The sequence below is a fragment of the Ovis canadensis genome, chromosome 23 (genome assembly GCF_042477335.2).
Source record: "Ovis canadensis isolate MfBH-ARS-UI-01 breed Bighorn chromosome 23, ARS-UI_OviCan_v2, whole genome shotgun sequence".
NCBI classification, from domain to species: Eukaryota; Metazoa; Chordata; class Mammalia; order Artiodactyla; family Bovidae; genus Ovis; species Ovis canadensis.
The window spans coordinates 5,954,962-6,024,935 of NC_091267.1; positions in this window are offsets into that span (position 1 = coordinate 5,954,962).

Sequence of the window (69,974 nt, forward strand, 5' to 3'; positions counted from 1 at the left end):
GTCGGGGCCGGAACCTGAGGATTCCTCTCCAGTGCTGACATGGATCTTGGGGTACTTCTGGAGCCTCCCCAGGGGAGTCAGTCCTCGTCTCGAATGCGGGCATGCACTTGGGCTTTCCTCCAGAGCGGTAGCAGCAGTGTCACGCAGTCCGCCGCGTGGATCAAAGGATCTATGGTTTTCCCTCGAGTCTTTCCCACGAGGCTTTCCCACGAGGCTTTCCCACAGGGCTGTCCCACGTGCACACGTGGTGGGAGTCGATCCTCGGCTTGAACGTCAAGGCAGTGAAGGGAAAACAGGTTCCTCTGGAATGGACTGACACATCTGGGGGACTCTTGGAATGGTGGCACGACCCTGGAGTTCCTCTCGCCTTTCCTGTGGAGAGCGCCTCCTCTTGAGATGCGACGGGAACGCCGGGAATTCTTTCCCTACGAAACAGGGAAAGGATCCCTCATCTCGAGCTAGGAGGCGGAAACGGGGCTCCCCTGGATGTGTGCGGGACCCCACGTGCTTCCTCTCGAGTGGAGACGGGTATGTCGGGGAAATTCTTGAGTTGCAGCAAGGGTGTGAAGGACTCTTTGGAAGTTCCAGTGGTTAGACGTGATTAGCCTCGAGAAGCCTCAGCGGAAATGGGCCTCATCTCGCCTGGAGGGCAAAACCTCCTGGATATTCTCGAGTTGCGGCAGGTTCTCTCGACTTACGATGGGGACCTCAGGGACCCGCTCTGGTGGCCTCAGGAAAGGCCAGTCCCCATGCGAGTTCCTCGGGGTCCTCTCGGCATTCCTCTCCCGTCGATGCCGGGGCCTAAGACCTTGTGTGGAGTCGGGGCCGGAACCTGAGGATTCCTCTCCACTGCTGACATGGATCTTGGGGTACTTCTGGAGCCTCCCCAGGGGAGTCAGTCCTCGTCTCGAATGCGGGCATGCACTTGCGCTTTCCTCCAGAGCGGTAGCAGCAGTGTCACGCAGTCCGCCGCGTGGATCAAAGGATCTATGGTTTTCCCTCGAGTCTTTCCCACGAGGCTTTCCCACGAGGCTTTCCCACAGGGCTGTCCCACGTGCACACGTGGTGGGAGTGGATCCTCGGCTTGAACGTCAAGGCAGTGAAGGGAAAACAGGTTCCTCTGGAATGGACTGACACATCTTTGGGACTCTTCGAATGGTGGCACGACCCTGGAGTTCCTCTTGCCTTTCCTGTGGAGAGCGCCTCCTCTTGAGATGCGACGGGAACGCCGGGAATTCTTTCCCTACGAAACAGGGAAAGGATCCCTCATCTCGAGCTAGGAGGCGGAAATGGGGCTCCCCTGGATGTGTGCGGGACCCCACGTGCTTCCTCTCGAGTGGAGACGGGTATGTCGGGGAAATTCTTGAGTTGCAGCAAGGGTGTGAAGGACCGTTTGGAAGTTCCAGTGGTTAGACGTGATTAGCCTCGAGAAGCCTCAGCGGAAATGGACCTCATCTCGCCTGGAGGGCAAAACCTCCTGGATTTTCTCGAGTTGCGGCAGGTGCTCTCGACTTACGACGGGGACCTCAGGGACCCGCTCTGGTGGCCTCAGGAAAGGCCAGTCCCCATGCGAGTTCCTCGGGGGCCTCTCGGCATTCCTATCCCGGCGATGCCGGGGCCTAAGACCTTGTGTGGAGTCGGGGCCGGAACCTGAGAATTCCTCTCCAGTGCTGACATGGATCTTGGGGTACTTCTGGAGTCTCCCCAGGGGAGTCAGTCCTCATCTCGAATGCGGGCATGCACTTGCGCTTTCCTCCAGAGCGGTAGCAGCAGTGTCACGCAGTCCGCCGCGTGGATCAAAGGATCTATGGTTTTCTCTCGAGTCTTTCCCACGAGGCTTTCCCACGAGGCTTTCCCACAGGGCTGTCCCACGTGCACACGTGGTGGGAGTCGATCCTCGGCTTGAACGTCAAGGCAGTGCAGGGAAAACAGGTTCCTCTGGAATGGACTGACATATCTGGGGGACTCTTGGAATGGTGGCACGACCCTGGAGTTCCTCTCGCATTTCCTGTGGAGAGCGCCTCCTCTTGAGATGCGACGGGAACGCCGGGAATTCTTTCCCTACGAAACAGGGAAAGGATCCCTCATCTCGAGCTAGGAGGCGGAAACGGGGCTCCCCTGGATGTGTGCGGGACCCCACGTGCTTCCTCTCGAGTGGAGACGGGTATGTCGCGGAACTTCTTGAGTTGCAGCAAGGGTGTGAAGGACCCTTTGGAAGTTCCAGTGGTTAGACGTGATTGGCCTCGAGAAGCCTCAGCGGAAATGGACCTCATCTCGCCTGGAGGGCAAAACCTCCTGGATTTTCTCGAGTTGCGGCAGGTGCTCTCGACTTATGACGGGGACCTCAGGGACCCGCTCTGGTGGCCTCAGGAAAGGCCAGTCCCCATGCGAGTTCTTCGGGGGCCTCTCGGGATTCCTCTCCCGTCTATGCCGGGGCCTAAGACCTTGTGTGGAGTCGGGGCCGGAACCTGAGGATTCCTCTCCAGTGCTGACATGGATCTTGGGGTACTTCTGGAGTCTCCCCAGGGGAGTCAGTCCTCGTCTCGAATGCGGGCATGCACTTGCGCTTTCCTCCAGAGCGGTAGCAGCAGTGTCACGCAGTCCGCCCAATGGATCAAAGGATCTATGGTTTTCCCTCGAGTCTTTCCCACGAGGCTTTCCCACGAGGCTTTCCCACAGGGCTGTCTCACGTGCACACGTGGTGGGAGTGGATCCTCGGCTTGAACGTCAAGGCAGTGCAGTGAAAACAGGTTCCTCTGGAATGGACTGACACATCTGGGGGACTCTTGGAATGGTAGCACGACCCTGGAGTTCCTCTCGCCTTTCCTGTGGAGAGCGCCTCCTCTTGAGATGCGACGGGAACGCCGGGAATTCTTTCCCTACGAAACAGGGAAAGGATCCCTCATCTCGAGCTAGGAGGCGGAAACGGGGCTCCCCTGGATGTGTGCGGGACCACACGTGCTTCCTCTCGAGTGGAGACGGGTATGTCGCGGAACTTCTTGAGTTGCAGCAAGGGTGTGAAGGACCCTTTGGAAGTTCCAGTGGTTAGACGTGATTAGCCTCGAGAAGCCTCAGCGGAAATGGGCCTCATCTCGCCTGGAGGGCAAAACCTCCTGGATTTTCTCGAGTTGCGGCAGGTGCTCTCGACTTACGACGGGGACCTCAGGGACCCGCTCTGGTGGCCTCAGGAAAGGCCAGTCCCCATGCGAGTTCCTCAGGGGCCTCTCGGGATTCCTCTCCCGTCGATGCCGGGGCCTAAGACCTTGTGTGGAGTCGGGGCCGGAACCTGAGGATTCCTCTTCAGTGCTGACATGGATCTTGGGGTACTTCTGGAGTCTCCCCAGGGGAGTCAGTCCTCGTCTCGAATGCGGGCATGCACTTGCGCTTTCCTCTAGAGCGGTAGCAGCAGTGTCACGCAGTCCGCCGCGTGGATCAAAGGATCTATGGTTTTCCCTGGAGTCTTTCCCACGAGTCTTTCCCACTAGGCTTTCCCACAGGGCTGTCCCACGTGCACACGTGGTGGGAGTGGATCCTCGGCTTGAACGTCAAGGCAGTGCAGGGAAAACAGGTTCCTTTGGAATGGACTGACACATCTGGGGGACTCTTGGAATGGTGGCACGACCCTGGAGTTCCTCTCGCCTTTCCTGTGGAGAGCGCCTCCTCTTGAGATGCGACGGGAACGCCGGGAATTCTTTCCCTACGAAACAGGGAAAGGATCCCTCATCTCGAGCTAGGAGGCGGAAACGGGGCTCCCCTGGATGTGTGCGGGACCCCACGTGCTTCCTCTCGAGTGGAGACGGGTATGTCGGGGAACTTCTTGAGTTGCAGCAAGGGTGTGAAGGACCCTTTGGAAGTTCCAGTGGTTAGACGTGATTAGCCTCGAGAAGCCTCAGCGGAAATGGGCCTCATCTCGCCTGGAGGGCAAAACCTCCTGGATTTTCTCGAGTTGCGGCAGGTGCTCTCGACTTACGACGGGGACCTCAGGGACCCGCTCTGGTGGCCTCAGGAAAGGCCAGTCCCCATGCGAGTTCCTCGGGGGCCTCTCGGCATTCCTCTCCCGTCGATGCCGGGGCCTAAGACCTTGTGTGGAGTCGGGGCCGGAACCTGAGGATTCCTCTCCAGTGCTGACATGGATCTTGGGGTACTTCTGGAGTCTCCCCAGAGGAGTCAGTCCTTGTCTCGAATGCGGGCATGCACTTGCGCTTTCCTCCAGAGCGGTAGCAGCAGTGTCACGCAGTCCGCCGCGTGGATCAAAGGATCTATGGTTTTCCCTCGAGTCTTTCCCACGAAGCTTTCCCACGAGGCTTTCCCCCAGGGCTGTCCCACGTGCACACGTGGTGGGAGTCGATCCTCGGCTTGAACGTCAAGGCAGTGCAGGGATAACAGGTTCCTCTGGAATGGACTGACACATCTGGGGGATTCGTGGAATGGTGGCACGACCCTGGAGTTCCTCTCGCCTTTCCTGTGGAGAGCGCCTCCTCTTGAGATGCGACGGGAACGCCGGGAATTCTTTCCCTACGAAACAGGGAAAGGATCCCTCATTTCGAGCTAGGAGGCGGAAACTGGGCTGCCCTGGATGTGTGCGGGACCCCACGTGCTTCCTCTCGAGTGGAGACGGGTATGTCAGGGAACTTCTTGAGTTGCAGCAAGGGTGTGAAGGACCCTTTGGAATTTCCAGTGGTTAGATGTGATTGGCCTCGAGAAGCCTCAGCGGAAATGGACCTCATCTCGCCTGGAGGGCAAAACCTCCTGGATTTTCTCGAGTTGCGGCAGGTGCTCTCGACTTATGACGGGGACCTCAGGGACCCGCTCTGGTGGCCTCAGGAAAGGCCAGTCCCCATGCGAGTTCCTCGGGGGCCTCTCGGGATTCCTCTACCGTCGATGCCGGGGCCTAAGACCTTGTGTGGAGTCGGGGCCGGAACCTGAGGATTCCTCTCCAGTGCTGACATGGATCTTGGGGTACTTCTGGAGTCTCCCAGGGGAGTCAGTCCTCGTCTCGAATGCGGGCATGCACTTGCGCTTTCCTCCAGAGCGGTAGCAGCAGTGTCACGCAGTCCGCCCAATGGATCAAAGGATCTATGGTTTTCCCTCGAGTCTTTCCCACGAGGCTTTCCCACAGGGCTGTCTCACGTGCACACTTGGTGGGAGTGGATCCTCGGCTTGAACGTCAATGCAGTGAAGGGAAAACAGGTTCCTCTGGAATGGACTGACACATCTGGGGGACTCTTGGAATGGTAGCACGACCCTGGAGTTCCTCTCGCCTTTCCTGTGGAGAGCGCCTCCTCTTGAGATGCGACGGGAACGCCGGGAATTCTTTCCATACGAAACAGGGAAAGGATCCCTCATCTCGAGCTAGGAGGCGGAAACGGGGCTCCCCTGGATGTGTGCGGGACCCCACGTGCTTCCTCTCGAGTGGAGACGGGTATGTCGCGGAACTTCTTGAGTTGCAGCAAGGGTGTGAAGGACCCTTTGGAAGTTCCAGTGGTTAGACGTGATTAGCCTCGAGAAGCCTCAGCGGAAATGGGCCTCATCTCGCCTGGAGGGCAAAACCTCCTGGATTTTCTCGAGTTGCGGCAGGTGCTCTCGACTTACGACGGGGACCTCAGGTACCCGCTCTGGTGGCCTCAGGAAAGGCCAGTCCCCATGCGAGTTCCTCAGGGGCCTCTCGGGATTCCTCTCCCGTCGATGCCGGGGCCTAAGACCTTGTGTGGAGTCGGGGCCGGAAGCTGAGGATTCCTCTTCAGTGCTGACATGGATCTTGGGGTACTTCTGGAGTCTCCCCAGGGGAGTCAGTCCTCGTCTCGAATGCGGGCATGCACTTGCGCTTTCCTCTAGAGCGGTAGCAGCAGTGTCACGCAGTCCGCCGCGTGGATCAAAGGATCTATGGTTTTCCCTCGAGTCTTTCCCACGAGTCTTTCCCACTAGGCTTTCCCACAGGGCTGTCCCACGTGCACACGTGGTGGGAGTGGATCCTCGGCTTGAACGTCAAGGCAGTGCAGGGAAAACAGGTTCCTCTGGAATGGACTGACACATCTGGGGGACTCTTGGAATGGTGGCACGACCCTGGAGTTCCTCTCGCCTTTCCTGTGGAGAGCGCCGCCTCTTGAGATGCGACGGGAACGCCGGGAATTCTTTCCCTACGAAACAGGGAAAGGATCCCTCATCTCGAGCTAGGAGACGGAAACGGGGCTCCCCTGGATGTGTGCGGGACACCACGTGCTTCCTCTCGAGTGGAGACGGGTATGTCAGGGAACTTCTTGAGTTGCAGCAAGGGTGTGAAGGACCCTTTGGAAGTTCCAGTGGTTAGACGTGATTAGCCTCGAGAAGCCTCAGCGGAAATGGGCCTCATCTCGCCTGGAGGGCAAAACCTCCTGGATTTTCTCGAGTTGCGGCAGGTGCTCTCGACTTACGACGGGGACCTCAGAGACCCGCTCTGGTGGCCTCAGGAAAGGCCAGTCCCCATGCGAGTTCCTCGGGGGCCTCTCGGGATTCCTCTCCCGTAGATGCCGGGGCCTAAGACCTTGTGTGGAGTCGGGGCCGGAACCTGAGGATTCCTCTCCAGTGCTGACATGGATCTTGGGGTACTTCTGGAGTCTCCCCAGGGGAGTCAGTCCTCGTCTCGAATGCGGGCATGCACTTGCGCTTTCCTCCAGAGCGGAAGCAGCAGTGTCACGCAGTCCGCCCAATGGATCAAAGGATCTATGGTTTTCCCTCGAGTCTTTCCCACGAGGCTTTCCCACGAGGCTTTCCCACAGGGCTGTCCCACGTGCACACGTGGTGGGAGTCGATCCTCGGCTTGAACGTCAAGGCAGTGCAGGGAAAACAGGTTCCTCTGGAATGGACTGACACATCTGGGGGACTCTTGGAATGGTGGCACGACCCTGGAGTTCCTCTCGCCTTTCCTGTGGAGAGCGCCTCCTCTTGAGATGCGACGGGAACGCCGGGAATTCTTTCCCTACGAAACAGGGAAAGGATCCCTCATCTCGAGCTAGGAGGCGGAAACGGGGCTCCCCTGGATGTGTGCGGGACCCCACGTGCTTCCTCTCGAGTGGAGACGGGTATGTCGGGGAACTTCTTGAGTTGCAGCAAGGGTGTGAAGGACCCTTTGGAAGTTCCAGTGGTTAGACGTGATTAGGCTCCAGAAGCCTCAGCGGAAATGGGCCTCATCTCGCCTGGAGGGCAAAACCTCCTGGATTTTCTCGAGTTGCGGCAGGTGCTCTCGACTTACGATGGGGACCTCAGGGACCCGCTCTGGTGGCCTCAGGAAAGGCCAGTCCCCATGCGAGTTCCTCGGGGGCCTCTCGGCATTCTTCTCCCGTCGATGCCGGTGCCTAAGACCTTGTGTGGAGTCGGGGCCGGAACATGAGGATTCCTCTCCAGTGCTGACATGGATCTTGGGGTACTTCTGGAGTCTCCCCAGGGGAGTCAGTCCTCGTCTCGAATGCGGGCATGCACTTGCGCTTTCCTCCAGAGCGGTAGCAGCAATGTCACGAGGTCCGCCGCGTGGATCAAAGGATCTATGGTTTTCCCTCGAGTCTTTCCCACGAGGCTTTCCCTCGAGGCTTTCCCACAGGGCTGTCCCACGTGCACACGTGGTGGGAGTCGATCCTCGGCTTGAACGTCAAGGCAGTGCAGGGAAAACAGGTTCCTCTGGAATGGACTGACACATCTGGGGTCTCTTGGAATGGTGGCACGACCCTGGAGTTCCTCTCGCCTTTCCTGTGGAGAGCGCCTCCTCTTGAGATGCGACGGGAACGCCGGGAATTCTTTCCCTACGAAACAGGGAAAGGATCCCTCATCTCGAGCTAGGAGGCGGAAACGGGGCTCCCCTGGATGTGTGCGGGACCCCACGTGATTCCTCTCGAGTGCAGCCGGGTATGTCGGGGAACTTCTTGAGTTGCAGCAAGGGTGTGAAGGACCCTTTGGAAGTTCCAGTGGTTAGACGTGATTAGGCTCCAGAAGCCTCAGCGGAAATGGGCCTCATCTCGCCTGGAGGGCAAAACCTCCTGGATTTTCTCGAGTTGTGGCAGGTGCTCTCGACTTACGACGGGGACCACAGGGACCCGCTCTGGTGGCCTCAGGAAAGGCCACTCCCCATGCGAGTTCCTCGGGTGCCTCTCGGGATTCCTCTCCCGTCGATGCCGGAGCCTAAGACCTTGTGTGGAGTCGGGGCCGGAACCTGAGGATTCCTCTCCAGTGCTGACATGGATCTTGGGGTACTTCTGGAGTCTCCCCATTGGAGTCAGTTCTCGTCTCGATTGCGGGCATGCACTTGCGCTTTCCTCCAGAGCGGTAGCAGCAGTGTCACGCAGTCCGCCCAATGGATCAAAGGATCTATGGTTTTCCCTCGAGTCTTTCCCACGAGGCTTTCCCACGAGGCTTTCCCACAGGGCTGTCCCACGTGCACACGTGGTGGGAGTCGATCCTCGGCTTGAACGTCAAGGCAGTGCAGGGAAAACAGGTTCCTCTGGAATGGACTGACACATCTGGGGGACTCTTGGAATGGTGGCACGACCCTGGAGTTCCTCTCGCCTTTCCTGTGGAGAGCGCCTCCTCTTGAGATGCGACGGGAACGCCGGGAATTCTTTCCCTACGAAACAGGGAAAGGATCCCTCATCTCGAGCTAGGAGGCGGAAACGGGGCTCCCCTGGATGTGTGCGGGACCCCACGTGCTTCCTCTCGAGTGGAGACGGGTATGTCGGGGAACTTCTTGAGTTGCAGCAAGGGTGTGAAGGACCCTTTGGAAGTTCCAGTGTTTAAACGTGATTAGGCTCGAGAAGCCTTAGCGGAAATGGGCCTCATCTCGCCTGGAGGGCAAAACCTCCTGGATTTTCTCGAGTTGCGGCAGGTGCTCTCGACTTACGACGGGGACCTCAGGGACCCGCTCTGGTGGCCTCAGGAAAGGCCAGTCCCCATGCGAGTTCCTCGGGGGCCTCTCGGGATTCCTCTCCCGTCGATGCCGGGGCCTAAGACCTTGTGTGGAGTCGGGGCCGGAACCTGAGGATTGCTCTCCAGTGCTGACATGGATCTTGGGGTACTTCTGGAGTCTCCCCAGGGGAGTCAGTCCTCGTCTCGAATGCGGGCATGCACTTGCGCTTTCCTCCAGAGCGGTAGCAGCAGTGTCACGCAGTCCACCGCGTGGATCAAAGGATCTATGGTTTTCCCTCGAGTCTTTCCCACGAGGCTTTCCCACGAGGCTTTCCCGCAGGGCTGTCCCACGTGCACACGTGGTGGGAGTGGATCCTCGGCTTGAACGTCAAGGCAGTGCAGGGAAAACAGGTTCCTCTGGAATGGACTGACACATCTGGGGGACTCTTGGAATGGTGTCACGACCCTGGAGTTCCTCTCGCCTTTCCTGTGGAGAGCGCCTCCTCTTGAGATGCGACGGGAACGCCGGGAATTCTTTCCCTACGAAACAGGGAAAGGATCCCTCATCTCGAGCTAGGAGGCGGAAACGGGGCTCCCCTGGATGTGTGCGGGACCCCACGTGCTTCCTCTCGAGTGGAGACGGGTATGTCGGGGAACTTCTTGAGTTGCAGCAAGGGTGTGAAGGACCCTTTGGAAGTTCCAGTGGTTAGACGTGATTAGGCTCCAGAAGCCTCAGCGGAAATGGGCCTCATCTCGCCTGGAGGGCAAAACCTCCTGGATTTTCTCGAGTTGCGGCAGGTGCTCTCGACTTACGATGGGGACCTCAGGGACCCGCTCTGGTGGCCTCAGGAAAGGCCAGTCCCCATGCGAGTTCCTCGGGGGCCTCTCGGCATTCTTCTCCCGTCGATGCCGGTGCCTAAGACCTTGTGTGGAGTCGGGGCCGGAACATGAGGATTCCTCTCCAGTGCTGACATGGATCTTGGGGTACTTCTGGAGTCTCCCCAGGGGAGTCAGTCCTCGTCTCGAATGCGGGCATGCACTTGCGCTTTCCTCCAGAGCGGTAGCAGCAATGTCACGAGGTCCGCCGCGTGGATCAAAGGATCTATGGTTTTCCCTCGAGTCTTTCCCACGAGGCTTTCCCTCGAGGCTTTCCCACAGGGCTGTCCCACGTGCACACGTGGTGGGAGTCGATCCTCGGCTTGAACGTCAAGGCAGTGCAGGGAAAACAGGTTCCTCTGGAATGGACTGACACATCTGGGGTCTCTTGGAATGGTGGCACGACCCTGGAGTTCCTCTCGCCTTTCCTGTGGAGAGCGCCTCCTCTTGAGATGCGACGGGAACGCCGGGAATTCTTTCCCTACGAAACAGGGAAAGGATCCCTCATCTCGAGCTAGGAGGCGGAAACGGGGCTCCCCTGGATGTGTGCGGGACCCCACGTGATTCCTCTCGAGTGCAGCCGGGTATGTCGGGGAACTTCTTGAGTTGCAGCAAGGGTGTGAAGGACCCTTTGGAAGTTCCAGTGGTTAGACGTGATTAGGCTCCAGAAGCCTCAGCGGAAATGGGCCTCATCTCGCCTGGAGGGCAAAACCTCCTGGATTTTCTCGAGTTGTGGCAGGTGCTCTCGACTTACGACGGGGACCACAGGGACCCGCTCTGGTGGCCTCAGGAAAGGCCACTCCCCATGCGAGTTCCTCGGGTGCCTCTCGGGATTCCTCTCCCGTCGATGCCGGAGCCTAAGACCTTGTGTGGAGTCGGGGCCGGAACCTGAGGATTCCTCTCCAGTGCTGACATGGATCTTGGGGTACTTCTGGAGTCTCCCCAGGGGAGTCAGTTCTCGTCTCGATTGCGGGCATGCACTTGCGCTTTCCTCCAGAGCGGTAGCAGCAGTGTCACGCAGTCCGCCCAATGGATCAAAGGATCTATGGTTTTCCCTCGAGTCTTTCCCACGAGGCTTTCCCACGAGGCTTTCCCACAGGGCTGTCCCACGTGCACACGTGGTGGGAGTCGATCCTCGGCTTGAACGTCAAGGCAGTGCAGGGAAAACAGGTTCCTCTGGAATGGACTGACACATCTGGGGGACTCTTGGAATGGTGGCACGACCCTGGAGTTCCTCTCGCCTTTCCTGTGGAGAGCGCCTCCTCTTGAGATGCGACGGGAACGCCGGGAATTCTTTCCCTACGAAACAGGGAAAGGATCCCTCATCTCGAGCTAGGAGGCGGAAACGGGGCTCCCCTGGATGTGTGCGGGACCCCACGTGCTTCCTCTCGAGTGGAGACGGGTATGTCGGGGAACTTCTTGAGTTGCAGCAAGGGTGTGAAGGACCCTTTGGAAGTTCCAGTGTTTAAACGTGATTAGGCTCGAGAAGCCTCAGCGGAAATGGGCCTCATCTCGCCTGGAGGGCAAAACCTCCTGGATTTTCTCGAGTTGCGGCAGGTGCTCTCGACTTACGATGGGGACCTCAGGGACCCGCTCTGGTGGCCTCAGGAAAGGCCAGTCCCCATGCGAGTTCCTCGGGGGCCTCTCGGGATTCCTCTCCCGTCGATGCCGGGGCCTAAGACCTTGTGTGGAGTCGGGGCCGGAACCTGAGGATTGCTCTCCAGTGCTGACATGGATCTTGGGGTACTTCTGGAGTCTCCCCAGGGGAGTCAGTCCTCGTCTCGAATGCGGGCATGCACTTGCGCTTTCCTCCAGAGCGGTAGCAGCAGTGTCACGCAGTCCACCGCGTGGATCAAAGGATCTATGGTTTTCCCTCGAGTCTTTCCCACGAGGCTTTCCCACGAGGCTTTCCCGCAGGGCTGTCCCACGTGCACACGTGGTGGGAGTGGATCCTCGGCTTGAACGTCAAGGCAGTGCAGGGAAAACAGGTTCCTCTGGAATGGACTGACACATCTGGGGGACTCTTGGAATGGTGTCACGACCCTGGAGTTCCTCTCGCCTTTCCTGTGGAGAGCGCCTCCTCTTGAGATGCGACGGGAACGCCGGGAATTCTTTCCCTACGAAACAGGGAAAGGATCCCTCATCTCGAGCTTGGAGGCGGAAACGGGGCTCCCCTGGATGTGTGCGGGACCCCACGTGCTTCCTCTCGAGTGGAGACAGGTATGTCGGGGAACTTCTTGAGTTGCAGCAAGGGTGTGAAGGACCCTTTGGAAGTTCCAGTGGTTAGACGTGATTAGGCTCCAGAAGCCTCAGCGGAAATGGGCCTCATCTCGCCTGGAGGACAAAACCTCCTGGATTTTCTCGAGTTGCGGCAGGTGCTCTCGACTTACGATGGGGACCTCAGGGACCCGCTCTGGTGGCCTCAGGAAAGGCCAGTCCCCATGCGAGTTCCTCGGGGGCCTCTCGGCATTCTTCTCCCGTCGATGCCGGTGCCTAAGACCTTGTGTGGAGTCGGGGCCGGAACCTGAGGATTCCTCTCCAGTGCTGACATGGATCTTGGGGTACTTCTGGAGTCTCCCCAGGGGAGTCAGTCCTCGTCTCGAATGCGGGCATGCACTTGCGCTTTCCTTCAGAGCGGTAGCAGCAATGTCACGAGGTCCGCCGCGTGGATCAAAGGATCTATGGTTTTCCCTCGAGTCTTTCCCACGAGGCTTTCCCACAGGGCTGTCCCACGTGCACACGTGGTGGGAGTCGATCCTCGGCTTGAACGTCAAGGCAGTGCAGGGAAAACAGGTTCCTCTGGAATGGACTGACACATCTGGGGGACTCTTGGAATGGTGGCACGACCCTGGAGTTCCTCTCGCCTCTCCTGTGGAGAGCGCCTCCTCTTGAGATGCGACGGTAACGCCGGGAATTCTTTCCCTAAGAAACAGGGAAAGGATCCCTCATCTCGAGCTAGGAGGCGGAAACGGGGCTCCCCTGGATGTGTGCGGGACCCCACGTGCTTCCTCTCGAGTGGAGACGGGTATGTCGGGGAACTTCTTGAGTTGCAGCAAGGGTGTGAAGGACCCTTTGGGAGTTCCAGTGGTTAGATGTGATTAGCCTCGAGAAGCCTCAGCGGAAATGGGCCTCATCTCGCCTGGAGGGCAAAACCTCCTGGATTTTCTCGAGTTGCTGCATGTGCTCTCGACTTACGACGGGGACCTCGGGGACCCGCTCTGGTGACCTCAGGAAAGGCCAGTCCCCATGCGAGTTCCTCGGGGGCCTCGCGGGATTCCTCTCCCATCGATGCCGGGGCCTAAGACCTTGTGTGGAGTCGGCTCCGGAACCTGAGCATTCCTCTCCAGTGCTGACATGGATCTTGGGGTACTTCTGGAGTCTCCCCAGGGGAGTCAGTCCTTGTCGCGAATGCGGGCATGCACTTGCGCTTTCCTCCAGAGCGGTAGCAGCAATGTCACGAGGTCCGCCGCGTGGATCAAAGGATCTATGGTTTTCCCTCGAGTCTTTCCCACGAGGCTTTCCCACGAGGCTTTCCCACAGGGCTGTCCCACGTGCACACGTGGTGGGAGTCGATCCTCGGCTTGAACGTCAAGGCAGTGTAGGGAAAACAGGTTCCTCTGGAATGGACTGACACATCTGGGGGTCTCTTGGAATGGTGCCACGACCCTGGAGTTCCTCTCGCCTTTCCTGTGGAGAGCGCCTCCTCTTGAGATGCGACGGGAATGCCGGGAATTCTTTCCCTACGAAACAGGGAAAGGATCCCTCATCTCGAGCTAGGAGGCGGAAACCGGGCTCCCCTCGATGTGTGCGGGACCCCACTTGCTTCCTCTCGAGTGGAGACGGGTATGTCGCGGAACTGCTTGAGTTGCAGCAAGGGTGTGAAGGACCCTTTGGAAGTTCCAGTGGTTAGATGTGATTGGCCTCGAGAAGCCTCAGCGGAAATGGGCCTCATCTCGCCTGGAGGGCAAAACCTCCTGGATTTTCTCGAGTTGCGGCAGGTGCTCTCGACTTACGACGGGGACCTCAGGGACCCGCTCTGGTGGCCTCAGGAAAGGCCAGTCCCCATGCGAGTTCCTCGGGGGCCTCTCGGGATTCCTCTCCCGTCGATGCCGGGGCCTAAGACCTTGTGTGGAGTCGGGGCCGGAACCTGAGGATTCCTCTCCAGTGCTGACATGGATCTTGGGGTACTTCTGGAGTCTCCCCAGGGGAGTCAGTTCTCGTCTCGATTGCGGGCATGCACTTGCGCTTTCCTCCAGAGCGGTAGCAGCAGTGTCACGCAGTCCGCCCAATGGATCAAAGGATCTATGGTTTTCCCTCGAGTCTTTCCCACGAGGCTTTCCCACGAGGCTTTCCACAGGGCTGTCCCACGTGCACACGTGGTGGGAGTCGATCCTCGGCTTGAACGTCAAGGCAGTGCAGGGAAAACAGGTTCCTCTGGAATGGACTGACACATCTGGGGGACTCTTGGAATGGTGGCACGACCCTGGAGTTCCTCTCGCCTTTCCTGTGGAGAGCGCCTCCTCTTGAGATGCGACGGGAACGCCGGGAATTCTTTCCCTACGAAACAGGGAAAGGATCCCTCATCTCGAGCTAGGAGGCGGAAACGGGGCTCCCCTGGATGTGTGCGGGACCCCACGTGCTTCCTCTCGAGTGGAGACGGGTATGTCGGGGAACTTCTTGAGTTGCAGCAAGGGTGTGAAGGACCCTTTGGAAGTTCCAGTGTTTAAACGTGATTAGGCTCGAGAAGCCTCAGCGGAAATGGGCCTCATCTCGCCTGGAGGGCAAAACCTCCTGGATTTTCTCGAGTTGCGGCAGGTGCTCTCGACTTACGACGGGGACCTCAGGGACCCGCTCTGGTGGCCTCAGGAAAGGCCAGTCCCCATGCGAGTTCCTCGGGGGCCTCTCGGGATTCCTCTCCCGTCGATGCCGGGGCCTAAGACCTTGTGTGGAGTCGGGGCCGGAACCTGAGGATTGCTCTCCAGTGCTGACATGGATCTTGGGGTACTTCTGGAGTCTCCCCAGGGGAGTCAGTCCTCGTCTCGAATGCGGGCATGCACTTGCGCTTTCCTCCAGAGCGGTAGCAGCAGTGTCACGCAGTCCACCGCGTGGATCAAAGGATCTATGGTTTTCCCTCGAGTCTTTCCCACGAGGCTTTCCCACGAGGCTTTCCCGCAGGGCTGTCCCACGTGCACACGTGGTGGGAGTGGATCCTCGGCTTGAACGTCAAGGCAGTGCAGGGAAAACAGGTTCCTCTGGAATGGACTGACACATCTGGGGGACTCTTGGAATGGTGTCACGACCCTGGAGTTCCTCTCGCCTTTCCTGTGGAGAGCGCCTCCTCTTGAGATGCGACGGGAACGCCGGGAATTCTTTCCCTACGAAACAGGGAAAGGATCCCTCATCTCGAGCTTGGAGGCGGAAACGGGGCTCCCCTGGATGTGTGCGGGACCCCACGTGCTTCCTCTCGAGTGGAGACAGGTATGTCGGGGAACTTCTTGAGTTGCAGCAAGGGTGTGAAGGACCCTTTGGAAGTTCCAGTGGTTAGACGTGATTAGGCTCCAGAAGCCTCAGCGGAAATGGGCCTCATCTCGCCTGGAGGACAAAACCTCCTGGATTTTCTCGAGTTGCGGCAGGTGCTCTCGACTTACGATGGGGACCTCAGGGACCCGCTCTGGTGGCCTCAGGAAAGGCCAGTCCCCATGCGAGTTCCTCGGGGGCCTCTCGGCATTCTTCTCCCGTCGATGCCGGTGCCTAAGACCTTGTGTGGAGTCGGGGCCGGAACCTGAGGATTCCTCTCCAGTGCTGACATGGATCTTGGGGTACTTCTGGAGTCTCCCCAGGGGAGTCAGTCCTCGTCTCGAATGCGGGCATGCACTTGCGCTTTCCTTCAGAGCGGTAGCAGCAATGTCACGAGGTCCGCCGCGTGGATCAAAGGATCTATGGTTTTCCCTCGAGTCTTTCCCACGAGGCTTTCCCACAGGGCTGTCCCACGTGCACACGTGGTGGGAGTCGATCCTCGGCTTGAACGTCAAGGCAGTGCAGGGAAAACAGGTTCCTCTGGAATGGACTGACACATCTGGGGGACTCTTGGAATGGTGGCACGACTCTGGAGTTCCTCTCGCCTCTCCTGTGGAGAGCGCCTCCTCTTGAGATGCGACGGGAACGCCGGGAATTCTTTCCCTAAGAAACAGGGAAAGGATCCCTCATCTCGAGCTAGGAGGCGGAAACGGGGCTCCCCTGGATGTGTGCGGGACCACACGTGCTTCCTCTCGAGTGGAGACGGGTATGTCGGGGAACTTCTTGAGTTGCAGCAAGGGTGTGAAGGACCCTTTGGGAGTTCCAGTGGTTAGATGTGATTAGCCTCGAGAAGCCTCAGCGGAAATGGGCCTCATCTCGCCTGGAGGGCAAAACCTCCTGGATTTTCTCGAGTTGCTGCATGTGCTCTCGACTTACGACGGGGACCTCGGGGACTCGCTCTGGTGACCTCAGGAAAGGCCAGTCCCCATGCGAGTTCCTCGGGGGCCTCGCGGGATTCCTCTCCCATCGATGCCGGGGCCTAAGACCTTGTGTGGAGTCGGCTCCGGAACCTGAGCATTCCTCTCCAGTGCTGACATGGATCTTGGGGTACTTCTGGAGTCTCCCCAGGGGAGTCAGTCCTTGTCGCGAATGCGGGCATGCACTTGCGCTTTCCTCCAGAGCGGTAGCAGCAATGTCACGAGGTCCGCCGCGTGGATCAAAGGATCTATGGTTTTCCCTCGAGTCTTTCCCACGAGGCTTTCCCACGAGGCTTTCCCACAGGGCTGTCCCACGTGCACACGTGGTGGGAGTCGATCCTCGGCTTGAACGTCAAGGCAGTGTAGGGAAAACAGGTTCCTCTGGAATGGACTGACACATCTGGGGGTCTCTTGGAATGGTGCCACGACCCTGGAGTTCCTCTCGCCTTTCCTGTGGAGAGCGCCTCCTCTTGAGATGCGACGGGAATGCCGGGAATTCTTTCCCTACGAAACAGGGAAAGGATCCCTCATCTCGAGCTAGGAGGCGGAAACCGGGCTCCCCTCGATGTGTGCGGGACCCCACTTGCTTCCTCTCGAGTGGAGACGGGTATGTCGCGGAACTGCTTGAGTTGCAGCAAGGGTGTGAAGGACCCTTTGGAAGTTCCAGTGGTTAGATGTGATTGGCCTCGAGAAGCCTCAGCGGAAATGGGCCTCATCTCGCCTGGAGGGCAAAACCTCCTGGATTTTCTCGAGTTGCGGCAGGTGCTCTCGACTTACGACGGGGACCTCAGGGACCCGCTCTGGTGGCCTCAGGAAAGGCCAGTCCCCATGCGAGTTCCTCGGGGGCCTCTCGGGATTCCTCTCCCGTCGATGCCGGGGCCTAAGACCTTGTGTGGAGTCGGGGCCGGAACATGAGGATTCCTCTCCAGTGCTGACATGGATCTTGGGGTACTTCTGGAGTCTCCCCAGGGGAGTCAGTCCTCGGCTCGAATGCGGGCATGCACCTGCGCTTTCCTCCAGAGCGGTAGCAGCAGTGTCACGCAGTCCGCCGCGTGGATCAAAGGATCTATGGTTTTCCCTCGAGTCTTTCCCACGAGGCTTTCCCACGAGGCTTTCCCACAGGGCTGTCCACGTGCACACGTGGTGGGAGTCGATCCTCGGCTTGAACGTCAGGCAGTGCAGGGAAAACAGGTTCCTCTGGAATGAACTGACACATCTGGGGGTCTCTTGGAATGGTGGCACGACCCTGGAGTTCCTCTCGCCTTTCCTGTGGAGAGCGCCTCCTTTTGAGATGCGACGGGAACGCCGGGAATTCTTTCCCTACGAAACAGGGAAAGGATCCCTCATCTCGAGCTCGGAGGCGGAAACGGGGCTCCCCTGGATGGGTGCGGGACCCCACGTGCTTCCTCTCGAGTGGAGACGGGTATGTCGCGGAACTGCTTGAGTTGCAGCAATGGTGTGAAGGACCCTTTGGAAGTTCCAGCGGTTAGATGTGATTAGCCTCGAGAAGCCTCAGCGGAAATGGGCCTCATCTCGCCTGGAGGGCAAAACTTCCTGGATTTTCTCGAGTTGCGGCAGGTGCTCTCGACTTACGATGGGGACCTCAGGGACCCGCTCTGGTGGCCTCAGGAAAGGCCAGTCCCCTTGGGAGTTCCTCGGGGGCCTCTCGGCATTCCTCTCCCGTCGATGCCGGGTCCTAAGACCTTGTGTGGAGTCGGGGCCGGAACCTGAGGATTCCTCTCCAGTGCTGACATGGATCTTGGGGTACTTCTGGAGTCTCCCCAGGGGAGTCAGTCCTCGTCTCGAATGCGGGCATGCACTTGCGCTTTACTCCAGAGCGGTAGCAGCAGTGTCACGCAGTCCGCCGCGTAGATCAAAGGATCTATGGTTTTCCCTCGAGTCTTTCCCACGAGGCTTTCCCACGAGGCTTTCCCTCAGGGCTGTACCACGTGCACACGTGGTGGGAGTGGATCCTCGGCTTGAACGTCAAGGCAGTGCAGGGAAAACAGGTTCCTCTGGTATGGACTGACACATCTGGGGGACTCTTGGAATGGTGGCACGACCCTGGAGTTCCTCTCGCCTTTCCTGTGGAGAGCGCCTCCTCTTGAGATGCGAGGGAACGCCGGGAATTCTTTCCCTACGAAACAGGGAAAGGATCCCTCATCTCGAGCTAGGAGGCGGAAACGGGGCTCCCCTGGATGTGTGCGGGACCCCACGTGCTTCCTCTCGAGTGGAGACGGGTATGTCGGGGAACTTCTTGAGTTGCAGCAAGGGTGTGAAGGACCCTTTGGAAGTTCCAGTGGTTAGACGTGATTAGCCTCGAGAAGCCTCAGCGGAAATGGGCCTCATCTCGCCTGGAGGGCAAAACCTCCTGGATTTTCTCGAGTTGCGGCAGGTGCTCTCGACTTACGACGGGGACCTCAGGGACCCGCTCTGGTGGCCTCAGGAAAGGCCAGTCCCCATGCGAGTTCCTCGGGGGCCTCTCGGGATTCCTCTCCCGTCGATGCCGGGGCCTAAGACCTTGTGTGGAGTCGGGGCCGGAACCTGAGGATTCCTCTCCACTGCTGACATGGATCTTGGGGTAATTCTGGAGTCTCCCCAGGGGAGTCAGTCCTCGTCTCGAATGCGGGCATGCACTTGCGCTTTCCTCCAGAGCGGTAGCAGCAGTGTCACGCAGTCCGCCGCGTGGATCAAAGGATCTATGGTTTTCCCTCGAGTCTTTCCCACGAGGCTTTCCCACGAGGCTTTCCCACAGGGCTGTCCCACGTGCACACTTTTGGGAGTCGATCCTCGGCTGGACCGTCAAGGCAGTGCATTGAAAACAGGTTCCTCTGGAATGGACTGACACATCTGGGGGTCTCTTGGAATGGTGGCACGACCCTGGAGTTCCTCTCGCCTTTCCTGTGGAGAGCGCCACCTCTTGAGTTGCGACGGGAACGCCGGGAATTCTTTCCCTACGAAACAGGGAAAGGATCCCTCATCTCGCGCAAGGAGGCGGAAACGGGGCTCCCCTGGATGTGTGCGGGACCCCACGTGCTTCCTCCTGAGTGGAGACGGGTATGTCACGGAACTGCTTGAGTTGCAGCAAGGGTGTGAAGGACACTTTGGATGTTCCAGTGGTTAGCCGTGATTAGCCTCGAGAAGCCTCAGCGGAAATGGGCCTCATCTCGCCTGGAGGGCAAAACCTCCTGGATTTTCTCGAGTTGCGGCAGGTGCTCTCGACTTACGATGGGGACCTCAGGGACCCTCTCTGGTGGCCTCAGGAAAGGCCAGTCCCCATGCGAGTTCCTCGGGGGCCTCTCGGGATTCCTCTCCCGTCGATGAGGGGCCTAAGACCTTGTGTGGAGTCGGGGCCGGAACCTGAGGATTCCTCTCCAGTGCTGACATGGATCTTGGGGTACTTCTGGAGTCTCCCCAGGGGAGTCAGTCCTCGTCTGGAATGCGGGCATGCACTTGCGCTTTCCTCCAGAGCGGTAGCAGCAGTGTCCGCAGTCCGCCGCGAGGATCAAAGGATCTATGGTTTTCCCTCGAGTCTTTCCCACGAGGCTTTCCCTCAAGGCTTTCCCACAGGGCTGTCCCACGTGCACACGTGGTGGGAGTCGATCCTCCGCTTGAACGTCAAGGCAGTGCAGGGAAAACAGGTTCCTCTGGTATGGACTGACACATCTGGGGGTCTCTTGGAATGTTGGCACGACCCTGGAGTTCCTCTCGCCTCTCCTGAGGAGAGCGTCTCCTCTTGAGATGCGACGGGAACGCCGCGAATTCTTTCCCTACGAAACAGGGAAAGGATCCCTCATCTCGAGCTAGGAGGCGGAAACGGGGCTCCCCTGGATGTGTGCGGGACCCCACGTGCTTCCTCTCGAGTGGAGACGGGTATGTCGGGGAACTTCTTGAGTTGCAGCAAGGGTGTGAAGGACCCTTTGGAAGTTCCAGTGGTTAGACGTGATTAGCCTCGAGAAGCCTCAGCGGAAATGGGCCTCATCTCGCCTGGAGGGCAAAACCTCCTGGATTTTCTCGAGTTGCGGCAGGTGCTCTCGACTTATGATGGGGACCTCAGGGACCCGCTCTGGTGGCCTCAGGAAAGGCCAGTCCCCATGCGAGTTCCTCGGGGGCCTCTCGGGATTGCTCTCCCGTCGATGCCGGGTCCTAAGACCTTGTGTGGAGTCGGGGCCGGAACCTGAGGATTCCTCTCCAGTGCTGACATGGATCTTGGGGTACTTCTGGAGTCTCCCCAGGGGAGTCAGTCCTCGTCTCGAATGCGGGCATGCACTTGCGCTTTCCTCCAGAGCGGTAGCAGCAGTGTCACGCAGTCCGCCGCGTAGATCAAAGGATCTATGGTTTTCCCTCGAGTCTTTCCCACGAGGCTTTCCCACGAGGCTTTCCCTCAGGGCTGTACCACGTGCACACGTGGTGGGAGTGGATCCTCGGCTTGAACGTCAAGGCAGTGCAGGGAAAACAGGTTCCTCTGGAATGGACTGACACATCTGGGGGACTCTTGGAATGGTGGCACGACCCTGCAGTTCCTCTCGCCTTTCCTGTGGAGAGCGCCTCCTCTTGAGATGCGACGGGAACGCCGGGAATTCTTTCCATACGAAACAGGGAAAGGATCCCTCATCTCGAGCTAGGAGGCGGAAACGGGGCTCCCCTGGATGTGTGCGGGACCCCACGTGCTTCCTCTCGAGTGGAGACGGGTATGTCGGGGAACTTCTTGAGTTGCAGCAAGGGTGTGAAGGACCCTTTGGAAGTTCCAGTGGTTAGACGTGATTAGCCTCGAGAAGCCTCAGCGGAAATGGGCCTCATCTCGCCTGGAGGGCAAAACCTCCTGGATTTTCTCGAGTTGCGGCAGGTGCTCGCGACTTACGACGGGGACCTCAGGGACCCGCTCTGGTGGCCTCAGGAAAGGCCAGTCCCCATGCGAGTTCCTCGGGGGCCTCTCGGGATTCCTCTCCCGTCGATGCCGGGGCCTAAGACCTTGTGTGGAGTCGGGGCCGGAACCTGAGGATTCCTCTCCACTGCTGACATGGATCTTGGTGTAATTCTGGAGTCTCCCCAGGGGAGTCAGTCCTCGTCTCGAATGCGGGCATGCACTTGCGCTTTCCTCCAGAGCGGTAGCAGCAGTGTCACGCAGTCCGCCGCGTGGATCAAAGGATCTATTGTTTTCCCTCGTGTCTTTCCCACGAGGCTTTCCCACGAGGCTTTCCCACAGGGCTGTCCCACGTGCACACGTGGTGGGAGTCGATCCTCGGCTTGAACGTCAAGGCAGTGTAGGGAAAACAGGTTCCTCTGGAATGGACTGACACATCTGGGGGTCTCTTTGAATGGTGCCACGACCCTGGAGTTCCTCTCGCCTTTCCTGTGGAGAGCGCCTCCTCTTGAGATGCGACGGGAATGCCGGGAATTCTTTCCCTACGAAACAGGGAAAGGATCCCTCATCTCGAGCTAGGAGGCGGAAACCTGGCTCCCCTCGATGTGTGCGGGACCCCACTTGCTTCCTCTCGAGTGGAGACGGGTATGTCGCGGAACTGCTTGAGTTGCAGCAAGGGTGTGAAGGACCCTTTGGAAGTTCCAGTGGTTAGATGTGATTGGCCTCGAGAAGCCTCAGCGGAAATGGGCCTCATCTCGCCTGGAGGGCAAAACCTCCTGGATTTTCTCGAGTTTTGGCAGGTGCTCTCGACTTACGACGGGGACCTCAGGGACCCGCTCTGGAGGCCTCAGGAAAGGCCAGTCCCCATGCGACTTCCTCGGGGGCCTCTCGGGATTCCTCTCCCGTCGATGCCGGGGCCTAAGACCTTGTGTGGAGTCGGGGCCGGAACATGAGGATTCCTCTCCAGTGCTGACATGGATCTTGGGGTACTTCTGGAGTCTCCCCAGGGTAGTCAGTCCTCGGCTCGAATGCGGGCATGCACCTGCGCTTTCCTCCAGAGCGGTAGCAGCAGTGTCACGCAGTCCGCCGCGTGGATCAAAGGATCTATGGTTTTCCCTCGAGTCTTTCCCACGAGGCTTTCCCACGAGGCTTTCCCACAGGGCTGTCCACGTGCACACGTGGTGGGAGTCGATCCTCGGCTTGAACGTCAGGCAGTGCAGGGAAAACAGTTTCCTCTGGAATGAACTGACACATCTGGGGGTCTCTTGGAATGGTGCCACGACCCTGGAGTTCCTCTCGCCTTTCCTGTGGAGAGCGCCTCCTTTTGAGATGCGACGGGAACGCCGGGAATTCTTTCCCTACGAAACAGGGAAAGGATCACTCATCTCGAGCTCGGAGGCGGAAACGGGGCTCCCCTGGATGGGTGCGGGACCCCACGTGGTTCCTCTCGAGTGGAGACGGGTATGTCGCGGAACTGCTTGAGTTGCAGCAATGGTGTGAAGGACCCTTTGGAAGTTCCAGCGGTTAGATGTGATTAGCCTCGAGAAGCCTCAGCGGAAATGGGCCTCATCTCGCCTGGAGGGCAAAACCTCCTGGATTTTCTCGAGTTGCGGCAGGTGCTCTCGACTTACGATGGGGACCTCAGGGACCCGCTCTGGTGGCCTCAGGAAAGGCCAGTCCCCATGGGAGTTCCTCGGGGGCCTCTCGGCATTCCTCTCCCGTCGATGCCGGGTCCAAGGACCTTGTGTGGAGTCGGGGCCGGAACCTGAGGATTCCTCTCCAGTGCTGACATGGATCTTGGGGTACTTCTGGAGTCTCCCCAGGGGAGTCAGTCCTCGTCTCGAATGCGGGCATGCACTTGCGCTTTCCTCCAGAGCGGTAGCAGCAGTGTCACGCAGTCCGCCGCGTGGATCAAAGGATCTATGGTTTTCCCTCGAGATTTCCCACGAGGCTTTCCCACGAGGCTTTCCCACAGGGCTGTCCCACGTGCACACGTGGTGGGAGTCTATCCTCGGCTTGAACGTCAAGGCAGTGCAGGGAAAACAGGTTCCTCTGGAATGGACTGACATCCTGGGGACTCTTGGAATGGTGGCACGACCCTGGAGTTCCTCTCGCCTTTCCTGTGGAGAGCGCCTCCTCTTGAGATGCGACGGGAACGCCGGGAATTCTTTCCCTACGAAACAGGGAAAGGATCCCTCATCTCGAGCTAGGAGGCGGAAACGGGGCTCCCCTGGATGTGTGCGGGACCCCACGTGCTTCCTCTCGAGTGGAGACGGGTATGTCGGGGAACTTCTTGAGTTGTAGCAAGGGTGTGAAGGACCCTTTGGAAGTTCCAGTGGTTAGACGTGATTAGCCTCGAGAAGCCTCAGCGGAAATGGGCCTCATCTCGCCTGGAGGGCAAAACCTCCTGGATTTTCTCGAGTTGCGGCAGGTGCTCTCGACTTACGACCGGGACCTCAGGGACCCGCTCTGGTGGCCTCAGGAAAGGCCAGTCCCCATGCGAGTTCCTCGGGGGCCTCTCGGGATTCCTCTCCCGTCGATGCCGGGGCCTAATACCTTGTGTGGAGTCGGGGCCGGAACCTGAGGATTCCTCTCCAGTGCTGACATGGATCTTGGGGTACCTCTGGAGTCTCCCCAGTGGAGTCAGTCCTCGTCTCGAATGCGGGCATGCACTTGCGCTTTCCTCCTGAGCGGTAGCAGCAGTGTGACACAGTCCGCCGCGTGGATCAAAGGATCTATGGTTTTCCCTCGAGTCTTTCCCACGAGGCTTTCCCACGAGGCTTTCCCACACGGCTGTCCCACGTGCACACGTGGTGGGAGTCGATCCTCGGCTTGAACGTCAAGGCAGTGCAGGGAAAACAGGTTCCTCTGGAATGGACTGACACATCTGGGGGACTCTTGGAATGGTGGCATGACCCTGAAGTTCCTCTCGCCTTTCCTGTGGAGAGCGCCTCCTCTTGAGATGCGACGGGAACGCCGGGAATTCTTTCCCTACGAAACAGGGAAAGGATCCCTCATCTCGAGCTATGAGGCGGAAACGGGGCTCCCCTGGATGTGTGCGGGACACCACGTGCTTCCTCTCGAGTGCAGCCGGGTATGTCGGGGAACTTCTTGAGTTGCAGCAAGGGTGTGAAGGACCGTTTGGAAGTTCCAGTGGTTAGATGTGATTGGCCTCGAGAAGCCTCAGCGGAAATGGGCCTCATCTCGCCTGGAGGGCAAAACCTCCTGGATTTTCTCGAGTTGCGGCAGGTGCCCTCGACTTACGACGGGGACCTCAGGGACCCGCTCTGGTGGCCTCAGGAAAGGCCAGTCCCCATGCGAGTTCCTCGGTGGCCTCTCGGGATTCCTCTCCCGTCGATGCCGGGGCCTAAGACCTTGTGTGGAGTCGGGGCCGGAACTTGAGGATTCCTCTCCAGTGCTGACATGGATCTTGGGGTACTTCTGGAGTCTCCCCAGGGGAGTCAGTCCTCGTCTCGAATGCGGGCATGCACTTGCGCTTTCCTCCAGAGCGGTAGCAGCAGTGTCACGCAGTCCGCCACGTGGATCAAAGGATCTATGTTTTTCCCTCGAGTCTTTCCCACGAGGCTTTCCTACGAGGCTTTCCCACAGGGCTGTCGAACGTGCACAGGTTGTGGGAGTCGATCCTCGGCTTGAACGTCAAGGCAGTGCAGGGAAAACAGGTTCCTCTGGAATGGACTGACACATCTGGGGGACACTTGGAATGGTGTCACGACCCAGGAGTTCCTCTCGCCTTTCCTGTGGAGAGCGCCTCCTCTTGAGATGCGACGGGAACGCCGGGAATTCTTTCCCTACGAAACAGGGAAAGGATCCCTCATCTCGAGCTAGGAGGCGGAAACGGGGCTCCCCTGGATGTGTGCGGGACCCCACGTGCTTCCTCTTGAGTGGAGACGGGTATGTCGGGGAACTGCTTGAGTTGCAGCAATGGTGTGAAGGACCCTTTGGAATTTCCAGTGGTTAGATATGATTGGCCTCCTGAAGCCTCAGCGGAAATGGGCCTCATCTCGCCTGGAGGGCAAAACCTCCTGAATTTTCTCGAGTTGCGGCAGGTGCTCTCGACTTACGACGGGGACCTCAGGGAACCGCTCTGTTGGCCTCAGGAAAGGCCAGTCCCCATGCGAGTTCCTCGGGGGCGTCTCGGGATTCCTCTCCCGTCGATGCCGGGGCCTACGGCCTTGTGTGGAGTCGGGGCCGGAACCTCAGGATTCCTCTCCAGTGCTGACATGGATCTTGGGGTACTTCTGGAGTCTCCCCAGGGGAGTCAGTCCTCGTCTCGAATGCGGGCATGCACTTGCGCTTTCCTCCAGAGCGGTAGCAGCAGTGTCACGCAGTCCGCCGCGTGGATCAAAGGATGTATGGTTTTCCCTCGAGTCTTTCCCACGAGGCTTTCCCACGAGGCTTTCCCGCAGGGCTTCCCACGTGCACACGTGGTGGGAGTGGATCCTCGGCTTGAACGTCAAGGCAGTGCAGGGAAAACAGGTTCCTCTGGAATGGACTGACACATCTGGGGGACTCTTGGAATGGTGGCATGACCCTGGAGTTCCTCTCGCCTTTCCTGTGGAGAGCGCCTCCTCTTGAGATGCGACGGGAACGCCGGGAATTCTTTCCCTACGAAACAGGGAAAGGATCCCTCATCTCGAGCTGGAGGGCGGAAACGGGGCTCCCCTGGATGTGTGCGGGACCCCACGTGCTTCCTCTCGAGTGCAGACGGGTATGTCGGGGAACTTCTTGAGTTGCAGCAAGGGTGTGAAGGACCCTTTGGAAGTTCCAGTGGTTAGATGTGATTGGCCTTGAGAAGCCTCAGCGGAAATGGGCCTCATCTAGCCTGGAGGGCAAAACCTCCTGGATTTTCTCGAGTTCCGGCAGGTGCTCTCGACTTACGACGGGGACCTCAGGGACCCGCTCTGGTGGCCTCAGGAAAGGCCAATCCCCATGTGAGTTCCACGGGGGCCTCTCGCCATTCCTCTCCCGTCGATGCCGGGGCCTAAGACCTTGTGTGGAGTCGGGGCCGGAACCTGAGGATTCCTCTCCAGTGCTGACATGGATCTTGGGGTACTTCTGGAGTCTCCCCAGGGGAGTCAGTCCTCGTCTCGAATGCGGGCATGCACTTGCGCTTTCCTCCAGAGCGGTAGCAGCAGTGTCACGCAGTCCGCCGCGTGGATAAAAATATCTATGGTTTTCCCTCGAGTCTTTCCCACGAGGCTTTCCCACGAGGCTTTCCCACAGGGCTGTCCCACGTGCACACGTGGTGGGAGTCGATCCTCGGCTTGAACGTCAAGGCAGTGCAGGGAAAACAGGTTCCTCTGGAATGGACTGACACATCTGGGGGACTCTTGGAATGGTGGCATGACCCGGGAGTTCCTCTCGCCTTTCCTGTGGAGAGCGCCTCCTCTTGAGATGCGACGGGAACGCCGGGAATTCTTTCCCTACGAAACAGGGAAAGGATCCCTCATCTCGAGCTAGGAGGCGGAAACGGGGCTCCCCTGGATGTGTGCGGGACACCACGTGCTTCCTCTCGAGTGCAGCCGGGTATGTCGGGGAACTTCTTGAGTTGCAGCAATGGTGTGAAGGACCCTTTGGAAGTTCCAGTGGTTAGATGTGATTGGCCTCGAGAAGCCTCAGCGGAAATGGGCCTCATCTCGACTGGAGGGCAAAACCTCCTGGATTTTCTCGAGTTGCGGCAGGTGCTCTCGACTTACGACGGGGACCTCAGGGACCCGCTCTGGTGGCCTCAGGAAAGGCCAGTCCCCATGCGACTTCCTCGGGGGCCTCTCGGGATTCCTCTCGCGTCGATGCCGGGGCCTAAGACCTTGTGTGGAGTCGGGGCCGGAACCTGAGGATTCCTCTCCACTGCTGACATGGATCTTGGGGTACTTCTGGAGTCTCCCCAGGGGAGTCAGTCCTCGTCTCGAATGCGGGCATGCACTTGCGCTTTCCTCCAGAGCGGTAGCAGCAGTGTCACGCAGTCCGCCGCGTGGATCAAAGGATCTATGGTTTTCCCTCGAGTCTTTCCCACGAGGCTTTCCCACGAGGCTTTCCCACAGGGCTGTCCCACGTGCACACGTGGTGGGAGTCGATCCTCGGCTTGAACGTCAAGGCAGTGCAGGGAAAACAGGTTCCTCTGGAATGGACTGACACATCTGGGGGACTCTTAGAATGGTGTCTCGACCCTGGAGTTCCTCTCGCCTTTCCTGTGGAGAGCGCCTCCTCTTGAGATGCGACGGGAACGCCGGGAATTCTTTCCCTACGAAACAGGGAAAGGATCCCTCATCTCGAGCTAGGAGGCGGAAACCGGGCTACCCTGGATGTGTGCGGGACACCACGTGCTTCCTCTCGAGTGGAGACGGGTATGTCGGGGAACTGCTTGAGTTGCAGCAAGGTGTGAAGGACCCTTTGGAAGTTCCAGTGGTTAGATGTGATTGGCCTCGAGAAGCCTCAGCGGAAATGGGCCTCATCTCGCCTGGAGGTGAAAACCTCCTGGATTTTCTCGAGTTGCGGCAGGTGCTCTCGACTTACGACGGGGACCTCAGGGACCCGCCCTGGTGGCCTCAGGAAAGGCCAGTCCCCATGCGAGTTCCACGGGGGCCTCTCGGCATTCCTCTCCCGTCGATGCCGGGGCCTAAGACCTTGTGTGGAGTCGGGGCCGGAACCTGAGGATTCCTCTCCACTGCTGACATGGATCTTGGGGTACTTCTGGAGTCTCCCCAGGGGAGTCAGTCCTCGTCTCGAATGCGGGCATGCACTTGCGCTTTCCTCCAGAGCGGTAGCAGCAGTGTCACGCAGTCCGCCGCGTGGATCAAAGGATCTATGGTTTTCCCTCGAGTCTTTCCCACGAGGCTTTCCCCCGAGGCTTTCCCAAGGGCTGTCCCACGTGCACACGTGGTGGGAGTCGATCCTCGGCTTGAACGTCAAGGCAGTGCAGGGAAAACTGGTTCCTCTGGAATGGACTGACACATCTGGGGGACTCTTAGAATGGTGTCTCGACCCTGGAGTTCCTCTCGCCTTTCCTGTGGAGAGCGCCTCCTCTTGAGATGCGACGGAAACGCCGGGAATTCTTTCCCTACGAAACAGGGAAAGGATCCCTCATCTCGAGCTAGGAGGCGGAAACCGGGCTCCCCTGGATGTGTGCGGGACACCTCGTGCTTCCTCTCGAGTGGAGACGTGTATGTCGGGGAACTGCTTGAGTTGCAGCAAGGTGTGAAGGACCCTTTGGAAGTTCCAGTGGTTAGATGTGAATGGCCTCGAGAAGCCTCAGCGGAAATGGGCCTCATCTCGCCTGGAGGGCAAAACCTCCTGGATTTTCTCGAGTTGCGGCAGGTGCTCTCGACTTACGACGGGGACCTCAGGGACCCGCTCTGGTGGCCTCAGGAAAGGCCAATCCCCATGTGAGTTCCACGGGGGCCTCTCGCCATTCCTCTCCCGTCGATGCCGGGGCCTAAGACCTTGTGTGGAGTCGGGGCCGGAACCTGAGGATTCCTCTCCAGTGCTGACATGGATCTTGGGGTACTTCTGGAGTCTCCCCAGGGGAGTCAGTCCTCGTCTCGAATGCGGGCATGCACTTGCGCTTTCCTCCAGAGCGGTAGCAGCAGTGTCACACAGTCCGCCGCGTGGATCAAAGGATCTATGGTTTTCCCTCGAGTCTTTCCCACGAGGCTTTCCCACGAGGCTTTCCCACAGGGCTGTCCCACGTGCACACGTGGTGGGAGTCGATCCTCGGCTTGAACGTCAAGGCAGTGCAGGGAAAACAGGTTCCTCTGGAATGGACTGACACATCTGGGGGACTCTTGGAATGGTGTCTCGACCCTGGAGTTCCTCTCGCCTTTCCTGTGGAGAGCGCCTCCTCTTGAGATGCGACGGGAACGCCGGGAATTCTTTCCCTACGAAACAGGGAAAGGATCCCTCATCTCGAGCTAGGAGGCGGAAACGGGGCTCCCCTGGATGTGTGCGGGACACCACGTGCTTCCTCTCGAGTGCAGCCGGGTATGTCGGGGAACTTCTTGAGTTGCAGCAATGGTGTGAAGGACCCTTTGGAAGTTCCAGTGGTTAGATGTGATTGGCCTCGAGAAGCCTCAGCGGAAATGGGCCTCCTCTCGACTGGAGGGCAAAACCTCCTGGATTTTCTCGAGTTGAGGCAGGTGCTCTCGACTTACGACGGGGACCTCAGGGACCCGCTCTGGTGGCCTCAGGAAAGGCCAGTTCCCTTGCGAGTTCCTCGGGGGCCTCTCGGGATTCCTCTCCCGTCGATGCCGGGGCCTAAGACCTTGTGTGGAGTCCGGGCCGGAACCTGAGGATTCCTCTCCAGTGCTGACATGGATCTTGGGGTACTTCTGGAGTCTCCCCAGGGGAGTCAGTCCTCGTCTCTAATGCGGGCATGCATTGCGCTTTCCTCCAGAGCGGTAGCAGCAGTGTCACGCAGTCCGCCGCGTGGATCAAAGGATCTATGGTTTTCCCTCGAGTCTTTCCCACGAGGCTTTCCCACAGGGCTGTCCCACGTGCACACGTGGTGGGAGTCGATCCTCGGCTTGAACGTCAAGGCAGTGCAGGGAAAACAGGTTCCTCTGGAATGGACTGACACATCTGGGGGACTCTTGGAATGGTGTCACAACCCTGGAGTTCCTCTCGCCTTTCCTGTGGAGAGCGCCTCCTCTTGAGATGCGATGGGAACGCCGGGAATTCTTTCCCTACGAAACAGGGAAAGGATCCCTCATCTCGAGCTAGGAGTCGGAAACGGGGCTCCCCTGGATGTTTGCGGGACACCACGTGCTTCCTCTCGAGTGCAGCCGGGTATGTCGGGGAACTTCTTGAGTTGCAGCAAGGGTGTGAAGGACCCTTTGGAAGTTCCAGTGGTTAGATGTGATTGGCCTTGAGAAGCCTCAGTGGAAATGGGCCTCATCTAGCCTGGAGGGCAAAACCTCCTGGATTTTCTCGAGTTCCGGCAGGTGCTCTCGACTTACGACGGGGACCTCAGGGACCCGCTCTGGTGGCCTCAGGAAAGGCCAATCCCCATGTGAGTTCCACGGGGGCCTCTCACCATTCCTCTCCCGTCGATGCCGGGGCCTAAGACCTTGTGTGGAGTCGGGGCCGGAACCTGAGGATTCCTCTCCAGTGCTGACATGGATCTTGGGGTACTTCTGGAGTCTCCCCAGGGGAGTCAGTCCTCGTCTCGAATGCGGGCATGCACTTGCAATTTCCTCCAGAGCGGTAGCAGCAGTGTCACGCAGTCCGCCGCGTGGATCAAAGGATCTATGGTTTTCCCTCGAGTCTTTCCCACGAGGCTTTCCCACGAGGCTTGCCCACAGGGCTGTCCCACGTGCACACGTGGTGGGAGTCGATCCTCGGCTTGAACGTCAAGGCAGTGCAGGGAAAACAGGTTCCTCTGGAATGGACTGACACATCTGGGGGACTCTTGGAATGGTGTCTCGACCCTGGAGTTCCTCTCGCCTTTCCTGTGGAGAGCGCCTCCTCTTGAGATGCGACGGGAACGCCGGGAATTCTTTCCCTACGGAACAGGGAAAGGATCCCTCATCTCGAGCTAGGAGGCGGAAACGGGGCTCCCCTGGATGTGTGCGGGACACCACGTGCTTCCTCTCGAGTGCAGCCGGGTATGTCGGGGAACTTCTTGAGTTGAAGCAATGGTGTGAAGGACCCTTTGGAAGTTCCAGTGGTTAGATGTGATTGGCCTCGAGAAGCCTCAGCGGAAATGGGCCTCATCTCGACTGGAGGGCAAAATCTCCTGGATTTTCTCGAGTTGCGGCAGGTGCTCTCGACTTACGACGGGGACCTCAGGGACCCGCTCTGGTGGCCTCAGGAAAGGCCAGTCCCCATGCGAGTTCCTCGGGGGCCTCTCGGGATTCCTCTCCCGTCGATGCCGGGGCCTAAGACCTTGTGTGGAGTCGGGGCTGGAACCTGAGGATTCCTCTCCAGTGCTGACATGGATCTTGGGGTACTTCTGGAGTCTCCCCAGGAGAGTCAGTCCTCGTCTCGAATGCGGGCATGCACTTGCGCTATCCTCCAGAGCGGTAGCAGCAGTGTCAAGCAGTCCGCCGCGTGCATCTAAGGATCTATGGTTTTCCCTCGAGTCTTTCCCACGTGGCTTTCCCGCGAGGCTTTCCCACAGGGCTGTCCCACGTGCACACGTGGTGGGAGTCGATCCTCGGCTTGAACGTCAAGGCAGTGCAGGGAAAACAGGTTCCTCTGGAATGGACTGCAACATATGGTGTCTCTTGGAATGGTGGCATGACCCTGGAGTTCCTCTCGCCTTTCCTGTGGAGAGCGCCTCCTCTTGAGATGCGACGGGAACGCCGGGAATTCTTTCCCTACGAAACAGGGAAAGGATCCCTCATCTCGAGCTAGGAGGCGGAAACGGGGCTCCCCTGGATGTGTGCGGGACCCCACGTGCTTCCTCTCGAGTGGAGACGGGTATGTCGGGGAACTTCTTGAGTTGCAGCAAGGGTGTGAAGGACCCTTTGGAAGTTCCAGTGGTTAGACATGATTCACCTCGAGAAGCCTCAGCGGAAATGGGCCTCATCTCGCCTGGAGGGCAAAACCTCCTGGATTTTCTCGAGTTGGGGCAGGTGCTCTCGACTTACGACGGGGACCTCAGGGACCCGCTCTGGTGGCCTCAGGAAAGGCCAGTCCCCATGCGAATTCCTCGGGGGCCTCTCGGGATTACTCTCCCGTCGATGCCGGGGCCTAAGACCTTGTGTGGAGTCGGGGCCGGAACCTGAGGATTCCTCTCCAGTGCTGACATGGATCTTGGGGTATTTCTGGAGTCTACCCAGGGGAGTCAGTCCTCGTCTCGAATGCGGGCATGCACTTGCGCTTTCCTCCAAAGCGGTAGCAGCAGTGTCACGCAGTCCGCGGCGTGGATCAAAGGATCTATGGTTTTCCCTCGAGTCTTTCCCACGAGGCTTTCCCACGAGGCTTTCCCACAGGGCTGTCCCACGTGCACACGTGGTGGGAGTCGATCCTCGGCTTGAACGTCAAGGCAGTGCAGGGAAAACAGGTTCCTCTGGAATGGACTGACACATCTGGGGGACTCTTGGAATGGTGGCACGACCCTGGAGTTCCTCTCGCCTTTCCTGTGGAGAGCGCCTCCTCTTGAGATGCGACGGGAACGCCGGGAATTCTTTCCCTACGAAACAGGGAAAGGATCCCTCATCTCGAGCTAGGAGGCGGAAACGGGGCTCCCCTGGATGTGTGGGGGACCCCACGTGCTTCCTCTCGAGTGGAGACTGGTATGTCGGGGAACTTCTTGAGTTGCAGCAAGGGTGTGAAGGACCCTTTGGAAGTTCCAGTGGTTAGACGTGATTAGCCTCGAGAAGCCTCAGCGGAAATGGGCCTCATCTCGCCTGGAGGGCAAAACCTCCTGGATTTTCTCGAGTTGCGGCAGGTGCTCTCGACTTACGACGGGGACCTCAGGGACCCGCTCTGGTGGCCTCAGGAAAGGCCAGTCCCCATGCGAGTTCCTCGGGGGCCTCTTGGGATTCCTCTCCCGTCGATGCCGGGGCCTAAGACCTTGTGTGGAGTCGGGGCCGGAACCTGAGGATTCCTCTCCAGAGCTGACATGGATCTTGGGGTACTTCTGGAGTCTCCCCAGGGGAGTCAGTCCTCGTCTCGAATGCGGGCATGCACTTGCGCTTTCCTCCAGAACGGTAGCAGCAGTGTCACGCAGTCCGCCGCGTGGATCAAAGGATCTATGGTTTTCCCTCGAGTCTTTCCCACGAGGCTTTCCCACGAGGCTTTCCCACAGGGCTGTCCCACGTGCACACGTGGTGGGAGTGGATCCTCGGCTTGAACGTCAAGGCAGTGCAGGGAAAACAGGTTCCTCTGGAATGGACTTACACATCTGGGGGACTCTTGGAATGGTGGCAGGACCCTGGAGTTCCTCTCGCCTTTCCTGTGGAGAGCGCCTCCTCTTGAGATGCGACGGGAACGCCGGGAATTCTTTCCCTACGAAACAGGGATAGGATCCCTCATCTCGAGCTAGGAGGCGGAAACGGGGCTCCCCTGGATGTGTGCGGGACCCCACGTGCTTCCTCTAGAGTGGTGACGGGTATGTCGGGGAACTTCTTGAGTTGCAGCAAGGGTGTGAAGGACCCTTTGGAAGTTCCAGTGTTTAGACGTGATTAGCCTCGAGAAACCTCAGCGGAAATGGGCCTCATCTCGCCTGGAGGGCAAAACCTCCTGGATTTTCTCGAGTTGCGGCAGGTGCTCTCGACTTACGACGGGGACCTCAGGGACCCGCTCTGGTGGCCTCAGGAAAGGCCAGTCCCCATGCGAGTTCCACGGGGGCCTCTCGGCATTCCTCTCCCGTCGATGCCGGGGCCTAAGACCTTGTGTGGAGTCGGGGCCGGAACCTGAGGATTCCTCTCCAGTGCTGACATGGATCTTGGGGTACTTCTTGAGTCTCCCCAGGGGAGTCAGTCCTCGTCTCGAAGGCGGGCATGCACTTGCGCTTTCCTCCAGAGCGGTAGCAGCAGTGTCACGCAGTCCGCCGCGTGGATCAAAGGATCTATGGTTTTCCCTCGAGTCTTTCCCACGAGGCTTTCCCACAGGGCTGTCCCACGTGCACACGTGGTGGGAGTCGATCCTCGGCTTGAACGTCAAGGCAGTGCAGGGAAAACAGGTTCCTCTGGAATGGACTGACACATCTGGGGGACTCTTGGAATGGTGTCACAACCCTGAAGTTCCTCTCGCCTTTCCTGTGAAGAGCGCCTCCTCTTGAGATGCGACGGGAACGCCGGGAATTCTTTCCCTACGAAACAGGGAAAGGATCCCTCATCTCGAGCTAGGAGGCGGAAACGGGGCTCCCCTGGATGTTTGCGGGACACCACGTGCTTCCTCTCGAGTACAGACGGGTATGTCGGGGAACTTCTTGAGTTGCAGCAAGGGTGTGAAGGACCCTTTGGAAGTTCCAGTGGTTAGATGTGATTGGCCTTGAGAAGCCTCAGCGGAAATGGGCCTCATCTAGCCTGGAGGGCAAAACCTCCTGGATTTTCTCGAGTTCCGGCAGGTGCTCTCGACTTACGACGGGGACCTCAGGGACCCGCTCTGGTGGCCTCAGGAAAGGCCAATCCCCATGTGAGTTCCACGGGGGCCTCTCGCCATTCCTCTCCCGTCGATGCGGGTGCCTAAGACCTTGTGTGGAGTCGGGGCCGGAACCTGAGGATTCCTCTCCAGTGCTGACATGGATCTTGGGGTACTTCTGGAGTCTCCCCAGGGGAGTCAGTCCTCGTCTCGAATGCGGGCATGCACTTGCGCTTTCCTCCAGAGCGGTAGCAGCAGTGTCACGCAGTCCGCCGCGTGGATCAAAGGATCTATGGTTTTCCCTCGAGTCTTTCCCACGAGGCTTTCCCACGAGGCTTTCCCACAGGGCTGTCCCACGTGCACACGTGGTGGGAGTCGATCCTCGGCTTGAACGTCAAGGCAGTGCAGGGAAAACAGGTTCCTCTGGAATGGACTGACACATCTGGGGGACTCTTGGAATGGTGGCATGACCCGGGAGTTCCTCTCGCCTTTCCTGTGGAGAGCGCCTCCTCTTGAGATGCGACGGGAACGCCGGGAATTCTTTCCCTACGAAACAGGGAAAGGATCCCTCATCTCGAGCTAGGAGGCGGAAACGGGGCTCCCCTGGATGTGTGCGGGATACCACGTGCTTCCTCTCGAGTGCAGCCGGGTATGTCGGGGAACTTCTTGAGTTGCAGCAATGGTGTGAAGGACCCTTTGGAAGTTCCAGTGGTTAGATGTGATTGGCCTCGAGAAGCCTCAGCGGAAATGGGCCTCATCTCGACTGGAGGGCAAAACCTCCTGGATTTTCTCGAGTTGCGGCAGGTGCTCTCGACTTACGACGGGGACCTCAGGGACCCGCTCTGGTGGCCTCAGGAAAGGCCAGTCCCCTTGCGAGTTCCTCGGGGGCCTCTCGGGATTCCTCTCGCGTCGATGCCGGGGCCTAAGACCTTGTGTGGAGTCGGGGCCGGAACCTGAGGATTCCTCTCCACTGCTGACATGGATCTTGGGGTACTTCTGGAGTCTCCCCAGGGGAGTCAGTCCTCGTCTCGAATGCGGGCATGCACTTGCGCTTTCCTCCAGAGCGGTAGCAGCAGTGTCACGCAGTCCGCCGCGTGGATCAAAGGATCTATGGTTTTCCCTCGAGTCTTTCCCACGAGGCTTTCCCACGAGGCTTTCCCACAGGGCTGTGCAACGTGCACACGTGGTGGGAGTCGATCCTCGGCTTGAACGTCAAGGCAGTGCAGGGAAAACAGGTTCCTCTGGAATGGACTGACACATCTGGGGGACTCTTAGAATGGTGTCTCGACCCTGGAGTTCCTCTCGCCTTTCCTGTGGAGAGCGCCTCCTCTTGAGATGCGACGGGAACGCCGGGAATTCTTTCCCTACGAAACAGGGAAAGGATCCCTCATCTCGAGCTAGGAGGCGGAAACCGGGCTACCCTGGATGTGTGCGGGACACCACGTGCTTCCTCTCGAGTGGAGACGGGTATGTCGGGGAACTGCTTGAGTTGCAGCAAGGTGTGAAGGACCCTTTGGAAGTTCCAGTGGTTAGATGTGATTGGCCTCGAGAAGCCTCAGCGGAAATGGGCCTCATCTCGCCTGGAGGGCAAAACCTCCTGGATTTTCTCGAGTTTTGGCAGGTGCTCTCGACTTACGACGGGGACCTCAGGGACCCGCTCTGGAGGCCTCAGGAAAGGCCAGTCCCCATGCGACTTCCTCGGGGGCCTCTCGGGATTCCTCTCCCGTCGATGCCGGGGCCTAAGACCTTGTGTGGAGTCGGGGCCGGAACATGAGGATTCCTCTCCAGTGCTGACATGGATCTTGGGGTACTTCTGGAGTCTCCCCAGGGTAGTCAGTCCTCGGCTCGAATGCGGGCATGCACCTGCGCTTTCCTCCAGAGCGGTAGCAGCAGTGTCACGCAGTCCGCCGCGTGGATCAAAGGATCTATGGTTTTCCCTCGAGTCTTTCCCACGAGGCTTTCCCACGAGGCTTTCCCACAGGGCTGTCCACGTGCACACGTGGTGGGAGTCGATCCTCGGCTTGAACGTCAGGCAGTGCAGGGAAAACAGTTTCCTCTGGAATGAACTGACACATCTGGGGGTCTCTTGGAATGGTGCCACGACCCTGGAGTTCCTCTCGCCTTTCCTGTGGAGAGCGCCTCCTTTTGAGATGCGACGGGAACGCCGGGAATTCTTTCCCTACGAAACAGGGAAAGGATCACTCATCTCGAGCTCGGAGGCGGAAACGGGGCTCCCCTGGATGGGTGCGGGACCCCACGTGGTTCCTCTCGAGTGGAGACGGGTATGTCGCGGAACTGCTTGAGTTGCAGCAATGGTGTGAAGGACCCTTTGGAAGTTCCAGCGGTTAGATGTGATTAGCCTCGAGAAGCCTCAGCGGAAATGGGCCTCATCTCGCCTGGAGGGCAAAACCTCCTGGATTTTCTCGAGTTGCGGCAGGTGCTCTCGACTTACGATGGGGACCTCAGGGACCCGCTCTGGTGGCCTCAGGAAAGGCCAGTCCCCATGGGAGTTCCTCGGGGGCCTCTCGGCATTCCTCTCCCGTCGATGCCGGGTCCAAGGACCTTGTGTGGAGTCGGGGCCGGAACCTGAGGATTCCTCTCCAGTGCTGACATGGATCTTGGGGTACTTCTGGAGTCTCCCCAGGGGAGTCAGTCCTCGTCTCGAATGCGGGCATGCACTTGCGCTTTCCTCCAGAGCGGTAGCAGCAGTGTCACGCAGTCCGCCGCGTGGATCAAAGGATCTATGGTTTTCCCTCGAGATTTCCCACGAGGCTTTCCCACGAGGCTTTCCCACAGGGCTGTCCCACGTGCACACGTGGTGGGAGTCTATCCTCGGCTTGAACGTCAAGGCAGTGCAGGGAAAACAGGTTCCTCTGGAATGGACTGACATCCTGGGGACTCTTGGAATGGTGGCACGACCCTGGAGTTCCTCTCGCCTTTCCTGTGGAGAGCGCCTCCTCTTGAGATGCGACGGGAACGCCGGGAATTCTTTCCCTACGAAACAGGGAAAGGATCCCTCATCTCGAGCTAGGAGGCGGAAACGGGGCTCCCCTGGATGTGTGCGGGACCCCACGTGCTTCCTCTCGAGTGGAGACGGGTATGTCGGGGAACTTCTTGAGTTGTAGCAAGGGTGTGAAGGACCCTTTGGAAGTTCCAGTGGTTAGACGTGATTAGCCTCGAGAAGCCTCAGCGGAAATGGGCCTCATCTCGCCTGGAGGGCAAAACCTCCTGGATTTTCTCGAGTTGCGGCAGGTGCTCTCGACTTACGACCGGGACCTCAGGGACCCGCTCTGGTGGCCTCAGGAAAGGCCAGTCCCCATGCGAGTTCCTCGGGGGCCTCTCGGGATTCCTCTCCCGTCGATGCCGGGGCCTAATACCTTGTGTGGAGTCGGGGCCGGAACCTGAGGATTCCTCTCCAGTGCTGACATGGATCTTGGGGTACCTCTGGAGTCTCCCCAGTGGAGTCAGTCCTCGTCTCGAATGCGGGCATGCACTTGCGCTTTCCTCCTGAGCGGTAGCAGCAGTGTGACGCAGTCCGCCGCGTGGATCAAAGGATCTATGGTTTTCCCTCGAGTCTTTCCCACGAGGCTTTCCCACGAGGCTTTCCCACACGGCTGTCCCACGTGCACACGTGGTGGGAGTCGATCCTCGGCTTGAACGTCAAGGCAGTGCAGGGAAAACAGGTTCCTCTGGAATGGACTGACACATCTGGGGGACTCTTGGAATGGTGGCATGACCCTGAAGTTCCTCTCGCCTTTCCTGTGGAGAGCGCCTCCTCTTGAGATGCGACGGGAACGCCGGGAATTCTTTCCCTACGAAACAGGGAAAGGATCCCTCATCTCGAGCTATGAGGCGGAAACGGGGCTCCCCTGGATGTGTGCGGGACACCACGTGCTTCCTCTCGAGTGCAGCCGGGTATGTCGGGGAACTTCTTGAGTTGCAGCAAGGGTGTGAAGGACCGTTTGGAAGTTCCAGTGGTTAGATGTGATTGGCCTCGAGAAGCCTCAGCGGAAATGGGCCTCATCTCGCCTGGAGGGCAAAACCTCCTGGATTTTCTCGAGTTGCGGCAGGTGCCCTCGACTTACGACGGGGACCTCAGGGACCCGCTCTGGTGGCCTCAGGAAAGGCCAGTCCCCATGCGAGTTCCTCGGTGGCCTCTCGGGATTCCTCTCCCGTCGATGCCGGGGCCTAAGACCTTGTGTGGAGTCGGGGCCGGAACTTGAGGATTCCTCTCCAGTGCTGACATGGATCTTGGGGTACTTCTGGAGTCTCCCCAGGGGAGTCAGTCCTCGTCTCGAATGCGGGCATGCACTTGCGCTTTCCTCCAGAGCGGTAGCAGCAGTGTCACGCAGTCCGCCACGTGGATCAAAGGATCTATGTTTTTCCCTCGAGTCTTTCCCACGAGGCTTTCCTACGAGGCTTTCCCACAGGGCTGTCGAACGTGCACAGGTTGTGGGAGTCGATCCTCGGCTTGAACGTCAAGGCAGTGCAGGGAAAACAGGTTCCTCTGGAATGGACTGACACATCTGGGGGACACTTGGAATGGTGTCACGACCCAGGAGTTCCTCTCGCCTTTCCTGTGGAGAGCGCCTCCTCTTGAGATGCGACGGGAACGCCGGGAATTCTTTCCCTACGAAACAGGGAAAGGATCCCTCATCTCGAGCTAGGAGGCGGAAACGGGGCTCCCCTGGATGTGTGCGGGACCCCACGTGCTTCCTCTTGAGTGGAGACGGGTATGTCGGGGAACTGCTTGAGTTGCAGCAATGGTGTGAAGGACCCTTTGGAATTTCCAGTGGTTAGATATGATTGGCCTCCTGAAGCCTCAGCGGAAATGGGCCTCATCTCGCCTGGAGGGCAAAACCTCCTGAATTTTCTCGAGTTGCGGCAGGTGCTCTCGACTTACGACGGGGACCTCAGGGAACCGCTCTGTTGGCCTCAGGAAAGGCCAGTCCCCATGCGAGTTCCTCGGGGGCGTCTCGGGATTCCTCTCCCGTCGATGCCGGGGCCTACGGCCTTGTGTGGAGTCGGGGCCGGAACCTCAGGATTCCTCTCCAGTGCTGACATGGATCTTGGGGTACTTCTGGAGTCTCCCCAGGGGAGTCAGTCCTCGTCTCGAATGCGGGCATGCACTTGCGCTTTCCTCCAGAGCGGTAGCAGCAGTGTCACGCAGTCCGCCGCGTGGATCAAAGGATGTATGGTTTTCCCTCGAGTCTTTCCCACGAGGCTTTCCCACGAGGCTTTCCCGCAGGGCTTCCCACGTGCACACGTGGTGGGAGTGGATCCTCGGCTTGAACGTCAAGGCAGTGCAGGGAAAACAGGTTCCTCTGGAATGGACTGACACATCTGGGGGACTCTTGGAATGGTGGCATGACCCTGGAGTTCCTCTCGCCTTTCCTGTGGAGAGCGCCTCCTCTTGAGATGCGACGGGAACGCCGGGAATTCTTTCCCTACGAAACAGGGAAAGGATCCCTCATCTCGAGCTGGAGGGCGGAAACGGGGCTCCCCTGGATGTGTGCGGGACCCCACGTGCTTCCTCTCGAGTGCAGACGGGTATGTCGGGGAACTTCTTGAGTTGCAGCAAGGGTGTGAAGGACCCTTTGGAAGTTCCAGTGGTTAGATGTGATTGGCCTTGAGAAGCCTCAGCGGAAATGGGCCTCATCTAGCCTGGAGGGCAAAACCTCCTGGATTTTCTCGAGTTCCGGCAGGTGCTCTCGACTTACGACGGGGACCTCAGGGACCCGCTCTGGTGGCCTCAGGAAAGGCCAATCCCCATGTGAGTTCCACGGGGGCCTCTCGCCATTCCTCTCCCGTCGATGCCGGGGCCTAAGACCTTGTGTGGAGTCGGGGCCGGAACCTGAGGATTCCTCTCCAGTGCTGACATGGATCTTGGGGTACTTCTGGAGTCTCCCCAGGGGAGTCAGTCCTCGTCTCGAATGCGGGCATGCACTTGCGCTTTCCTCCAGAGCGGTAGCAGCAGTGTCACGCAGTCCGCCGCGTGGATAAAAATATCTATGGTTTTCCCTCGAGTCTTTCCCACGAGGCTTTCCCACGAGGCTTTCCCACAGGGCTGTCCCACGTGCACACGTGGTGGGAGTCGATCCTCGGCTTGAACGTCAAGGCAGTGCAGGGAAAACAGGTTCCTCTGGAATGGACTGACACATCTGGGGGACTCTTGGAATGGTGGCATGACCCGGGAGTTCCTCTCGCCTTTCCTGTGGAGAGCGCCTCCTCTTGAGATGCGACGGGAACGCCGGGAATTCTTTCCCTACGAAACAGGGAAAGGATCCCTCATCTCGAGCTAGGAGGCGGAAACGGGGCTCCCCTGAATGTGTGCGGGACACCACGTGCTTCCTCTCGAGTGCAGCCGGGTATGTCGGGGAACTTCTTGAGTTGCAGCAATGGTGTGAAGGACCCTTTGGAAGTTCCAGTGGTTAGATGTGATTGGCCTCGAGAAGCCTCAGCGGAAATGGGCCTCATCTCGACTGGAGGGCAAAACCTCCTGGATTTTCTCGAGTTGCGGCAGGTGCTCTCGACTTACGACGGGGACCTCAGGGACCCGCTCTGGTGGCCTCAGGAAAGGCCAGTCCCCATGCGACTTCCTCGGGGGCCTCTCGGGATTCCTCTCGCGTCGATGCCGGGGCCTAAGACCTTGTGTGGAGTCGGGGCCGGAACCTGAGGATTCCTCTCCACTGCTGACATGGATCTTGGGGTACTTCTGGAGTCTCCCCAGGGGAGTCAGTCCTCGTCTCGAATGCGGGCATGCACTTGCGCTTTCCTCCAGAGCGGTAGCAGCAGTGTCACGCAGTCCGCCGCGTGGATCAAAGGATCTATGGTTTTCCCTCGAGTCTTTCCCACGAGGCTTTCCCACGAGGCTTTCCCACAGGGCTGTCCCACGTGCACACGTGGTGGGAGTCGATCCTCGGCTTGAACGTCAAGGCAGTGCAGGGAAAACAGGTTCCTCTGGAATGGACTGACACATCTGGGGGACTCTTAGAATGGTGTCTCGACCCTGGAGTTCCTCTCGCCTTTCCTGTGGAGAGCGCCTCCTCTTGAGATGCGACGGGAACGCCGGGAATTCTTTCCCTACGAAACAGGGAAAGGATCCCTCATCTCGAGCTAGGAGGCGGAAACCGGGCTACCCTGGATGTGTGCGGGACACCACGTGCTTCCTCTCGAGTGGAGACGGGTATGTCGGGGAACTGCTTGAGTTGCAGCAAGGTGTGAAGGACCCTTTGGAAGTTCCAGTGGTTAGATGTGATTGGCCTCGAGAAGCCTCAGCGGAAATGGGCCTCATCTCGCCTGGAGGTGAAAACCTCCTGGATTTTCTCGAGTTGCGGCAGGTGCTCTCGACTTACGACGGGGACCTCAGGGACCCGCCCTGGTGGCCTCAGGAAAGGCCAGTCCCCATGCGAGTTCCACGGGGGCCTCTCGGCATTCCTCTCCCGTCGATGCCGGGGCCTAAGACCTTGTGTGGAGTCGGGGCCGGAACCTGAGGATTCCTCTCCACTGCTGACATGGATCTTGGGGTACTTCTGGAGTCTCCCCAGGGGAGTCAGTCCTCGTCTCGAATGCGGGCATGCACTTGCGCTTTCCTCCAGAGCGGTAGCAGCAGTGTCACGCAGTCCGCCGCGTGGATCAAAGGATCTATGGTTTTCCCTCGAGTCTTTCCCACGAGGCTTTCCCCCGAGGCTTTCCCAAGGGCTGTCCCACGTGCACACGTGGTGGGAGTCGATCCTCGGCTTGAACGTCAAGGCAGTGCAGGGAAAACTGGTTCCTCTGGAATGGACTGACACATCTGGGGGACTCTTAGAATGGTGTCTCGACCCTGGAGTTCCTCTCGCCTTTCCTGTGGAGAGCGCCTCCTCTTGAGATGCGACGGAAACGCCGGGAATTCTTTCCCTACGAAACAGGGAAAGGATCCCTCATCTCGAGCTAGGAGGCGGAAACCGGGCTCCCCTGGATGTGTGCGGGACACCTCGTGCTTCCTCTCGAGTGGAGACGTGTATGTCGGGGAACTGCTTGAGTTGCAGCAAGGTGTGAAGGACCCTTTGGAAGTTCCAGTGGTTAGATGTGAATGGCCTCGAGAAGCCTCAGCGGAAATGGGCCTCATCTCGCCTGGAGGGCAAAACCTCCTGGATTTTCTCGAGTTGCGGCAGGTGCTCTCGACTTACGACGGGGACCTCAGGGACCCGCTCTGGTGGCCTCAGGAAAGGCCAATCCCCATGTGAGTTCCACGGGGGCCTCTCGCCATTCCTCTCCCGTCGATGCCGGGGCCTAAGACCTTGTGTGGAGTCGGGGCCGGAACCTGAGGATTCCTCTCCAGTGCTGACATGGATCTTGGGGTACTTCTGGAGTCTCCCCAGGGGAGTCAGTCCTCGTCTCGAATGCGGGCATGCACTTGCGCTTTCCTCCAGAGCGGTAGCAGCAGTGTCACACAGTCCGCCGCGTGGATCAAAGGATCTATGGTTTTCCCTCGAGTCTTTCCCACGAGGCTTTCCCACGAGGCTTTCCCACAGGGCTGTCCCACGTGCACACGTGGTGGGAGTCGATCCTCGGCTTGAACGTCAAGGCAGTGCAGGGAAAACAGGTTCCTCTGGAATGGACTGACACATCTGGGGGACTCTTGGAATGGTGTCTCGACCCTGGAGTTCCTCTCGCCTTTCCTGTGGAGAGCGCCTCCTCTTGAGATGCGACGGGAACGCCGGGAATTCTTTCCCTACGAAACAGGGAAAGGATCCCTCATCTCGAGCTAGGAGGCGGAAACGGGGCTCCCCTGGATGTGTGCGGGACACCACGTGCTTCCTCTCGAGTGCAGCCGGGTATGTCGGGGAACTTCTTGAGTTGCAGCAATGGTGTGAAGGACCCTTTGGAAGTTCCAGTGGTTAGATGTGATTGGCCTCGAGAAGCCTCAGCGGAAATGGGCCTCCTCTCGACTGGAGGGCAAAACCTCCTGGATTTTCTCGAGTTGAGGCAGGTGCTCTCGACTTACGACGGGGACCTCAGGGACCCGCTCTGGTGGCCTCAGGAAAGGCCAGTTCCCTTGCGAGTTCCTCGGGGGCCTCTCGGGATTCCTCTCGCGTCGATGCCGGGGCCTAAGACCTTGTGTGGAGTCCGGGCCGGAACCTGAGGATTCCTCTCCAGTGCTGACATGGATCTTGGGGTACTTCTGGAGTCTCCCCAGGGGAGTCAGTCCTCGTCTCTAATGCGGGCATGCATTGCGCTTTCCTCCAGAGCGGTAGCAGCAGTGTCACGCAGTCCGCCGCGTGGATCAAAGGATCTATGGTTTTCCCTCGAGTCTTTCCCACGAGGCTTTCCCACAGGGCTGTCCCACGTGCACACGTGGTGGGAGTCGATCCTCGGCTTGAACGTCAAGGCAGTGCAGGGAAAACAGGTTCCTCTGGAATGGACTGACACATCTGGGGGACTCTTGGAATGGTGTCACAACCCTGGAGTTCCTCTCGCCTTTCCTGTGGAGAGCGCCTCCTCTTGAGATGCGATGGGAACGCCGGGAATTCTTTCCCTACGAAACAGGGAAAGGATCCCTCATCTCGAGCTAGGAGTCGGAAACGGGGCTCCCCTGGATGTTTGCGGGACACCACGTGCTTCCTCTCGAGTGCAGCCGGGTATGTCGGGGAACTTCTTGAGTTGCAGCAAGGGTGTGAAGGACCCTTTGGAAGTTCCAGTGGTTAGATGTGATTGGCCTTGAGAAGCCTCAGTGGAAATGGGCCTCATCTAGCCTGGAGGGCAAAACCTCCTGGATTTTCTCGAGTTCCGGCAGGTGCTCTCGACTTACGACGGGGACCTCAGGGACCCGCTCTGGTGGCCTCAGGAAAGGCCAATCCCCATGTGAGTTCCACGGGGGCCTCTCACCATTCCTCTCCCGTCGATGCCGGGGCCTAAGACCTTGTGTGGAGTCGGGGCCGGAACCTGAGGATTCCTCTCCAGTGCTGACATGGATCTTGGGGTACTTCTGGAGTCTCCCCAGGGGAGTCAGTCCTCGTCTCGAATGCGGGCATGCACTTGCAATTTCCTCCAGAGCGGTAGCAGCAGTGTCACGCAGTCCGCCGCGTGGATCAAAGGATCTATGGTTTTCCCTCGAGTCTTTCCCACGAGGCTTTCCCACGAGGCTTGCCCACAGGGCTGTCCCACGTGCACACGTGGTGGGAGTCGATCCTCGGCTTGAACGTCAAGGCAGTGCAGGGAAAACAGGTTCCTCTGGAATGGACTGACACATCTGGGGGACTCTTGGAATGGTGTCTCGACCCTGGAGTTCCTCTCGCCTTTCCTGTGGAGAGCGCCTCCTCTTGAGATGCGACGGGAACGCCGGGAATTCTTTCCCTACGGAACAGGGAAAGGATCCCTCATCTCGAGCTAGGAGGCGGAAACGGGGCTCCCCTGGATGTGTGCGGGACACCACGTGCTTCCTCTCGAGTGCAGCCGGGTATGTCGGGGAACTTCTTGAGTTGAAGCAATGGTGTGAAGGACCCTTTGGAAGTTCCAGTGGTTAGATGTGATTGGCCTCGAGAAGCCTCAGCGGAAATGGGCCTCATCTCGACTGGAGGGCAAAATCTCCTGGATTTTCTCGAGTTGCGGCAGGTGCTCTCGACTTACGACGGGGACCTCAGGGACCCGCTCTGGTGGCCTCAGGAAAGGCCAGTCCCCATGCGAGTTCCTCGGGGGCCTCTCGGGATTCCTCTCCCGTCGATGCCGGGGCCTAAGACCTTGTGTGGAGTCGGGGCTGGAACCTGAGGATTCCTCTCCAGTGCTGACATGGATCTTGGGGTACTTCTGGAGTCTCCCCAGGAGAGTCAGTCCTCGTCTCGAATGCGGGCATGCACTTGCGCTATCCTCCAGAGCGGTAGCAGCAGTGTCAAGCAGTCCGCCGCGTGCATCTAAGGATCTATGGTTTTCCCTCGAGTCTTTCCCACGTGGCTTTCCCGCGAGGCTTTCCCACAGGGCTGTCCCACGTGCACACGTGGTGGGAGTCGATCCTCGGCTTGAACGTCAAGGCAGTGCAGGGAAAACAGGTTCCTCTGGAATGGACTGCAACATATGGTGTCTCTTGGAATGGTGGCATGACCCTGGAGTTCCTCTCGCCTTTCCTGTGGAGAGCGCCTCCTCTTGAGATGCGACGGGAACGCCGGGAATTCTTTCCCTACGAAACAGGGAAAGGATCCCTCATCTCGAGCTAGGAGGCGGAAACGGGGCTCCCCTGGATGTGTGCGGGACCCCACGTGCTTCCTCTCGAGTGGAGACGGGTATGTCGGGGAACTTCTTGAGTTGCAGCAAGGGTGTGAAGGACCCTTTGGAAGTTCCAGTGGTTAGACATGATTCACCTCGAGAAGCCTCAGCGGAAATGGGCCTCATCTCGCCTGGAGGGCAAAACCTCCTGGATTTTCTCGAGTTGGGGCAGGTGCTCTCGACTTACGACGGGGACCTCAGGGACCCGCTCTGGTGGCCTCAGGAAAGGCCAGTCCCCATGCGAATTCCTCGGGGGCCTCTCGGGATTACTCTCCCGTCGATGCCGGGGCCTAAGACCTTGTGTGGAGTCGGGGCCGGAACCTGAGGATTCCTCTCCAGTGCTGACATGGATCTTGGGGTATTTCTGGAGTCTACCCAGGGGAGTCAGTCCTCGTCTCGAATGCGGGCATGCACTTGCGCTTTCCTCCAAAGCGGTAGCAGCAGTGTCACGCAGTCCGCGGCGTGGATCAAAGGATCTATGGTTTTCCCTCGAGTCTTTCCCACGAGGCTTTCCCACGAGGCTTTCCCACAGGGCTGTCCCACGTGCACACGTGGTGGGAGTCGATCCTCGGCTTGAACGTCAAGGCAGTGCAGGGAAAACAGGTTCCTCTGGAATGGACTGACACATCTGGGGGACTCTTGGAATGGTGGCACGACCCTGGAGTTCCTCTCGCCTTTCCTGTGGAGAGCGCCTCCTCTTGAGATGCGACGGGAACGCCGGGAATTCTTTCCCTACGAAACAGGGAAAGGATCCCTCATCTCGAGCTAGGAGGCGGAAACGGGGCTCCCCTGGATGTGTGGGGGACCCCACGTGCTTCCTCTCGAGTGGAGACTGGTATGTCGGGGAACTTCTTGAGTTGCAGCAAGGGTGTGAAGGACCCTTTGGAAGTTCCAGTGGTTAGACGTGATTAGCCTCGAGAAGCCTCAGCGGAAATGGGCCTCATCTCGCCTGGAGGGCAAAACCTCCTGGATTTTCTCGAGTTGCGGCAGGTGCTCTCGACTTACGACGGGGACCTCAGGGACCCGCTCTGGTGGCCTCAGGAAAGGCCAGTCCCCATGCGAGTTCCTCGGGGGCCTCTTGGGATTCCTCTCCCGTCGATGCCGGGGCCTAAGACCTTGTGTGGAGTCGGGGCCGGAACCTGAGGATTCCTCTCCAGAGCTGACATGGATCTTGGGGTACTTCTGGAGTCTCCCCAGGGGAGTCACTCCTCGTCTCGAATGCGGGCATGCACTTGCGCTTTCCTCCAGAACGGTAGCAGCAGTGTCACGCAGTCCGCCGCGTGGATCAAAGGATCTATGGTTTTCCCTCGAGTCTTTCCCACGAGGCTTTCCCACGAGGCTTTCCCACAGGGCTGTCCCACGTGCACACGTGGTGGGAGTGGATCCTCGGCTTGAACGTCAAGGCAGTGCAGGGAAAACAGGTTCCTCTGGAATGGACTTACACATCTGGGGGACTCTTGGAATGGTGGCAGGACCCTGGAGTTCCTCTCGCCTTTCCTGTGGAGAGCGCCTCCTCTTGAGATGCGACGGGAACGCCGGGAATTCTTTCCCTACGAAACAGGGAAAGGATCCCTCATCTCGAGCTAGGAGGCGGAAACGGGGCTCCCCTGGATGTGTGCGGGACCCCACGTGCTTCCTCTAGAGTGGTGACGGGTATGTCGGGGAACTTCTTGAGTTGCAGCAAGGGTGTGAAGGACCCTTTGGAAGTTCCAGTGTTTAGACGTGATTAGCCTCGAGAAACCTCAGCGGAAATGGGCCTCATCTCGCCTGGAGGGCAAAACCTCCTGGATTTTCTCGAGTTGCGGCAGGTGCTCTCGACTTACGACGGGGACCTCAGGGACCCGCTCTGGTGGCCTCAGGAAAGGCCAGTCCCCATGCGAGTTCCACGGGGGCCTCTCGGCATTCCTCTCCCGTCGATGCCGGGGCCTAAGACCTTGTGTGGAGTCGGGGCCGGAACCTGAGGATTCCTCTCCAGTGCTGACATGGATCTTGGGGTACTTCTTGAGTCTCCCCAGGGGAGTCAGTCCTCGTCTCGAAGGCGGGCATGCACTTGCGCTTTCCTCCAGAGCGGTAGCAGCAGTGTCACGCAGTCCGCCGCGTGGATCAAAGGATCTATGGTTTTCCCTCGAGTCTTTCCCACGAGGCTTTCCCACAGGGCTGTCCCACGTGCACACGTGGTGGGAGTCGATCCTCGGCTTGAACGTCAAGGCAGTGCAGGGAAAACAGGTTCCTCTGGAATGGACTGACACATCTGGGGGACTCTTGGAATGGTGTCACAACCCTGAAGTTCCTCTCGCCTTTCCTGTGAAGAGCGCCTCCTCTTGAGATGCGACGGGAACGCCGGGAATTCTTTCCCTACGAAACAGGGAAAGGATCCCTCATCTCGAGCTAGGAGGCGGAAACGGGGCTCCCCTGGATGTTTGCGGGACACCACGTGCTTCCTCTCGAGTACAGACGGGTATGTCGGGGAACTTCTTGAGTTGCAGCAAGGGTGTGAAGGACCCTTTGGAAGTTCCAGTGGTTAGATGTGATTGGCCTTGAGAAGCCTCAGCGGAAATGGGCCTCATCTAGCCTGGAGGGCAAAACCTCCTGGATTTTCTCGAGTTCCGGCAGGTGCTCTCGACTTACGACGGGGACCTCAGGGACCCGCTCTGGTGGCCTCAGGAAAGGCCAATCCCCATGTGAGTTCCACGGGGGCCTCTCGCCATTCCTCTCCCGTCGATGCGGGTGCCTAAGACCTTGTGTGGAGTCGGGGCCGGAACCTGAGGATTCCTCTCCAGTGCTGACATGGATCTTGGGGTACTTCTGGAGTCTCCCCAGGGGAGTCAGTCCTCGTCTCGAATGCGGGCATGCACTTGCGCTTTCCTCCAGAGCGGTAGCAGCAGTGTCACGCAGTCCGCCGCGTGGATCAAAGGATCTATGGTTTTCCCTCGAGTCTTTCCCACGAGGCTTTCCCACGAGGCTTTCCCACAGGGCTGTCCCACGTGCACACGTGGTGGGAGTCGATCCTCGGCTTGAACGTCAAGGCAGTGCAGGGAAAACAGGTTCCTCTGGAATGGACTGACACATCTGGGGGACTCTTGGAATGGTGGCATGACCCGGGAGTTCCTCTCGCCTTTCCTGTGGAGAGCGCCTCCTCTTGAGATGCGACGGGAACGCCGGGAATTCTTTCCCTACGAAACAGGGAAAGGATCCCTCATCTCGAGCTAGGAGGCGGAAACGGGGCTCCCCTGGATGTGTGCGGGATACCACGTGCTTCCTCTCGAGTGCAGCCGGGTATGTCGGGGAACTTCTTGAGTTGCAGCAATGGTGTGAAGGACCCTTTGGAAGTTCCAGTGGTTAGATGTGATTGGCCTCGAGAAGCCTCAGCGGAAATGGGCCTCATCTCGACTGGAGGGCAAAACCTCCTGGATTTTCTCGAGTTGCGGCAGGTGCTCTCGACTTACGACGGGGACCTCAGGGACCCGCTCTGGTGGCCTCAGGAAAGGCCAGTCCCCTTGCGAGTTCCTCGGGGGCCTCTCGGGATTCCTCTCGCGTCGATGCCGGGGCCTAAGACCTTGTGTGGAGTCGGGGCCGGAACCTGAGGATTCCTCTCCACTGCTGACATGGATCTTGGGGTACTTCTGGAGTCTCCCCAGGGGAGTCAGTCCTCGTCTCGAATGCGGGCATGCACTTGCGCTTTCCTCCAGAGCGGTAGCAGCAGTGTCACGCAGTCCGCCGCGTGGATCAAAGGATCTATGGTTTTCCCTCGAGTCTTTCCCACGAGGCTTTCCCACGAGGCTTTCCCACAGGGCTGTGCAACGTGCACACGTGGTGGGAGTCGATCCTCGACTTGAACGTCAAGGCAGTGCAGGGAAAACAGGTTCCTCTGGAATGGACTGACACATCTGGGGGACTCTTAGAATGGTGTCTCGACCCTGGAGTTCCTCTCGCCTTTCCTGTGGAGAGCGCCTCCTCTTGAGATGCGACGGGAACGCCGGGAATTCTTTCCCTACGAAACAGGGAAAGGATCCCTCATCTCGAGCTAGGAGGCGGAAACCGGGCTACCCTGGATGTGTGCGGGACACCACGTGCTTCCTCTCGAGTGGAGACGGGTATGTCGGGGAACTGCTTGAGTTGCAGCAAGGTGTGAAGGACCCTTTGGAAGTTCCAGTGGTTAGATGTGATTGGCCTTGAGAAGCCTCAGCGGAAATGGGCCTCATCTCGCCTGGAGGGCAAAACCTCCTGGATTTTCTCGAGTTCCGGCAGGTGCTCTCGACTTACGATGGGGACCTCAGGGACCCGCTCTGGTGGCCTCAGGAAAGGCCAATCCCCATGTGAGTTCCACGGGGGCCTCTCGCCATTCCTCTCCCGTCGATGCCGGGGCCTAAGACCTTGTGTGGAGTCGGGGCCGGAACCTGAGGATTCCTCTCCAGTGCTGACATGGATCTTGGGGTACTTCTGGAGTCTCCCCAGGGGAGTCAGTCCTCGTCTCGAATGCGGGCATGCACTTGCGCTTTCCTCCAGAGCGGTAGCAGCAGTGTCACGCAGTCCGCCGCGTGGATCAAAGGATCTATGGTTTTCCCTCGAGTCTTTCCCACGAGGCTTTCCCACGAGGCTTTCCCACAGGGCTGTCCCACGTGCACACGTGGTGGGAGTCGATCCTCGGCTTGAACGTCAAGGCAGTGCAGGGAAAACAGGTTCCTCTGGAATGGACTGACATATCTGGGGGACTCTTGGAATGGTGTCTCGACCCTGGAGTTCCTCTCGCCTTTCCTGTGGAGAGCGCCTCCTCTTGAGATGCGACGGGAACGCCGGGAATTCTTTCCCTACGAAACAGGGAAAGGATCCCTCATCTCGAGCTAGGAGGCGGAAACGGGGCTCCCCTGGATGTGTGCGGGACACCACGTGCTTCCTCTCGAGTGCAGCCGGGTATGTCGGGGAACTTCTTGAGTTGCAGCAATGGTGTGAAGGACCCTTTGGAAGTTCCAGTGGTTAGATGTGATTGGCCTCGAGAAGCCTCAGCGGAAATGGGCCTCATCTCGCCTGGAGGGCAAAACCTCCTGGATTTTCTCGAGTTGCGGCAGGTGCTCTCGACTTACGACGGGGACCTCAGGGACCCGCTCTGGTGGCCTCAGGAAAGGCCAGTCCCCATGCGAGTTCCTCGGGGGCCTCTCGGCATTCCTCTCCCGTCGATGCCGGGGCCTAAGACCTTGTGTGGAGTCGGGGCTGGAACCTGAGGATTCCTCTCCAGTGCTGACATGGATCTTGGGGTACTTCTGGAGTCTCCCCAGGGGAGTCAGTCCTCGTCTCGAATGCGGGCATGCACTTGCGCTTTCCTCCAGAGCGGTAGCAGCAGTGTCACGCAGTCCGCGGCGTGGATCAAAGGATCTATGGTTTTCCCTCGAGTCTTTCCCACGAGGCTTTCCCACGAGGCTTTCCCACAGGGCTGTCCCACGTGCACACGTGGTGGGAGTCGATCCTCGGCTTGAACGTCAAGGCAGTGCAGGGAAAACAGGTTCCTCTGGAATGGACTGACACATCTGGGGGACTCTTGGAATGGTGGCACGACCCTGGAGTTCCTCTCGCCTTTCCTGTGCAGAGCGCCTCCTCTTGAGATGCGACGGGAATGCCGGGAATTCTTTCCCTACCAAACAGGGAAAGGATCCCTCATCTCGAGCTAGGAGGCGGAAACGGGGCTCCCCTGGATGTGTGCGGGACCCCACGTGCTTCCTCTCGAGTGGAGACGGGTATGTCGGGGAACTTCTTGAGTTGCAGCAAGGGTGTGAAGGACCCTTTGGAAGTTCCAGTAGTTAGACGTGATTCGCCTCGAGAAGCCTCAGCGGAAATGGGCCTCATCTAGCCTGGAGGGCAAAACCTCCTGGATTTTCTCGAGTTGCGGCAGGTGCTCTCGACTTACGACGGGGACCTCAGGGACCCGCTCTGGTGGCCTCAGGAAAGACCAGTCCCCATGCGAATTCCTCGGGGGCCTCTCGGGATTGCTCTCCCGTCGATGCCGGGGCCTAAGACCTTGTGTGGAGTCGGGGCCGGAACCTGAGGATTCCTCTCCAGTGCTGACATGGATCTTGGGGTACTTCTGGAGTCTCCCCAGGGGAGTCAGTCCTCGTCTCGAATGCGGGCATGCACTTGCGCTTTCCTCAAGAGCGGTAGCAGCAGTGTCACGCAGTCCGCCGCGTGGATCAAAGGATCTATGGTTTTCCCTCGAGTCTTTCCCACGAGGCTTTCCCACGAGGCTTTCCCACAGGGCTGTCCCACGTGCACACGTGGTGGGAGTGGATCCTCGGCTTGAACGTCAAGGCAGTGCAGGGAAAACAGGTTCCTCTGGAATGGACTGACACATCTGGGGGACACTTGGAATGGTGGCACGACCCTGGAGTTCCTCTCGCCTTTCCTGTAGAGAGCGCCTCCTCTTGAGATGCGACGGGAACGCCGGGAATTCTTTCCCTTCGAAACAGGGAAAGGATCCCTCTTCTCGAGCTAGGAGGCGGAAACGGGGCTCCCCTGGATGTGTGCGGGACACCACGTGCTTCCTCTCGAGTGGAGACGGGTATGTCGGGGAACTTCTTGAGTTGCAGCAAGGGTGTGAAGCACCCTTTGGAAGTTCCAGTGGTTAGACGTGATTAGCCTCGAGAAGCCTCAGCGGAAATGGGCCTCATCTCGCCTGGAGGGCAAAACCTCCTGGATTTTCCCGAGTTGCGGCAGGTGCTCTCGACTTACGACGGGGACCTCAGGGACCCGCTCTGGTGGCCTCAGGAAAGGCCAGTCCCCATGCGAGTTCCTCGGGGGCCTCTCGGGATACCTCTCCCGTCGATGCCGGGGCCTAAGACCTTGTGTGGAGTCGGGGCCGGAACCTGAGGTTTCCTCTCCAGTGCTGACATGGATCTTGGGGTACTTCTGAAGTCTCCCCAGGGGAGTCAGTCCTCGTCTCGAATGCGGGCATGCACTTGCGCTTTCCTCCAAAGCGGTAGCAGCAGTGTAACGCAGTCCGCCGCGTGGATCAAAGGATCTATGGTTTTCCCTCGAGTCTTTCCCACGAGGCTTTCCCACGAGGCTTTCCCACAGGGCTGTCCCACGTGCACACGTGGTGGGAGTCGATCCTCGGCTTGAACGTCAAGGCAGTGCAGGGAAAACAGGTTCCTCTGGAATGGACTGACACATATGGGGTCTCTTGGGATGGTGGCACGACCCTGGAGTTCCTCTCGCCTTTCCTGTGGGAGCGCCTCCTCTTGAGATGCGACGGGAACGCCGGGAATTCTTTCCCTCCGAAACAGGGAAAGGATCCCTCATCTCGAGCTAGGAGGTGGAAATGGGGCTACCCTGGTTGTGTGCGGGACCCTCGTGCTTCCTCTCGAGTGGAGACGGGTATGTCGGGGAACTTCTAGAGTTGCAGCAAGGGTGTGAAGGACCTTTTGGAAGTTCCAGTGGTTAGATGTGATTAGCCTCGTGAAGCCTCAGCGGAAATGGGCTTCATCTCGCCTGGAGGGCAAAACCTCCTGGATTTTCTCGAGTTGTGGCAGGTGCTCTCGACTTACGACGGGGACCTCAGGTACCCGCTCTGGTGACCTCAGGAAAGGCCAGTCCCCATGCGAGTTCCTCGGGGGCCTCTCGGTATTCCTCTCCCGTCGATACCGGGGCCTAAGACCTTGTGTGGAGTCGGGGCCGGGACCTGAGGATTCCTCTCCAGTGCTGACATGGATCTTGGGGTACTTCTGGAGTCTCCCCAGGGGAGTCAGTCCTCGTCTCGAATGCGGGCATGCACTTGCGCTTTCCTCCAGAGCGGTAGCAGCAGTGTCACGCAGTCCGCCTCGTGGATCAAAGGATCTATGGTTTTCCCTCGAGTCTTTCCCACGAGGCTTTCCCACGAGGCTTTCCACAGGGCTGTCCCACGTGCACACGTGGTGGGACTCGATCCTCGGCTTGAACGTCAAGGCAGTGCAGGGAAAACATGTCCTCTGGAATGGACTGACATATCTGGGAGACTCTTTGAATGGTGGCACGACGCTGGAGTCCTCTCGCCTTTCCTGTGGAGAGCGCCTCCTCTTGAGATGCGACGGGAACGCCGGGAATTCTTTCCCTACGAAACAGGGAAAGGATCCCTCATCTCGAGCTAGGAGGCGGAAACGGGGCTCCCCTGGATGTGTGCGGGACCCCACGTGCTTCCTCCCGAGTGGAGACGGGTATGTCGGGGAACTTCTTGAGTTGCAGCAAGGGTGTGAAGGACCCTTTGGAAGTTCCAGTTGTTAGACGTGATTAGCCTCGAGAAGCCTCAGCGGAAATGGGCCTCATCTCGCCTGGAGGGCAAAACCTCCTGGATTTTCTCGAGTTACGGCAGGTGCTCTCGACTTACGACGGGGACCTCAGGGACCCGCTCTGGTGGCCTCAGGAAAGGCCAGTCCCCATGCGAATTCCTCGGGGGCCTCTCGGGATTCCTCTCCCGTCGATGCCGGGGCCTAAGACCTTGTGTGGAGTCGGGGCCGGAAACTGAGGATTCCTCTCCATTGCTGACATGGATCTTGGGGTACTTCTGGAGTCTCCCCAGGGGAGTCAGTCCTCGTCTCGAATGCGGGCATGCACTTGCGCTTACCTCCAGAGCGGTAGCATCAGTGTCACGCAGTCCGCCGCGTGGATCAAAGGATCTATGGTTTTCCCTCGAGTTTTCCCACGAGGCTTTCCCACGAGGCTTTCCCACAGGGCTGTCCCACGTGCACACGTGGTGGGAGTCGATCCTCGGCTTGAACGTCAAGGCAGTGCAGGGAAAACAGGTTCCTCTGGAATGGACTGACACATCTGGGGGACTCTTGGAATGGTGGCATGACCCTGGAGTTCCTCTCGGCTTTCCTGTGGAGAGCGCCTCCTCTTGAGATGCGACGGGAACGCCGGGAATTCTTTCCCTACGAAACAGGGAAAGGATCCCTCATCTCGAGCTAGGAGGCGGAAACGGGGCTCACCTGGATGTGTGCGGGACCCCACGTGCTTCCTCTCGAGTGGAGACGGGTATGTCGGGGAACTTCTTGAGTTGCAGCAAGGGTGTGAAGGACCCTTTGGAAGTTCCAGTGGTTAGACGTGATTAGCCTCGAGAAGCCTCAGCGGAAATGGGCCTCATCTCGCCTGGAGGGCAAAACCTCCTGGATTTTCTCGAGTTGCGGCAGGTGCTCTCGACTTACGACGGGGACCTCAGGGACCCGCTCTGGTGGCCTCAGGAAAGGCCAGTCCCCATACGAGTTCCTCGGGGGCCTCTCGGGATCCCTCTCCCGTCGATGCCGGGGCCTAAGACCTTGTGTGGAGTCGGGGCCGGAACCTGAGGATTCCTCTCCAGTGCTGACATGGATCTTGGGGTACTTCTGGAGTCTCCCCAGGGGAGTCAGTCCTCGTCTCGAATGCGGGCATGCACTTGCGCTTTCCTCCAGAGCGGTAGCAGCAGTGTCACGCAGTCCGCCGCGTGGATCAAAGGATCTATGGTTTTCCCTCGAGTCTTTCCCACGAGGCTTTCCCACGAGGCTTTCCCACAGGGCTTTCCCACGTGCACACGTGGTGGGAGTGGAACCTCGGCTTGAACGTCAAGGCAGTGCAGGGAAAACAGGTTCCTCTGGAATGGACTGACACATCTGGGGGACTCTTGGAATGGTGGCACGACCCTGGAGTTCCTCTCGCCTTTCCTGTGGAGAGCGCCTCCTCTTGAGATGCGACGGGAACGCCGGGAATTCTTTCCCTACGAAACAGGGAAAGGATCCCTCATCTCGAGCTAGGAGGCGGAAACGGGGCTCCCCTGGATGTGTGCGGGACCCCACGTGCTTCCTCTCGAGTGGAGACGGGTATGTCGGGGAACTTCTTGAGTTGCAGCAAGGGTGTGAAGGACCCTTTGGAAGTTCCAGTGGTTAGACATGATTCACCTCGAGAAGCCTAAGCGGAAATGGGCCTCATCTCGCCTGGAGGGCAAAACCTCCTGGATTTTCTCGAGTTGGGGCAGGTGCTCTCGACTTACGACGGGGACCTCAGGGACCCGCTCTGGTGGCCTCAGGAAAGGCCAGTCCCCATGCGAATTCCTCGGGGGCCTCTCGGGATTACTCTCCCGTCGATGCCGGGGCCTAAGACCTTGTGTGGAGTCGGGGCCGGAACCTGAGGATTCCTCTCCAGTGCTGACATGGATCTTGGGGTATTTCTGGAGTCTACCCAGGGGAGTCAGTCCTCGTCTCGAATGCGGGCATGCACTTGCGCTTTCCTCCAAAGCGGTAGCAGCAGTGTCACGCAGTCCGCCGCGTGGATCAAAGGATCTATGGTTTTCCCTCGAGTCTTTCCCACGAGGCTTTCCCACGAGGCTTTCCCACAGGGCTGTCCCACGTGCACACGTGGTGGGAGTGGATCCTCGGCTTGAACGTCAAGGCAGTGCAGGGAAAACAGGTTCCTCTGGAATAGACTGACACATCTGGGGGACACTTGGAATGGTGGCACGACCCTGGAGTTCCTCTCGCCTTTCCTGTGGAGAGCGCCTCCTCTTGAGATGCGACGGGAAAGCCGGGAATTCTTTCCCTACGAAACAGGGAAAGGATCCCTCATCTCGAGCTAGGAGGAGGAAACGGGGCTCCCATGGATGTGTGCGGGACACCACGTGCTTCCTCTCGAGTGGAGACGGGTATGTCGGGGAACTTCTTGAGTTGCAGCAAGGGTGTGAAGCACCCTTTGGAAGTTCCAGTTGTTAGACGTGATTAGCCTCGAGAAGCCTCAGCGGAAATGGGCCTCATCTCGCCTGGAGGGCAAAACCTCCTGGATTTTCTCGAGTTACGGCAGGTGCTCTCGACTTACGACGGGGACCTCAGGGACCCGCTCTGGTGGCCTCAGGAAAGGCCAGTCCCCATGCGAATTCCTCGGGGGCCTCTCGGGATTACTCTCCCGTCGATGCCGGGGCCTAAGACCTTGTGTGGAGTCGGGGCCGGAAACTGAGGATTCCTCTCCATTGCTGACATGGATCTTGGGGTACTTCTGGAGTCTCCCCAGGGGAGTCAGTCCTCGTCTCGAATGCGGGCATGCACTTGCGCTTTCCTCCAGAGCGGTAGCATCAGTGTCACGCAGTCCGCCGCGTGGATCAAAGGATCTATGGTTTTCCCTCGAGTTTTCCCTCGAGGCTTTCCCACGAGGCTTTCCCACAGGGCTGTCCCACGTGCACACGTGGTGGGAGTCGATCCTCGGCTTGAACGTCAAGGCAGTGCAGGGAAAACAGGTTCCTCTGGAATGGACTGACACATCTGGGGGACTCTTGGAATGGTGGCATGACCCTGGAGTTCCTCTCGGCTTTCCTGTGGAGAGCGCCTCCTCTTGAGATGCGACGGGAACGCCGGGAATTCTTTCCCTACGAAACAGGGAAAGGATCCCTCATCTCGAGCTAGGAGGCGGAAACGGGGCTCACCTGGATGTGTGCGGGACCCCACGTGCTTCCTCTCGAGTGGAGACGGGTATGTCGGGGAACTTCTTGAGTTGCAGCAAGGGTGTGAAGGACCCTTTGGAAGTTCCAGTGGTTAGACGTGATTAGCCTCGAGAAGCCTCAGCGGAAATGGGCCTCATCTCGCCTGGAGGGCAAAACCTCCTGGATTTTCTCGAGTTGCGGCAGGTGCTCTCGACTTACGACGGGGACCTCAGGGACCCGCTCTGGTGGCCTCAGGAAAGGCCAGTCCCCATGCGAGTTCCTCGGGGGCCTCTCGAGATCCCTCTCCCGTCGATGCCGGGGCCTAAGACCTTGTGTGGAGTCGGGGCCGGAACCTGAGGATTCCTCTCCAGTGCTGACATGGATCTTGGGGTACTTCTGGAGTCTCCCCAGGGGAGTCAGTCCTCGTCTCGAATGCGGGCATGCACTTGCGCTTTCCTCCAGAGCGGTAGCAGCAGTGTCACGCAGTCCGCCGCGTGGATCAAAGGATCTATGGTTTTCCCTCGAGTCTTTCCCACGAGGCTTTCCCACGAGGCTTTCCCACAGGGCTGTCCCACGTGCACACGTGGTGGGAGTGGATCCTCTGCTTGAACGTCAAGGCAGTGCAGGGAAAACACGTTCCTCTGGAATGGACTGACACATCTGGGGGACTCTTGGAATGGTGGCACGACCCTGGAGTTCCTCTCGTCTTTCCTGTGGAGAGCGCCTCCTCTTGAGATGCGACGGGAACGCCGGGAATTCTTTCCCTACGAAACAGGGAAAGGATCCCTCATCTCGAGCTAGGAGGCGGAAACGGGGCTCCCCTGGATGTGTGCGGGACCCCACGTGCTTCCTCTCGAGTGGAGACGGGTATGTCGGGGAACTTCTTGAGTTGCAGCAAGGGTGTGAAGGACCCTTTGGAAGTTCCAGTGGTTAGACATGATTCACCTCGAGAAGCCTCAGCGGAAATGGGCCTCATCTCGCCTGGAGGGCAAAACCTCCTGGATTTTCTCGAGTTGGGGCAGGTGCTCTCGACTTACGACGGGGACCTCAGGGACCCGCTCTGGTGGCCTCAGGAAAGGCCAGTCCCCATGCGAATTCCTCGGGGGCCTCTCGGGATTACTCTCCCGTCGATGCCGGGGCCTAAGACCTTGTGTGGAGTCGGGGCCGGAACCTGAGGATTCCTCTCCAGTGCTGACATGGATCTTGGGGTATTTCTGGAGTCTCCCCAGGGGAGTCAGTCCTCGTCTCGAATGCGGGCATGCACTTGCGCTTTCCTCCAAAGCAGTAGCAGCAGTGTCACCCAGTCCGCCGCGTGGATCAAAGGATCTATGGTTTTCCCTCGAGTCTTTCCCACGAGGCTTTCCCACGAGGATTTCCCACAGGGCTGTCCCACGTGCACACGTGGTGGGAGTGGATCCTCGGCTAGAACGTCAAGGCAGTGCAGGGAAAACAGGTTCCTCTGGAATAGACTGACACATCTGGGGGACACTTGGAATGGTGGCACGACCCTGGAGTTCCTCTCGCCTTTCCTGTGGAGAGCGCCTCCTCTTGAGTTGCGACGGGAAAGCCGGGAATTCTTTCCCTACGAAACAGGGAAAGGATCCCTCATCTCGAGCTAGGAGGCGGAAACGGGGCTCCCCTGGATGTGTGCGGGACACCACGTGCTTCCTCTCGAGTGGAGACGGGTAGGTCGGGGAACTTCTTGAGTTGCAGCAAGGGTGTGAAGCACCCTTTGGAAGTTCCAGTGGTTAGACGTGATTAGCCTCGAGAAGCCTCAGCGGAAATGGGCCTCATCTCGCCTGGAGGGCAAAACCTCCTGGATTTTCCCGAGTTGCGGCAGGTGCTCTCGACTTACGACGGGGACCTCAGGGACCCGCTCTGGTGGCCTCAGGAAAGGCCAGTCCCCATGCGAGTTCCTAGGGGGCCTCTTGGGATTCCTCTCCCGTCGATGCCGGGGCCTAAGACCTTGTGTGGAGTCGGGGCCGGAACCTGAGGATTCCTCTCCCGTGCTGACATGGATCTTGGGGTACTTCTGGAGTCTCCCCAGGGGAGTCAGTCCTCGTCTCGAATGCGGGCATGCACTTGCGCTTTCCTCCAGAACGGTAGCAGCAGTGTCACGCAGTCCGCCGCGTGGATCAAAGGATCTATGGTTTTCCCTCGAGTCTTTCCCACGAGGCTTTCCCACGAGGCTTTCCCACAGGGCTGTCCCACGTGCACACGTGGTGGGAGTGGATCCTCGGCTTGAACGTCAAGGCAGTGCAGGGAAAACAGGTTCCTCTGGAATGGACTGACACATCTGGGGGACTCTTGGAATGGTGGCACGACCCTGGAGTTCCTCTCGCCTTTCCTGTGGAGAGCGCCTCCTCTTGAGATGCGACGGGAACGCCGGGAATTCTTTCCCTACGAAACAGGGAAAGGATCCCTCATCTCGAGCTAGGAGGCGGAAACGGGGCTCCCCTGGAGGTGTGCGGGACCCCACGTGCGTCCTCTCGAGTGGAGACGGGTATGTCGGGGAACTTCTTGAGTGGCAGCAAGGGTGTGAAGGACCCTTTGGAAGTTCCAGTGGTTAGACATGATTCGCCTCGAGAAGCCTCAGTGGAAATGGGCCTCATCTCGCCTGGAGGGCAAAACCTCCTGGATTTTCTCGAGTTGCGGCAGGTGCTCTCGACTTACGACGGGGACCTCAGGGACCCGCTCTGGTGGCCTCAGGAAAGGCCAGTCCCCATGCGAATTCCTCGGGGGCCTCTCGGGATTACTCTCCCGTCAATGCCGGGGCCTAAGACCTTGTGTGGAGTCGGGGCCGGAACCTGAGGATTCCTCTCCAGTGCTGACATGGATCTTGGGGTACTTCTGGAGTCTCCCCAGGGGAGTCAGTCCTCGTCTCGAATGCGGGCATGCACTTGCGCTTTCCTCCAAAGCGGTAGCAGCAGTGTCACGCAGTCCGCCGCGTGGATCAAAGGATCTATGGTTTTCCCTCGAGTCTTTCCCACGAGGCTTTCCCACGAGGCTTTCCCACAGGGCTGTCCCACGTGCACACGTGATGGGAGTGGATCCTCGGCTTGAACGTCAAGGCAGTACAGGGAAAACAGGTTCCTCTGGAATGGACTGACACATATGGGGTCTCTTGGGATGGTGGCACGACCCTGGAGTTCCTCTCGCCTTTCCTGTGGGAGCGCCTACTCTTGAGATGCGACGGGAACGCCGGGAATTCTTTCCCTCCGAAACAGGGAACGGATCCCTCATCTCGAGCTAGGAGGTGGAAACGGGGCTACCCTGGATGTGTGCGGGACCCTCGTGCTTCCTCTCGAGTGGAGACGGGTATGTCGGGGAACTTCTAGAGTTGCAGCAAGGGTTTGAAGGACCTTTTGGAAGTTCCAGTGGTTAGATGTGATTAGCCTCGAGAAGCCTCAGCGGAAATGGGCTTCATCTCGCCTGGAGGGCAAAATCTCCTGGATTTTCTCGAGTTGTGGCAGGTGCTCTCGACTTACGACGGGGACCTCAGGGACCCGCTCTGGTGTCCTCAGGAAAGGCCAGTCCCCATGCGAGTTCCTCGGGGGCCTCTCGGTATTCCTCTCCCGTCGATACCGGGGCCTAAGACCTTGTGTGGAGTCGGGGCCGGGACCTGAGGATTCCTCTCCAGTGCTGACATGGATCTTGGGGTACTTCTGGAGTCTCCCCAGGGGAGTCAGTCCTCGTCTCGAATGCGGGCATGCACTTGCGCTTTCCTCCAGAGCGGTAGCAGCAGTGTCACGCAGTCCGCCTCGTGGATCAAAGGATCTATGGTTTTCCCTCGAGTCTTTCCCACGAGGCTTTCCCACGAGGCTTTCCACAGGGCTGTCCCACGTGCACACGTGGTGGGACTCGATCCTCGGCTTGAACGTCAAGGCAGTGCAGGGAAAACATGTCCTCTGGAATGGACTGACATATCTGGGGGACTCTTTGAATGGTGGCACGACACTGGAGTCCTCTCGCCTTTCCTGTGGAGAGCGCCTCCTCTTGAGATGCGACGCGAACGCCGGGAATTCTTTCCCTACGAAACAGGGAAAGGATCCCTTATCTCGAGCTAGGAGGCGGAAACGGGGCTCCCCTGGATGTGTGCGGGACACTCGTGCTTCCTCTCGAGTGGAGACGGGTATGTCGGGGAACTTCTTGAGTTGCAGCAAGGGTGTGAAGGACCCTTTGGAAATTCCAGTGGTTAGACGTGATTAGCCTCGAGAAGCCTCAGCGGAAATGGGCCTCATCTCGCCTGGAGGGCAAAACCTCCTGGATTTTCTCGAGTTGCGGCAGGTGCTCTCGACTTACGACGGGGACCTCAGGGACCCGCTCTGGTGGCCTCAGGAAAGGCCAGTCCACATGCGAGTTCCTCGGGGGCCTCTCGGCATTCCTCTCCCGTCGATGCCGGGGCCTAAGACCTTGTGTGGAGTCGGTGCCGGAACCTGAGGATTCCTCTCCAGTGCTGACATGGATCTTGGGGTACTTCTGGAGTCTCCCTAGGGGAGTCAGTCCTCGTCTCGAATGCGGGCATGCACTTGCGATTTCCTCCAGAGCGGTAGCAGCAGTGTCACGCAGTCCGCCGCGTGGATCAAAGGATCTATTGTTTTCCCTCGTGTCTTTCCCACGAGGCTTTCCCACGAAGCTTTCCCACAGGGCTGTCCCACGTGCACACGTGGTGGGAGTGGATCCTCGGTTTGAACGTCAAGGCAGTGCAGGGAAAACAGGTTCCTCTGGAATGGACTGACACATCTGGGGGACTCTTCGAATGGTGGCACGACCCTGGAGTTCCTCTCGCCTTTCCTGTGGAGAGCGCCTCCTCTTGAGATGCGACGGGAACGCCGGGAATTCTTTCCCTACGAAACAGGGAAAGGATCCCTCATCTCGAGCTAGGAGGCGGAAACGGGGCTCCCCTGGATGTGTGCGGGACCCCACGTGCTTCCTACCGAGTGGAGACGGGTATGTCGGGGAACTTCTTGAGTTACAGCAAGGGTGTGAAGGACCCTTTGGAAGTTCCAGTTGTTAGACGTGATTAGCCTCGAGAAGCCTCAGCGGAAATGGGCCTCATCTCGCCTGGAGGGCAAAACCTCCTGGATTTTCTCGAGTTACGGCAGGTGCTCTCGACTTACGACGGGGACCTCAGGGACCCGCTCTGGTGGCCTCAGGAAAGGCCAGTCCCCATGCGAATTCCTCGGGGGCCTCTCGGGATTACTCTCCCGTCGATGCCGGGGCCTAAGACTTTGTGTGGAGTCGGGGCCGGAAACTGAGGATTCCTCTCCAGTGCTGACATGGATCTTGGGGTACTTCTGGAGTCTCCCCAGGGGAGTCAGTCCTCGTCTCGAATGCGGGCATGCACTTGCGCTTTCCTCCAGAGCGGTAGCAGCAGTGTCACGCAGTCCGCCGCGTGGATCAAAGGATCTATGGTTTTCCCTCGAGTTTTCCCACGAGGCTTTCCCATGAGGCTTTCCCACAGGGCTGTCCCACGTGCACACGTGGTGGGAGTGGATCCTCGGCTTGAACGTCAAGGCAGTGCAGGGAAAACAGGTTCCTCTGGAATGGACTGACACATCTAGGGGACTCTTGGAATGGTGGCATGACCCTGGAGTTCCTCTCGGGTTTCCTGTGGAGAGCGCCTCCTCTTGAGATGCGACGGGAACGCCGGGAATTCTTTCCCTACGAAACAGGGAAAGGATCCCTCATCTCGAGCTAGGAGGCGGAAACGGGGCTCCCCTGGATGTGTGCGGGACCCCACGTGCTTCCTCTCGAGTGGAGACGGGTATGTCGGGGAACTTCTTGAGTTGCAGCAAGGGTGTGAAGGACCCTTTGGAAGTTCCAGTGGTTAGACGTGATTAGCCTCGAGAAGCCTCAGCGGAAATGGGCCTCATCTCGCCTGGAGGGCAAAACCTCCTGGATTTTCTCGAGTTGCGGCAGGTGCTCTCGACTTACGACGGGGACCGCAGGGACCCGCTCTGGTGGCCTCAGGAAAGGCCAGTCCCCATGCGAGTTCCTCGGGGGCCTCTCGGGATCCCTCTCCCGTCGATGCCGGGGCCTAAGACCTTGTGTGGAGTCGGGGCCGGAACCTGAGGATTCCTCTCCAGTGCTGACATGGATCTTGGGGTACTTCTGGAGTCTCCCCAGGGGAGTCAGTCCTCGTCTCGAATGCGGGCATGCACTTGCGCTTTCCTCCAGAGCGGTAGCAGCAGTGTCACGCAGTCCGCCGCGTGGATCAAAGGATCTATGGTTTTCCCTCGAGTCTTTCCCACGAGGCTTTCCCACGAGGCTTTCCCACAGGGCTGTCCCACGTGCACACGTGGTGGGAGTCGATCTTCGGCTTGAACGTCAAGGCAGTGCAGGGAAAACAGGTTCCTCGGGAATGGACTGACACATCTGGGGGACTCTTGGAATGGTGGCACGACCCTGGAGTTCCTCTCGCCTTTCCTGTGGAGAGCGCCTCCTCTTGAGATGCGACGGGAACGCCGGGAATTCTTTCCCTACGAAACAGGGAAAGGATCCCTCATCTCGAGCTAGGAGGCGGAAACGGGGCTCCCCTGGATGTGTGCGGGACCCCACGTGCTTCCTCTCGAGTGGAGACGGGTATGTCGGGGAACTTCTTGAGTTGCAGCAAGGGTGTGAAGGACCCTTTGGAAGTTCCAGTGGTTAGACGTAATTAGCCTCGAGAAGCCTCAGCGGAAATGGGCCTCATCTCGCCTGGAGGGCAAAACCTCCTGGATTTTCTCGAGTTGCGGCAGGTGCTCTCGACTTACGACGGGGACCTCAGGGACCCGCTCTGGTGGCCTCAGGAAAGGCCAGTCCCCATGCGAATTCCTCGGGGGCCTCTCGGGATTACTCTCCCGTCGATGCCGGGGCCTAAGACCTTGTGTGGAGTCGGGGCCGGAAACTGAGGATTCCTCTCCATTGCTGACATGGATCTTGGGGTACTTCTGGAGTCTCCCCAGGGGAGTCAGTCCTCGTCTCGAATGCGGGCATGCACTTGCGCTTTCCTCCAGAGCGGTAGCATCAGTGTCACGCAGTCCGCCGCGTGGATCAAAGGATCTATGGTTTTCCCTCGAGTTTTCCCTCGAGGCTTTCCCACGAGGCTTTCCCACAGGGCTGTCCCACGTGCACACGTGGTGGGAGTCGATCCTCGGCTTGAACGTCAAGGCAGTGCAGGGAAAACAGGTTCCTCTGGAATGGACTGACACATCTGGGGGACTCTTGGAATGGTGGCATGACCCTGGAGTTCCTCTCGGCTTTCCTGTGGAGAGCGCCTCCTCTTGAGATGCGACGGGAACGCCGGGAATTCTTTCCCTACGAAACAGGGAAAGGATCCCTCATCTCGAGCTAGGAGGCGGAAACGGGGCTCACCTGGATGTGTGCGGGACCCCACGTGCTTCCTCTCGAGTGGAGACGGGTATGTCGGGGAACTTCTTGAGTTGCAGCAAGGGTGTGAAGGACCCTTTGGAAGTTCCAGTGGTTAGACGTGATTAGCCTCGAGAAGCCTCAGCGGAAATGGGCCTCATCTCGCCTGGAGGGCAAAACCTCCTGGATTTTCTCGAGTTGCGGCAGGTGCTCTCGACTTACGACGGGGACCTCAGGGACCCGCTCTGGTGGCCTCAGGAAAGGCCAGTCCCCATGCGAGTTCCTCGGGGGCCTCTCGAGATCCCTCTCCCGTCGATGCCGGGGCCTAAGACCTTGTGTGGAGTCGGGGCCGGAACCTGAGGATTCCTCTCCAGTGCTGACATGGATCTTGGGGTACTTCTGGAGTCTCCCCAGGGGAGTCAGTCCTCGTCTCGAATGCGGGCATGCACTTGCGCTTTCCTCCAGAGCGGTAGCAGCAGTGTCACGCAGTCCGCCGCGTGGATCAAAGGATCTATGGTTTTCCCTCGAGTCTTTCCCACGAGGCTTTCCCACGAGGCTTTCCCACAGGGCTGTCCCACGTGCACACGTGGTGGGAGTGGATCCTCTGCTTGAACGTCAAGGCAGTGCAGGGAAAACACGTTCCTCTGGAATGGACTGACACATCTGGGGGACTCTTGGAATGGTGGCACGACCCTGGAGTTCCTCTCGTCTTTCCTGTGGAGAGCGCCTCCTCTTGAGATGCGACGGGAACGCCGGGAATTCTTTCCCTACGAAACAGGGAAAGGATCCCTCATCTCGAGCTAGGAGGCGGAAACGGGGCTCCCCTGGATGTGTGCGGGACCCCACGTGCTTCCTCTCGAGTGGAGACGGGTATGTCGGGGAACTTCTTGAGTTGCAGCAAGGGTGTGAAGGACCCTTTGGAAGTTCCAGTGGTTAGACATGATTCACCTCGAGAAGCCTCAGCGGAAATGGGCCTCATCTCGCCTGGAGGGCAAAACCTCCTGGATTTTCTCGAGTTGGGGCAGGTGCTCTCGACTTACGACGGGGACCTCAGGGACCCGCTCTGGTGGCCTCAGGAAAGGCCAGTCCCCATGCGAATTCCTCGGGGGCCTCTCGGGATTACTCTCCCGTCGATGCCGGGGCCTAAGACCTTGTGTGGAGTCGGGGCCGGAACCTGAGGATTCCTCTCCAGTGCTGACATGGATCTTGGGGTATTTCTGGAGTCTCCCCAGGGGAGTCAGTCCTCGTCTCGAATGCGGGCATGCACTTGCGCTTTCCTCCAAAGCAGTAGCAGCAGTGTCACCCAGTCCGCCGCGTGGATCAAAGGATCTATGGTTTTCCCTCGAGTCTTTCCCACGAGGCTTTCCCACGAGGATTTCCCACAGGGCTGTCCCACGTGCACACGTGGTGGGAGTGGATCCTCGGCTAGAACGTCAAGGCAGTGCAGGGAAAACAGGTTCCTCTGGAATAGACTGACACATCTGGGGGACACTTGGAATGGTGGCACGACCCTGGAGTTCCTCTCGCCTTTCCTGTGGAGAGCGCCTCCTCTTGAGTTGCGACGGGAAAGCCGGGAATTCTTTCCCTACGAAACAGGGAAAGGATCCCTCATCTCGAGCTAGGAGGCGGAAACGGGGCTCCCCTGGATGTGTGCGGGACACCACGTGCTTCCTCTCGAGTGGAGACGGGTAGGTCGGGGAACTTCTTGAGTTGCAGCAAGGGTGTGAAGCACCCTTTGGAAGTTCCAGTGGTTAGACGTGATTAGCCTCGAGAAGCCTCAGCGGAAATGGGCCTCATCTCGCCTGGAGGGCAAAACCTCCTGGATTTTCCCGAGTTGCGGCAGGTGCTCTCGACTTACGACGGGGACCTCAGGGACCCGCTCTGGTGGCCTCAGGAAAGGCCAGTCCCCATGCGAGTTCCTAGGGGGCCTCTTGGGATTCCTCTCCCGTCGATGCCGGGGCCTAAGACCTTGTGTGGAGTCGGGGCCGGAACCTGAGGATTCCTCTCCCGTGCTGACATGGATCTTGGGGTACTTCTGGAGTCTCCCCAGGGGAGTCAGTCCTCGTCTCGAATGCGGGCATGCACTTGCGCTTTCCTCCAGAACGGTAGCAGCAGTGTCACGCAGTCCGCCGCGTGGATCAAAGGATCTATGGTTTTCCCTCGAGTCTTTCCCACGAGGCTTTCCCACGAGGCTTTCCCACAGGGCTGTCCCACGTGCACACGTGGTGGGAGTGGATCCTCGGCTTGAACGTCAAGGCAGTGCAGGGAAAACAGGTTCCTCTGGAATGGACTGACACATCTGGGGGACTCTTGGAATGGTGGCACGACCCTGGAGTTCCTCTCGCCTTTCCTGTGGAGAGCGCCTCCTCTTGAGATGCGACGGGAACGCCGGGAATTCTTTCCCTACGAAACAGGGAAAGGATCCCTCATCTCGAGCTAGGAGGCGGAAACGGGGCTCCCCTGGATGTGTGCGGGACCCCACGTGCTTCCTCTCGAGTGGAGACGGGTATGTCGGGGAACTTCTTGAGTGGCAGCAAGGGTGTGAAGGACCCTTTGGAAGTTCCAGTGGTTAGACATGATTCGCCTCGAGAAGCCTCAGTGGAAATGGGCCTCATCTCGCCTGGAGGGCAAAACCTCCTGGATTTTCTCGAGTTGCGGCAGGTGCTCTCGACTTACGACGGGGACCTCAGGGACCCGCTCTGGTGGCCTCAGGAAAGGCCAGTCCCCATGCGAATTCCTCGGGGGCCTCTCGGGATTACTCTCCCGTCAATGCCGGGGCCTAAGACCTTGTGTGGAGTCGGGGCCGGAACCTGAGGATTCCTCTCCAGTGCTGACATGGATCTTGGGGTACTTCTGGAGTCTCCCCAGGGGAGTCAGTCCTCGTCTCGAATGCGGGCATGCACTTGCGCTTTCCTCCAAAGCGGTAGCAGCAGTGTCACGCAGTCCGCCGCGTGGATCAAAGGATCTATGGTTTTCCCTCGAGTCTTTCCCACGAGGCTTTCCCACGAGGCTTTCCCACAGGGCTGTCCCACGTGCACACGTGATGGGAGTGGATCCTCGGCTTGAACGTCAAGGCAGTACAGGGAAAACAGGTTCCTCTGGAATGGACTGACACATATGGGGTCTCTTGGGATGGTGGCACGACCCTGGAGTTCCTCTCGCCTTTCCTGTGGGAGCGCCTACTCTTGAGATGCGACGGGAACGCCGGGAATTCTTTCCCTCCGAAACAGGGAACGGATCCCTCATCTCGAGCTAGGAGGTGGAAACGGGGCTACCCTGGATGTGTGCGGGACCCTCGTGCTTCCTCTCGAGTGGAGACGGGTATGTCGGGGAACTTCTAGAGTTGCAGCAAGGGTTTGAAGGACCTTTTGGAAGTTCCAGTGGTTAGATGTGATTAGCCTCGAGAAGCCTCAGCGGAAATGGGCTTCATCTCGCCTGGAGGGCAAAATCTCCTGGATTTTCTCGAGTTGTGGCAGGTGCTCTCGACTTACGACGGGGACCTCAGGGACCCGCTCTGGTGACCTCAGGAAAGGCCAGTCCCCATGCGAGTTCCTCGGGGGCCTCTCGGTATTCCTCTCCCGTCGATACCGGGGCCTAAGACCTTGTGTGGAGTCGGGGCCGGGACCTGAGGATTCCTCTCCAGTGCTGACATGGATCTTGGGGTACTTCTGGAGTCTCCCCAGGGGAGTCAGTCCTCGTCTCGAATGCGGGCATGCACTTGCGCTTTCCTCCAGAGCGGTAGCAGCAGTGTCACGCAGTCCGCCTCGTGGATCAAAGGATCTATGGTTTTCCCTCGAGTCTTTCCCACGAGGCTTTCCCACGAGGCTTTCCACAGGGCTGTCCCACGTGCACACGTGGTGGGACTCGATCCTCGGCTTGAACGTCAAGGCAGTGCAGGGAAAACATGTCCTCTGGAATGGACTGACATATCTGGGGGACTCTTTGAATGGTGGCACGACACTGGAGTCCTCTCGCCTTTCCTGTGGAGAGCGCCTCCTCTTGAGATGCGACGCGAACGCCGGGAATTCTTTCCCTACGAAACAGGGAAAGGATCCCTTATCTCGAGCTAGGAGGCGGAAACGGGGCTCCCCTGGATGTGTGCGGGACCCTCGTGCTTCCTCTCGAGTGGAGACGGGTATGTCGGGGAACTTCTTGAGTTGCAGCAAGGGTGTGAAGGACCCTTTGGAAATTCCAGTGGTTAGACGTGATTAGCCTCGAGAAGCCTCAGCGGAAATGGGCCTCATCTCGCCTGGAGGGCAAAACCTCCTGGATTTTCTCGAGTTGCGGCAGGTGCTCTCGACTTACGACGGGGACCTCAGGGACCCGCTCTGGTGGCCTCAGGAAAGGCCAGTCCACATGCGAGTTCCTCGGGGGCCTCTCGGCATTCCTCTCCCGTCGATGCCGGGGCCTAAGACCTTGTGTGGAGTCGGTGCCGGAACCTGAGGATTCCTCTCCAGTGCTGACATGGATCTTGGGGTACTTCTGGAGTCTCCCTAGGGGAGTCAGTCCTCGTCTCGAATGCGGGCATGCACTTGCGATTTCCTCCAGAGCGGTAGCAGCAGTGTCACGCAGTCCGCCGCGTGGATCAAAGGATCTATTGTTTTCCCTCGTGTCTTTCCCACGAGGCTTTCCCACGAAGCTTTCCCACAGGGCTGTCCCACGTGCACACGTGGTGGGAGTGGATCCTCGGTTTGAACGTCAAGGCAGTGCAGGGAAAACAGGTTCCTCTGGAATGGACTGACACATCTGGGGGACTCTTGGAATGGTGGCACGACCCTGGAGTTCCTCTCGCCTTTCCTGTGGAGAGCGCCTCCTCTTGAGATGCGACGGGAACGCCGGGAATTCTTTCCCTACGAAACAGGGAAAGGATCCCTCATCTCGAGCTAGGAGGCGGAAACGGGGCTCCCCTGGATGTGTGCGGGACCCCACGTGCTTCCTACCGAGTGGAGACGGGTATGTCGGGGAACTTCTTGAGTTACAGCAAGGGTGTGAAGGACCCTTTGGAAGTTCCAGTTGTTAGACGTGATTAGCCTCGAGAAGCCTCAGCGGAAATGGGCCTCATCTCGCCTGGAGGGCAAAACCTCCTGGATTTTCTCGAGTTACGGCAGGTGCTCTCGACTTAAGACGGGGACCTCAGGGACCCGCTCTGGTGGCCTCAGGAAAGGCCAGTCCCCATGCGAATTCCTCGGGGGCCTCTCGGGATTACTCTCCCGTCGATGCCGGGGCCTAAGACTTTGTGTGGAGTCGGGGCCGGAAACTGAGGATTCCTCTCCAGTGCTGACATGGATCTTGGGGTACTTCTGGAGTCTCCCCAGGGGAGTCAGTCCTCGTCTCGAATGCGGGCATGCACTTGCGCTTTCCTCCAGAGCGGTAGCAGCAGTGTCACGCAGTCCGCCGCGTGGATCAAAGGATCTATGGTTTTCCCTCGAGTTTTCCCACGAGGCTTTCCCATGAGGCTTTCCCACAGGGCTGTCCCACGTGCACACGTGGTGGGAGTGGATCCTCGGCTTGAACGTCAAGGCAGTGCAGGGAAAACAGGTTCCTCTGGAATGGACTGACACATCTAGGGGACTCTTGGAATGGTGGCAAGACCCTGGAGTTCCTCTCGGGTTTCCTGTGGAGAGCGCCTCCTCTTGAGATGCGACGGGAACGCCGGGAATTCTTTCCCTACGAAACAGGGAAAGGATCCCTCATCTCGAGCTAGGAGGCGGAAACGGGGCTCCCCTGGATGTGTGCGGGACCCCACGTGCTTCCTCTCGAGTGGAGACGGGTATGTCGGGGAACTTCTTGAGTTGCAGCAAGGGTGTGAAGGACCCTTTGGAAGTTCCAGTGGTTA